Source organism: Ictidomys tridecemlineatus, chromosome 1 (assembly GCF_052094955.1).
Source record: "Ictidomys tridecemlineatus isolate mIctTri1 chromosome 1, mIctTri1.hap1, whole genome shotgun sequence".
NCBI lineage: Eukaryota > Metazoa > Chordata > Mammalia > Rodentia > Sciuridae > Ictidomys > Ictidomys tridecemlineatus.
Window position 1 is genome coordinate 106,587,592 of NC_135477.1, and position 72,089 is coordinate 106,659,680.

General features: G+C 34.7%; 1 pseudogene; it reads right to left on the minus strand.

The window, feature by feature from the left end:
* LOC110598235 (receptor-binding cancer antigen expressed on SiSo cells pseudogene) overlaps positions 1–154 on the minus strand; it is a 1,088-nt pseudogene extending 934 nt beyond the window's left edge.
* Between the last annotated feature and the right edge of the window lie 71,935 nt (positions 155–72,089).

The window sequence follows — 72,089 nt, forward strand, 5'->3', positions numbered from 1 at the left end:
GAATCTGCTTAACAACTAACCATAGATGGCAAAAAGTATTTGGTCTCCACATAATATCCTTCCTCTGCCATTTGCATATTAATCTCTTTAGGAAAAAAAATACTGTTGCTAGACAGGTATAAACCTTAAATACCCCAAACTGAGTGATGGCCATGGTGGGAATCAAAACCTAAAATTGGTTGATGGGGGAAAAAATCATACTCACTGCACAGATAAGAAGAACATGAGTGTTTTCATATTACACAGCTACATGCCTTCTGTACTGCATTATGTGAAACATTCTAAGGTGCTGGAGGAGGGTGCCTGGTGGGCTTGTTGTAGGGACAGACGTGGCAAGACACCAAAGATAGCAGGAAACAGTTTTATTTGGCTGCAGCCAGGTTCAGAGGGCACAGCTTTTGCTGTAATCAATCAATCCCCTGAACCCTGAGTTCAGGTAGTTTCATTAGAGTTTTATACTCAGCATGTAAGGGGAGGGGCTCAAAGGTTCACAGTCTGCAGAAGTTCACATAAAAGCAGCTTTTTCTTTCACTGTTTTGGGCAAGTTAACCCTTCAAGGGCAACACCTAAAAAGGGGAGAGCTTTTTCTCCCCCTCTTTCCTCCTCCTGCCAGCTGTTACCATGGAGCCCAAGTGGTAACTTATCTTAAAATTGTAGACTTCTCTGTGAAGCCCAGCTCAAGGCCAGAGACCTTGTTTGTTCATTTCTACAAAATATAATATACTGGATACATGTTTGTGAGAAACTAGTAAGGGTGTGTCCAGCACCTGGAGTGCTGGTATCTTCCCTGCAGGTGGCCAAGTAAAGCAGGGCGGCATGAAAATAGGAAGTTTATCTACATTGAACTCTTTTGCAGAGACTCTTTTGCTGACAGCCCTTCAGCCATGGTGAAGATTTCTGGAGAAGCCCAGTTAAGACTTTTCTGTGGAGAGAAGGGGTGCCACTTCAGGATGAGATTTGCATTGTGGAAAAATCAAACTTGAGAAGTGTGAGTTATGGAGAGGGAGGGCAAAATTTCCTACCAGGAGGGAAAATTTTAAGACTGGGAGTTTTCTGGGCTGGTACCTCGAACACCAGTCTCCCAAGGATGGGCTACATGCACCTGTACTTAACCATTTTGAAAATAAGTATGTTTTAGGAATCACCTCCTAGTTCAATGGTTTGTTTAATTTAATCATAAATTCATGCAGTGGAATGACTCTCTGATTTTTGAATTAACTTATCAAGTTTTCCTTTTCATTTTTAGACATATATTTTCTCCTAACTTAGATAGTCAGAAAACTTGGAAGTATAATAAAAAAAAAAATTCCAGAAGCCCTTTGGCCAGTCTCCATAAACTTTAAATTTCCTTATATTTGTTTTCTCTGTCTCTTGCTCTGTCTCTTCTGTTTGTTTTTTCTTGAAATTTATAAGAATAAATGGCAGATATGATATCCTTTACCCCAAATTCTTCAAGGATTTTTTTTAAGTGTATACATTCTCTTACATAATCAGAGTACAATTATGGGAAACAGAAATTAACATTGATGCAATACTATTATCTAACTTATAAACCTTATCCATATTTATTAATTGTCCCATTAATGACCTTTTTTTGGTTAAAGAATGCATTGCATTAGTTACCATGTCCTTTTTCATTTAAAATCTGTGTGAGTGTGTTTTTCATGTTATTGACACTTTAAAGAACACAGGACAGTTGTTTAGAATGCTCTCTGAGTTTGTCTCATACTTTCCTACCACTATTGACTCTATTGGCTCAAATCAACTTATTTAGTATATACCAGCTGGTTAATGTCATAAAGTGATCATATAAAAATGTTTGAAAACAATTACAAGGGTCACCTATACCAACACAAAATCTTACCAGCAGTGTGTGAAAGTACCTGTGTTCCTATGTCAAAGTTAACAGTGTATTGATAGGTTTTATAATTTTTTATTTAGGAAGAGAAACAATATCTCATTGTTTTAGTGTATAAATTTTTAGGAAAATTGAACTGAACCATTACTATTTTTTCTTACCTTAATATTCAGCTGCTTATAACCATCATCTAATCATTTGCATATTCATTTTTAATGACTATATATGAACATGTAAGTATCATCAATATTTGAAATATTTTTAAACTCCAGATTTGTAGCAAGAGATGTACATTTCACATTAATAAAGAAAAATAGTACAAGGAAATAAGCACTACAACAAATGATACGAGAAATAAAGTGAGAAACAGCATAAAAAACCTGGAACATCAAAGTAGCTGATACTGTGATTTTTTTTCCCCTCAATGTACATGAATGGGTTAAAGATACTTGGATTTAGTTTTAAAATATTTAAATTAGGTTTTGTGCTATTGTAAGAGACACTCTTAAAACTGAATGAGTGAAACAAGGTTAGAAAAGAATGGACAAGGACATGGCAGGCACCTGCTAAGAAAAGAAACAGTGCTGTTCTTGTTTAGGCCTCAGGCAAAGAGTGTTAAATAAAACAATTAGATGTGCTGACCACTAATGTAATTTGTATCAAATAAATGAATATACATACGCCTTTCAGTGTAAATAACAATTCTATATAGAAAGCACAATTACAACTATGATAAAATTAGTCAAAGCATAAATATAATTGGAAATTTTAATATAGCTTTATTTCTGACTAATTAAATGGTCAAAAATAAAACATGGGAATAAAGACACTGAATAATGTAATTAAATTTGCTAAATATAAAAATGTTTATTCATAATATAGAGATTTTATTTTATTATTTATTTATTTATTTATTGTTTATATATAACAGCGGAATGCATTACAATTTTTATTACATATATAGAGCTCAAATTTTTCATATCTCTAGTTGTATACATGGTAACACTCACACCTATTTGTGTCTTATACATGTACTTTGGATAATAATAATCATCACATTCCACCACCATTAATTATCTGATGCACCCTCCCATCCCCTCCCACACCTGTGTCCCATCTAGAGTTCATCTATTCTTTACATGCTCCCTCTCCCTATCCCACTACGAATCAGCCTCCTTATATAAGAGAAAACATTTGGCATTTGGTCTTTTTGGGATTGGCTAACTTCACTTAGCATTATCTTCTCTAACTATCCATTTACCTGCAAATGCCATGATTTAAAAATTCTCTTTTATTGCTGAGTAATATTCCATTGTGTATATATGCCACATTTTTTTTATCCATTCATCTATTGAAGGGCATCTAGATTGTTTCCACAATCATGATTGTGCTGCTATAAACATTGTTGTGGCTGTGTCCCTGTAGTATGCTGTTTTAAAGTCCTTTGGGTATAGACGGAGGAGAGGGATAGCAGCATCAAATGGCGGTTCCATTCTCAATTTTCCAAGAAATCTCCATACTGCTTTCCATATTGACTTCGACAATTTGCAATCCCACCAACAGTGTATGAATGTACTTTTTCCCCCACATCCTCGCCAACACTTATTGTTGTTTGTCTTATCATAGCTGCCATTCTGACTGGAGTGAGATAAAATCTTAAACTGGAGCAACATAGGGATGACCTCTTTCACCACTTCTATTTAACATAGTTCTTGAAACACTGACTAGAGCAATTAGATAAAAAAAATTAATGGTATATATATATATGAAGAACTCAAATTGCACTATTTGCTGATGATATGATTCTATACCTGGAAGACTCTAAAAGTTCCACCAAAAAACTTCTAGAACTAGTAAATGAATTCAGCAAAATAGCAAGATATAAAATCAACACCCATAAATCAAAGGCATTTGTGTATATCAGTGACAAATCCTCAGAAAGGGAAATGAGGAAAACTACTCCATTCTCAATAGCCACAATACAGAGATTTTATAATTTCTATAGGATATTTATAAAGATTGATTATAAATTAAACTGTACAGAAAACCCCGAAGACAATACCAACCTGAAAATTCTTTGATTAAAATGATGCAAAGTAGCAATTAGCTGTGAAGAAATACAACAAAGAAATGCTTTTTTTTCCCTTCTTTAAATTAACCTGGCAGAAAAGTGAAAACCAAAATTACAGTTATATACTATTTTGAAAGAATGATTGGGAAAACTCTTGTATTAACAGAAATAAACCCAATAAAACAGGAAGAGGGGATTCTGACAAAAGATACAAATTAATGAAGTAGAAAATAAACCCATAAAATATATGATCAATAAACAGTATTTATTTTGGGGGGGGATAGATAAATCATTATCTGACAAAACAAATTAAAATGGAAAGAAAGCACACTTGCAGACTATTAATAATGAAAACTGGCTAAAAATCCCAATGACAGAGGAGATAAAAATATAGACCAACTATGTCAAATAATTACTTGAAACTCTTAAAGATGACTTCAGTTTACAGAAATAAATGACTATTAAAATAAAAAAAATCAAAAGTAAATAATGATAGACTAAAATGAAGAAAGAAGCCTATTTGATTAGTGTATTTAATACTTGCTATTTTTATACTTAAATACTGGAAGTGCTAATTTTTGAGAATAATTTAGAAATATTTTAAACCTTATGTAACTGAATGCTCTTCAATTCAGAAATTTCTTTCTTAAGAATTTATTCTTAGAAAATGAGCAAATGAGTTTTTAAATGACCACTCATGGATGGTTTTAATAGTTATTTTTGCCCACTTTTGTGAGGTTGTTTACCTCCCTAGGAACAATTTACCCTATGACAGAGGTAAAGAATTTATGATGGGTATCTCAATATAATAAAGATATCTATAGGAAGACAAAAGCTAGCATTATACAGAATAGAGAAAAGCTGAAATAATTTTCTCTAATATTTGGAATAAGATAAGGATGTCTACTTCAATCCTTTTCATTCAACATAGTTCTAGAAGTCCTAGCTGGAGTTGAAGGCAAACAAACATACAACAACAAAAGAAAACAAAAACAAACTAATAAATAAAGAACATCCAAATTGGGAAAAAGGAAGCCAAAATGTCAGTTTGTAGATGACATGGTCTCATATATAGAACATTCCTAAAACTCCAGACCCAAACTGTTAGAAGTGACAAAAGAATTCATCAGTAGGATGGCAGAATGGAGCAGGTCACTTTCCTGGCTGCTCCATGGTATGAAGCCAAGAAAGCAGGCAAGCAGCTTCTCAGCAAGGTGGATGAATGAAAAAAGTGGGGGAGGAACTTAACTTTTTACTGGAATTTAATACTAGACACTCAAAGCAGATTGGAGCCTCAGGAGATTGGATATAATAAAATAAGAAAGAAATCTGGCACCACAGCTGCTGTGGTGGCCAGAGGCACCAGCCAAAGCAGTTCCTCTGTGAGCACAGAGGAGGGATAAGGGAATTAAAAGGATCCACATTCTTAGGAAGAATGAGTTGCATCTGGATACAGAGAGTTTAGAGATCAAAGACACTGCCCAACTAAACTGAAAGGTGCCCTACACAATAGCCTTGTATGGGAAAGAACCTGCATCTGGAGGCATGTGGAGTACAGAGGAAGGAATTATTTTGCAGCCACAGAGCAGGGATTGTCAACTGAGAAAGTGGAGTTCTACAAACCTAAGTGTGACCCAAAACACAGGTGCAGCAAACCCACACTGCATGATATACAGTGTGCCTAAGTGACCAGGAATAAACCAAATGTGGAACAAGGTTTACCCAGGAACAACTGGTCTCCAAAACCCACTGGGCTTGTCCCCTCCCTTCTAATCTGGCTGCTTGTAGGACTGGCTGGGAAAGACACCCCTGCCAAGAATTTGGAAGGGCGGGGGCAGGAGAGACAGACTAGAGACAGAACCCTAGACTAGGAAACTTGGGGTCCACAGCCAATATACTGAACTAAAAATTGTCTCTTCTACCACATATGTGGACCCAGGGGAGATCCTGGGATGTAGTCTTCCAGCATAATCTGTCAATGCTGGGCCTTGGGGGTAAGCTGATTTAGAACATTCAGACCAATTGGTATCCAGTGAAGAACCTGGAGTCTAGCTAAGCCTGAAGCATGGAGCCCAGCTAAGCCTACCCCTGCCCCCCAGGAGTTCTGCCTATAGGATTACCTCTCTCACCCTAGCAACCTCATCCTGAGGGTGGAGCAAGTATCATACTCCAGACATTCCCGTCTGACTGCTGAGAAGGGAAGCTGAGAATCTTTTGAACTCCAACTGAAACTATTTAACTTTTCATTGAGAGCTTTTTGTCTTCTTATTTTCCTTTTCTCTGCTTAATTGTGACCTGGATCATTCATGGATATTTATACATATTCATATTTTCTTTTCTCATTTCTAGCATTTTTGAAATCAGTTATTTTTAATGGATCAGGGTTTTTTTGAGAAATAGGAATTTTGACTATTATGTTTCAGTTTTGTTTTGTATTCTTTTATTTTTTATTTTTAAAATATTTTTTATATAAATATTTTTATTTCAATTGTCCACTGCAATCTCTTTCTCTATTTTCTTCTGTTAATAGCCAATCTCTATTATTTTGTTTTTCATTCTTTCTTTAATTTTATTACTTCTGTCCTCTCTCCTCCTTCATTTATTACTTCTATCTTCTCTCTTTCCTCATAATCATCACATCCTATATCACTTCTTTTCTCTCTCTGTCCATCATATGAAATTGTAAACCACTTTGCAAACTTAACTGTTTTTATTGTAGGCACTAACTGAACATATAATTTTCTTTTTTTTAAACATTTATTTTTTAGTTACAGGTGGACACTATATCTTTATTTTACCATTATGTGGTGCTGAGGATTGAACCCAGTGCCTCACACATGCCAGGCAAATGCTCTACCTAGGAGCCACGACCCCAGCCCACTGATCACACAATTTCTGTTCACTGTGACAACATTGCAAACATCATAGCAGGAACTATTTGGTTTACTGCTATATATTGTTTGCATTGGTTGTTGTTATTAATTATTTCTCCCTAAATGATGAGATACTGGGAAAACTTCAGGGACACAGTAAGTCCACAGGGTAGAAATTCTACTGCCTCACATCCATACTGTTAGATGGGCAGACACACAAACAAAATGAAAAAATAATGGAACAAATTACCCCAAACAAACCAAGATACTTCAATAATAGAATCTATCACCACCACAGTGGAAGAAAAGTCAGAGAAAGAGTTTCGAATACACATAGTTAAATTAACTTGTGAGGTAAAGGAAAAAAGTAAGAAGTGATATGAGAGAAAAAATACAGAAAGTGATGAGCTGGGGTTGTGGCTCAAAGGTAGAGTGCTCACCTTGCATGTATGAGACACTGGGTTTGATTCTCAGCACCGCAAAAAATAAAACAAAGATATTGTGTCCACCTAAAACTAAAAAATAAATATTAAAAAAATACAGGAAGTGAAAAATCATTTCAATAAAGAGATAGAGATTCTGAAAAAGAAAATCAAGCAGAAATCCTTGAAATGAAGGAATTAATAAGCCAAATTCAAAATTCAATGGGAAGCATCACCAAGAGATTAGAACACTTGGAAGACAGAGTTTCAGGCAGTGTGTGTGTGAATGTGTGTGTGTGTGAATGTGTGTGTGTGTGTGTGTTACACACTAAAAATAATTAAAAAATTAAATGTGGGAAATACATCTAAATAGACATTTCTCAAAGTAAGACATGCAAACCACCAAGAGGTAAATGAAAAATGTTTGACACTATTAGATGTCAAGAGCAGTTAATAAATAATTGCTTTGAATTATGTGAAATCTAGACAGTGAGATGGGCTTTTGGGAACCCTGTGGTGTGAGGGTGCCAGGGAAACACGTGCCTAGTTGCAGTGTGACTACTGTTGATAGGCAAGTTTTGTGCTTGTCATGGAATCCACAGTTTAAAAGCCTTGATCTCAAATCCCAGCTGACTAGATGTAGAAGAGATGGGCATAACCTGCTGAGCCCCAACCATATTTTTTTTTCAGCTTCATTCTGTTTACCTTAAGAAGTTTTTCACACTGAAGCCCTTTAATGCCCATACCTTTGTTCCCCTTGTTAGATCCAGTCTCCATCCAAGCTGGATCATCCCACTGTGCCCCTGCTTTTCACTTATTTCTGTGTCTTTATTTCTTAAATTTCACATACCTCTAATATTTCTAATCTGACTCACTGCCCTAGTTGGGGGAAACTGAGTAAACATCATGATAATTATCAGAAATTCAAATCAAAAGATATCACCTCAATCCCATAAAATGGCTGTTATCAAAAAGACTAAAGAGAACAGGTGCTGGCAAAAATGTGGATATAAGGGAAAACTTGCACCCTTTTTGGTGGGGATGTAAATTAGTGAACCCATTAAGGTAAAACACTATGGAGGTTCTTCAGACCATTGAAGACAGAGCTACCACAGGAGCCAGCAATCCCATGCCTGGGTATATTATTGAAGAAAATGAAATCAGTATGTTGATAAGACATCTGTCTTCCCATATTCATTGTAGCACTATTCATGTTAGCTGTTATGGTTTGGATCTAGAATATTCCCCCAAAGCTAATGTGTTGAAAGCTTGGCACCCAAAGTGTAATGTTCAGAGGTGGAGCTTGGGCGTTGTGGTTAGATTATGAGGGCTCTGACCTTGTCAGTGGATTCAACCTTTGATGAAGGCATTATTGAGAGGTGGTGGAAACTGTAAAAGGTGGAACCTAGCTGGAGGAGATCACCAGGGACATGCCCAGGAAGGGTGTTTCATGCTTCTATCCCCTTTATCTCTCTCTCTTAACAGCTGTCATGAGGCAAGCAGGCCTTTTTCCTATGATGTTATGTGTTACCTTAGGCCCAAAGCAATGGAGCCAGATAACCATGGATTGAAACCTCTAAAACTGTGAACTGAAACAATTTTTTTCTCCTTTAAGATGTTTTGTCTCAGGCATTTTGTCAGAGACACAAAATTGATTAAGTCAATACAATAGTCAAGAAATGAAAATAACCTAAGTGTCCATCAACAGATGAATGGATAAACAAAATAGAAAAATATTTAGACATAAAAAAGAATGAAGTCCTGTCATTTGTGACAACATGGATGGAACTGGAAATCATTATGGTAGTGAAATAAGCCATTCACAGAAAGACAATACCACATGATCTTATTTAACATGGAATCTAACAAATTTGATCTCACAGAAGTTGTGAATAGAATGGTGGTTACCAGTGGACAAGGAGAGTAAGGTTGGGGAGGGATGAGAAAAGGTCGATCAATGGATACCATGTTAGAGTAAAAAAAAAGTTACAATGTACTATTGCAAAGTAGGATGACTATAGGTAACAGTAATTCACTGTACATATCACAAAGCTAGAATAAAATATTTCAAAAGCTTTCATCCTAAAGAAATGGCAAATATTGGATAAATGTGTTATATGTGAGATAAATATACTTAATCTGATTTCAACATTAAGCAATGTATAAATGTGTTAAAACATTACATGGTACCCTATGAATATGAACAATTTTTGCTTTTATGTATATGTTAAAAATAAATTAAAGAATAAAAATATACCTCAGCTAAAAAAAATAAAAGAATTCAGGGCTAGGGCGGTGGCTTAGTGGTAGAGCACCTGCCTTGCACATGTGAGGCACTGGGTTCGATTCTCAGAACAACATGGAAATAGATAAATAAAGATAATTGGTCCATCTACAACTAAAAGAAATTTACTGTACATAGGTATGAAAACGTGTACATGATGTAACAACATCCTCCTGTAGTACTTCCCTGTCATTGTGCCCTCTGAATCTCCTGTTCTGTAAACTGAACACTTTATGTATACTGCTAAGAAAATTTTTTATTTAAAAACAAATGAACAACCTCCCCAATAAAACAAAAATCATGAACTGTGTTTCTATTGTCCTAAATGCATATCTGTTAAGCCAATTTCTTCTAGTGTTATTTCAGTCTTTTGTTTTCTTATTGATCATTTATCTGGATATTCTTTCCAGCATTATAGGTAGGATATTGAAGTTTCTCATTGTTGTGCTGTTGTTGTTGATTTTTTCCCCTTTATGTCTGCTGCTTTTTGCATAATATATTTAGATGCTCTGTAGTCAAGTGCATATGTGTCTATGACTGCTACATTTTCCTAGTAGATTCAGCCTTTTATCATTTATCTTTTGTGACTTTTTTTCTTTTATAATTATAGTCACATCTTTTCTTTTGGTGTCATTTTCTTTTTTTTTAACAATTTATTTTTTTTTAAATTTTTTTATTGATTGTTCACAACATTACAAAGCTCTTGACATATCATATTTCATACATTAGAATCAAGTGGGTTATGAACTCCCATTTTTACCCCAAATACAGATTGCAGAATCACATCGGTTACACATTCACATTTTTACATACTGCCCTATTAGTAACTGTGGTATTCTGCTGCCTTTCCTATCCTCTACTATCCCCCCTCCCCTCCCCTCCCGTCGTCTTCTCTCTCTACCCCATCTACTGTAATTCATTTCCCTCCATGTTTATTATCCCATTCCCCTCACAACCTCCTTTATGTAATTTTGTATATCAATGAGGGTCTCCCTTCATTTCCATGCAATTTCCCTTTTTTTCTCCCTTTCCTTCCCACCTCATGTCTCTGTTTAATGTTAATCTTTTCTTCCTGCTCTTCCTCCCTGCTCTGTTCTTAGTTGCTCTCATTATATCAAAGAAGACATTTGGTATTTGTTTTTTAGGGATTGGCTAGCTTCACTAAGCATAATCTGCTCTAGTGCCATTCATTTCCCTGCAAATTCCGTGATTTTGTCATTTTTTAGTGCTGCGTAATACTCCATGGTGTATAAATGCCACATTTTTTTTTTATCCACTCATCCATTGAAGGGCATCTGGGTTGATTCCACAGTCTAGCAATTGTGAATTGTGCTGCTATGAACATCGATGTGGCAGTATCCCTGTAGTGTACTCTTTTAAGGTCTTCAGAGAATAGTCCGAGAAGGGCAATAGCTGGGTCAAATGGTGGTTCCATTCCCAGCTTTCCCAGGAATCTCCATACTGCTTTCCAAATTGGCCGCACCCGTTTGCAGTCCCACCAGCAGTGTACAAGAGTACCCTTTTCCCCACATCCTCGCCAGCACTCGTTGTTGTTTGACTTTATCATGGCTGTGTCGTTTTCTTAGAACAACTTTTTTCCTCGCTTTGCAGAGGGACACAATATATTTATTTATTTATTTATGTGGTGCTGAGGATTGAACCCAGTGCCTCACATGTGCTGGGCAAGCACTCTACCATTGTGCCACAACTCTAGCCCTCAAAAATGAGAGTCTTGTAAACAGTTTATAATAGGGTGTTATTTTTAACCCATTCAGCTACTCTAAATATTTTGACTGGAGAGTTTAACATACTTATAAATTAATTATCGATGGGTCAGGATTTACTATTGCCATTGTGTTAGTTGTTTTCTGTTACTCTTATAGTTCATGTGTGTTTTCTTGTCTTGCTGTCCTCCTTTGCTTTGCTGTTTTTACTTATTTTTATTGATATGATTGTGTTTGATTTCCTTTTTTTTTTTCATTTTGGTGCCAGAGATTGAACCCAGGGTTGCTTAACCACTGAGTCACATCTCCAGCCATTTTATATTTTTTATTTTGAGACAGGGTCTTGCTAAGTAAATTAGGGCTTCACTTAGTTGCTGAGGCTGGTCTTAAACTTGTGATCCTCCTACCTTAGCTTCTCTTTTTCTTTTGAGTATCTTCTGTGGATATTATTTTTGTGATTACAAATATCTTGCATATTTAAAAAATATCATGTAGTTGTAATATTATTTTGAAATAATAAGTTACATACAAAACTCTACTTCTCTCCACAACATGTATTTTGCTGTAGTTATAAATTTATATCTATTAATATGGCTTATGTTTTAACATATTTTTTGTTGTAGTAATTTTATTTATAAATATATATATATATATAAAACTTTTAAAGTAGAATTAAGTGACTTACCTATTGTTAAAGTAATACAACATTTTGTATTTATCTGTATATATATATATATTTTTTAATATTTATTTTTTAGTTCTCAGTGGACACAACATGTTTGTTGGTATGTGGTGCTGAGGATCGGACCTGGGCCGCACGCACGCCAGGCGAGCGCACTACCGCTTGAGCCACACCCCCAGCCCTTATCTGTATATTTTAAGAATGAGTTTTATACTTTCTCACATTATCATGTTGCTGTTTAGCTTCTGTTAAGATTTGGGTCTCATGAGTTGGAGCTTTTGGGGACTGATTAGATCATGAGGACTCTGACCTCATCAGTAGATATATCCATTGATAACAAAATGGACTTTGGGAGCATATAGGTCACTGAGAGGACCTGAAAGGGTCAGCACCTTCCTCCCCGGCACCTTCCTCTTTTTATTTCTCTCTGTTTATCTATCTCCATGAGCTAAGCAGCTTTCCTCTGCCACATCTTTCCATCAAGATGTTTTGTCTCACCTCAGGCCCAAGGGGTAGAGCTGGCTATCCATGAACCGAATCCTGGAAACCATGAGCCAAAATAAATCTTCCCTCCTCTAAGTTGCTCGTCAGGTATTTTGATCCCAGGAATGAAAAGCTGACTAATACAGAAATTGGCACCAAGAATGGGGTTGTTTCTGTGATTATACCAGCTGTGATTTAGAAGCACTTGCAAAGTGCTTATAGGAAGAGTTTGGAAAGTTTGGAGAGGCCACTAGAGAAGCCTTTGAATGTTAGGCAGAGCTGATGGGAAATTCTGGTAAAGACCATGTTGTGGATAGGAATATGGCCCATAAAACTTGTGCTTATGAGATTTAAGAGAAAAATGAGAATTCTGCTAGGAATTGGAAAAGAGGCCATTCATGTTACATACTGGCCAAGAATTTGTCTACATTCTCTCCATGCCCTGTGACTTTCTGTCATGCTGAATTTAAATTTGATGGATTAATGGCATAGAAAATTTCAAGGCAGTACAGCATTCAGGCAAAGGCATGTGTACTGCTGGCAGATTTACTGTGATAATTAGGAGCAGAAAGTAAAGGGGAAAGATTTTTAAAAGTTGCAGTTTGCCACCAAAGTGCACATATGATTGGGGTCAAGGAAAGTGTGGTTGCTGAGATAAGTGCCATTAAAGAGAAACCAATATTTTGCACAGAAACAGTGGGAAAGGTACTTTGGGGGGCATTCTGGAAATCAGACACACATATGATGGGCTAACAGGTTTAAAAGCAAAAACTTTTTTGAAAGGCTTTGCTTTGAGAAGAAAGCCCTAGTAGACTCTTCTTGAAATGGGCCATTTAGAAGGCTGTTTTCCCACAATTTGTTTCATCAAGCTCAGATGCCCAGGGTCCCAGAAGCCACTATAACTGTTGCCTAAAGGGGCCCAGCTACTGCTTAAGCTGCCAGAAGACAGTGGCATAACCCCAGTCGTGCTGGTTCTTGAGGAATGCAGGATGCTGGGATTAGTGAGTCATAGTGTCTGTCTACAAGATTTCAAAGGAAGGCCTGGGAGGCCAGACAACTTTTAGTAGGGTCAGAATCCCAGCAGGTAGCCCCTAAGAAGGCAATTTTTAAGGAATGAAAGTGACTTAAAATTGCAATGGAGATTCCAGGAATTAAGAGGTGCCAAGAATATGGAACATCTCCCAAGGAAAGCTATAGGCCAAGAGAAACACCACCATGGACTGCACCCAACAAGGTCAAAGGGGCAGGGATGTCCAAGAACTTTGGACCTCACATTTTATCACCAGGTAGCAACATGTGGAGTTACAGGACCTCATGTTAGTCCAGTTGGGTTTTGGCCTTCCTTTGGTCCCATTCATTCTTTCTATGCTTCTATTTCTCCCTTTGTGAATGGAAATGTCTACTCCATGACATTGTATGTTTGTATCATGTATCTTTAAAAACAAAATTATAGGGGCTCACAGCTAAGGATTTGCCTTGAGTCTCAGAGGAGACTCTGTTCTTGGACTTTGGAGCAATACTGGAACTATTAAGATGATGGGGATTTTTGGAGATGGACTGAATGCAATTCTAATGCCTCTTCCCAATTTATCATCAAACAGACTATAGCAGGCTCTTGCATGATGGATAGCTGCTTCCAGGAAACATGGTCCAACAAGATCCTGAGTTGTCAGGTTTGTGTTATCACTTCCCATCCACCACAGTTGCTCCTGGAGGCGACTCCCTATTTTTTTCTATTCAGTTACTCTGAATAATTATAAAGGTTTTGTTGCCATGTTGAAAATGCTTATGACGTGCCAAAAGACCATAAATATTTACTAGAAAACATAAGAACATATAAGCCACCTATTGCTAATAAATTTTACAATTAAATGAAATATAGGTAGCCTGAATAGAAAAAAAAGAAGATTTACTATCAGTAAGGCCCATGTAATGATATGTGCACATATGAATATAGAATAGAAATTGATGTTGGAGACATAAGCAAATGGTTTTTTTTAGAGAAAAAAATGTTATCTTTCTTTCTCTAAGTTGTTCTTGTCAAGTATTTTGGTCACAGTTAGATACAGAATCTTTTCATTGTAACTGAAGAATGAATGCCCCATAGCATTTCTTGGGGGGGGGCAGCTCATGTGGTGAGGAATTCCTTCAGCATTTGTTTGTCTGGAAGAGTTTGTATTTTTTCTTTCATTTTTGAAGGAGATGAGCACAATGTTTTTGAGATCCAGGTGTAATTTTTTTTCTTTTAGCATTTTAAACATATCATTTCTCTCACTTTTGGCCTGCAAAATTTCTACTGAATAATTAGCTGATAGTATCCTGGGAGTTCCCTTGCATGTAAGAAGTCTCTTTTACTGTTTTCAAAATTATCTTTCTTACCTTTTATGATTTGATTATAACTATATTAGTATGAACTTCTTTGGGTATCTTATTTGATGTGTTTGGTTTTCTTTGATCTAGATATTCATTTCTTTCCCCAGATTTGGGACATTTTCAAGTATTTTTTCTTTGAATACATTTTGTAGTTCTTCCCATTTCTTTCTTCTGAAACTTCCATAATGTGTATATTGGTCTACTTAATGATATTCCACAATTCCTTTAAGCTTTCTTCACTCTTTGCCATTCTTTTAAATATTTGCTCCTCTAACTGCATTATTTTCCATATCCTGTCTTCAAGTTCACTGATCTTTCCATCTGCTCAACCTAGCCTGCTGTTGAATTTCTAATAAATTTTTCTATTCAGTTTTTTAATTTTAGCTTCACGATTTGCATTTGGTATTCCTTAATATTTTTTATGTTTTCATGAGAAATTTCAATTTCATGTGTTATTCTGTTGACTTCAATGAGCAATTTTATGGTAATTATTTTGAATTGATGTCAAATACATCATAAGTCCATTTCATTAGGCTAGCTCCCGGATATTTATCCAGTTTATTAGGGATGTTTTTGCTGAATTATTTTCCTTAACTCTCTGTTGGTACCTGCATATCATTTCTCAGTTTTCAAGCACTGGCCTCATACAGAAGATTATCCCCAATTAGCCCCTCCAGATGTTCTAGGGGCCACTAGAACTCCTTCCCTCTCCAGGGAGAAGCAAGCACCTCTGTTTTTGTTTGCTTTTTGCTGAACCACAGCAAGGAAAGATCTATGGTTGTTACCAGGATGAGGAATTATCTTTCCCCTGAGTGGCTAAATTATGACACACCATTAAAAACTTCCACACTGGAGAGACAAATGTTAGATCTTTGGGCATCCTCAGAGAAATTGGGGTGCTGGGCACATGGAACAATTATTACTTTCCAAAGGGGAAAGCTGAGAGCTGGGATTTTTGTCTGTTCAATCTATGCTGAGTAGAAGGAATGAGTAGTGATTTCTACCAGCCCAAGCTGCTGCCTGTGTTCTCTCTTGGGTAGCTGGACTGTCCTGGACTTGTCAGATCTCCAAGACTAGCAAGAGAAAAACAATCTTTTTCTGGGAAGTCCTATTCTCCTGGAAAAAGTTGGAATGATGTATATGCATGGATCAACCCCTTTGCCACCCTGTGTGAACCTGGGAACTATGAATCTTTTCCTGATCATATCGCTTTGTACTGGGAACAGGATCTTCTGCACATCTCCCTACTGGCTTAAGTGAGTCTGTTCTTTAATTCTCCCTGGAAACAGGAGACTTTCAGCTAATGTCTGCTTTTTCACAAAAGTAATTTATTTAGGAGTTTTGATGAATCCATTTGTTTGTGGGTAAAAAAGGATCTAGGGTTTTCTGAGTCTGCCATGTTGTTAGTTTCACTCCTAGTCTTTTTTTTTTTTTTTTTTTTGACAGACTTCTATAACTAAATAGTTCAAGTTTTTGTTAGTTTTTAAGAAGCTGATATTTTCTCCTCTAAGACCTGGTATAAAGTGATTCAGAGCTCTATGCTTATCCTTTTAATTGTTTGAAATTAAGTAATACGGGATTGTTAACTCTATTAGTAAATTGGCATGACAAATGATAAGAAGCCAGCACATTTAACTCTCCAAGAAACATGGATATATAATTTAATGTGAAAGATATGGATAAATAACTCACAAATAATCATATCAATATGAAGGCCTACACAAAACCTGATGATCTACAGTATAGAGCCATGAGCCAAGAAAACATTTATCTCCTCTTGAATCTGTTCATTTAATAAGGCCACCTAGAGTCATAGCACTTGACCTTAAAAGTGCTCAAATAGCAAGCTCCATATTTTATTTCTGTTCCTTTATTTTTCTGTACAAATTCAACCCATATGTGTCTGTACTCTCTGTACTCCCAAGAGGAATGTTAAATCATTATAGGTCAATGGCAGCACTTGTACTTCAAACAAGCCCACAGATGGCAGAGTCCTAGTCTAATTCCCCAGCACTGCAAATGCTGCAAGTGGTGACCAAATATGGTTATCTGCATCCATTCTTTCTGATTTAATATTTGATGAGTCTCTGGGCACTGTGCTAACAACTTCCCATGGTATCTTTAAGGAACCAGCATTGTAGATTATACTTGTTTTGCATGTTACTATGCACACAGCTGGCAGCCACAAGAAGGCAAAATTTAGGGAATATTCCTTCTTTATTTAATTCCTTCAGCAGGTGTCATTTCAGTGTTTTAGCCATCTGGTGTTCTGCAGAATAGAATCTCAATTGCAGAGATTTATTCAGATATACAAGCTGAATAAAAATCTCCTCCAAATAAAAGTATTAAAATGGGCAACAAAACAAATATAGTATTTTATATATTTGTTTTTGCATGTCAACAGATGCGAAGCAAAAGTGCTATCAATTTTTAGCGGACCTTACTAGAAGAGATCATAGAAAATAAAGCTTACATTGGGCCATCCTCTATGAAAAATTGTGTAACCTTTGTGAAAAAGTATCTATCCTAAAGAGATATCAGACCTCAAAATGAAATATTTTTCTATTCCTTCTGCATTCTTCTGTAAAAGGTTTATTGGATGGAAGCAGGAGATAATAAGTATATTTAATCTTTTTCTATAATAAGTCATTAGGGAGTTAGGTGAGATAGACAACTGTTTTTTTTTTTCCTTTTCTGAGTTAATTTTTTTTTAGTGTGCAATAGGTCTGTTTAGAATGGTGGTAAAGCAACAAAGATTTTGTCCAGTCTTCATTTCACATATGAAAACAATTCATCTCACATACCTAATAGATGGGAGTGCCTGGGCTCAAACACAGGATTCATTTTATTTTAGTTTCTTTTACTTTACTGTGCTAGAACATTAGGTCTAGAAAAAAATGTACAGAGGGAAAAAGAATAACCTTGTTATTACTTGTTTAGTAATAACCTTGTTATTACTAAAACTCAATATGGCAGAGACAGAATATGCAGTTGGAGTTACTTTAAATTCTTTTTGCCTCAGTCTCATCATCTGTAAAATGATCCACCTTTTAATACAAAATTGAATGAGGTAGTATGTGTAAAGTACTTTTGTGAATCCCTTTTCAATGGATTTTAAAATTATTTTTATCATTAATTTAATGTCAGAATTCTGAATGCAACTTTGATAGAAAGCAAGCCTTATAGAGATTTTAGTTTTGATATGTAGTGAAAAATGGTAGTTGTACTATATAACCCAAGGTTCTATGCTTTATTTCTTAAAATCCCTATATATCTTTTTTTATCAAAATCTAAGGTGTTTTAGTCATACCTTTCTGATAAATGCAAAAGTGTAGCTTAGTTTTATCTTTATAACTCTTCTTTTGGGGGAATTATATAGTTCCTGGGGATCTACAATTTACATAAGGGAAATAGTCCTGGGTCCCATTCTTTTCAATCCAATGTACTATATGCAGCAATAATTAAGAAATGCTAACTAGAAAAGCTTTTCCCCCCTAAAGATTATATAGCAAACTCACTGGGTGAAAGTACTTTGGGTAATTAAGAATTCGTGGGACCAAGTTCCCACTCTGACATCTATTTGGACCAATGAACATTAGCAAATAGGACACAAGCAGTGTTTTTTTTTAAGCATTCATACATTGTAGTTGTTTTCTGACTGTTATAGAGAAACTAATGGCCATCACAATACACAGAAACCTGAGCTAGCCTGGTGGCAGAGTCATCCTGTTAGCCTAGGTGACACTGAGATAGCTGCCATTCATGTCAATAAGGCTCTGTGTTATGCTATATGTCAAGTCACAGCCAAGCCAATCTTGAAGAACTGATGGTCATAATATTGTGAAAAGTAGTTAGTGTTTTCTGGGTTAAGCCACTGAGTTTTGAGTTGACTTGTTATAAAGCAAACACTAACTGATAATACAAAATTAACTTATCCTTCATGATCCTCAGGGATTATTCTTAATGTAGTCATACATAATGGTTTTAAATCTACTTTATAGTGAACGGGTTAGTTTTTCCCCAAATTCATACCCACCTGAAACCTCGCATGTGACCTTATTTGGTTTTTGTTGATGTGTGTGTGTGTGTGTGTGTGTGTGTGTGTGTGTGTGTGTGTGTGTATGTGTGTAGTCCTGGGGCTTAAATCCAGGGTATTACACATGCTAGGCAATCATTCCACCACTGACTATATGGCCACCCCAGAATGTGACTTTATTTGGAAATAGAATCTTTGAAGATGTAATTAAGGTAATATATACTAGATTAGGGCTGGCCCTCAATTCAACAGGAGCTTCTTAGCAAAGACAGAAAAGGACACATAGAGTACATAGCAGAGAAAAGAAGGTGAAGATAGAGGTAGAGTTTGGAGTAATGCACCTACCAGTTAAGGACTACCAAAAATTGCTGGGCAACCCCTAAAAGGTAGGAGAGAGGCATGATACTGACTCTTTTTCAGAGCCACCAAAAGGAACCTGCTATGACAGTATTTTCATATTGGACTTCTGACCTTCAGAGCTGTGAGAAAGTTCCAGACTTCTTTTCAGTTGTAAGCCACCAAATCCATGGCAATTTGTTATGACAGCCCAAGGATACATGTATGTATATATAGACATATATACACATATGTATATATACAAGCACACTCACACACACAAGGGAGTCCATGAGCCTGGAATAGTAAAATAATATATAAGTAGCAAATAGTACAATACCTTGAATGTAGAATCCTCAACAAAATTTATTGCTTTTCTTATTATTTATATATTATTTTGAATTCCCTTGATAATTTCTATGTTTTTTTTTCAAACCACAGAAACCAGCACGATTTCTGAATTACAGGTATTTAATAAGTATTTCAACAAATAAATTACTTGGAAGAGTAGTTTTTTTTTTTTTTAAATTTGGTGCAGGTTAAAGCTTCAAAGAATTCTAGACTAAGAAGAACATGGGAATTCTGTCTAGAAACAGCACATCTAGCACTAAGTACTCTTCCAAAGATCACCTCTTCTGACTCCTTAGCTCATCTACTTTTTCCACACCCTCAGTCTCTACCAGAGAAAGTCAGGAGAGGCAGCAAGGAGAGCAGTGGAGAGAAAGAGGAAATTTTTATATCAAGAACAACATCTAGAAAAATTTCTTTTTACACAGTTTCCTCCATCACAGGTTTTGGCCTTCACCATAGTTGTTCAGGGCTGTGAACACAGGATGTCTCCAGGTTGGCTTCCTCTCTGGCCAGGAATTCTCTGATTTCTACCTCTTTGAGCAGCTGCTTATGGCTAAAAATTTCACTTGAACATGAAGCCTTACTTCAATGAACAAGTTAGATACATTTCTGAAAACACACGATAACGATTTTGGTTTCCACATGCAGTAAATAGCAGAGTGCTCAGGTAGGACTGTAGTTTTCCCTAAGATAGAATACGGGCTAATAATTTCACAGTTCAATCCTAATAACTCATAGCAATTCATAATCATTATAGTAGCCACTGGTCAAAAGTGCCAGATAATAAATAGATAATACATTAGAGGGAGTTGTGTATGTATTTTGTCCCATTTTTTCTTTCACTTTTCACCTAAATACTTTATGCTTGTTTCCTGTCTCCTTTCTAAGTTATTACTGACAGTGTGAGAAAATGGAAGAATATATTTGTATTAGCATTTATATAAGATTTTCTATTTACTGAGCACTTTAGTAAAGTTTATATTAGTTTTCTTTTCCTTAGCTTGGTACGTCAGCTTGTACTCTATGATTTGCATTTTGCTTTGGGGACACTAAAACACAAGCAAGTTAAATAAGTGGCCTAAGGTCACATTGAAAATGAATGGCAGAACTGAGATGAACTCTAATTGTATTTTAGGATTGGTTTACTGACCACAATAGCTTCTTCAAATCAACTAGACCAAGCCTGTCATCACTGGGAGGAAGGTGAACTGATTAGATTTCTAGCAAATTGAGAAACTTATTTTTATATATGCAGGCAGTGAAGCTAAGATTAAAAAAAAATCTTGAGCACATTTCAGAAACATCAGGTCAAGAACAGAATGGGCAAGCATTTAGAGTGCCTTTCTTCTGAACTTTACACCTACATTCTAATAGCCTACTAAACTGGGTATCCGCCAGTTGAGTATATAATAGATATCCTAAAATCAACCCATCCAAAACTCTAACTTTCCCTGTAGACTTGATATTTCTCCTGTATTCCTTCCATACATGAATTACTGCTGAAATATTTTATACTGAACTCAGAGCCTGGAGTTATCCTCAGCCTCTCCTTTGCTCCAATTCTACAATATGGCTAATGACTAGGATCTAACAATACTACCTCACTCATATTTCATATCTATTCTCTCTTCCTTAACTATGCATGTACTGGTTTAGTTTAGGTACTATTCATTTGTTCCTGTATTATTGAAATACTTTCCTAACTAGATCTACCCCTTTGCCTTCAAGATTTCTGTATCCATTTATCACATTGCCACAGAATGATACTTAAAATCACAATTAATGTTGTATTATCCCTTAAGTTAAAACATTTTAAAGACCACTGGTGAGAATCCCGAATATTTAGAATGATGTAAAAGAAAATCTTTCATAACCTAGGCCCTATTCATGTCTTGAAATCAGTTTAGCCCACATACAATATCTACCAAATGATGCCCATTTTCTAATGAAATTTATTCTATGATTTTCTTGTGTCCTTGAAGGTTTTCTCCTTCATTTATCTAGTAAATTATATTTTTTAGACTCAACACAAGCAGACTTTTGTGAAGTCTGACCTTCCAATAAGAATTTATGCTCTCTTATGTTATTAGAATATTACCTGCACATAATTCTACTTTAGCACCTATAACATTTTACACACACACACACACACACACACATCCCTCATTCTTCTCTTTGTATTAGATTTTAATTCAGCAAGGGCAGAAACAAAGCTTTATTAATTTTTATATTTTTTAGAGCTCATCACAGAAGTTGGTTTCAAGCTTATTTAATAAAATAATGCACAAATAAGGGAATAAATAATAAAAAAGTCATAAGTTGTAGTGGAAATTCTCTAGAAATTAATATTATAGTTAATCTTGAAAGTTAAATAAGTTAATAAATACACATATATGGAACTTAGGGACTTGGTTCTACCACTTAATAGCAAAATAATTCAAGACAAGTTGCACAATATTTGTGATCCTTTATTTACTCATGTGTAAATTAGGAATAATAATGACTCACTTCCAAGAATGTTGTAAGATAAGGGCAGCCTTTAACTAATGCATACAAAATGTTAGCCCCAAGTAAGGACACCCAGAGAGTTATACATTTCAAATTTTCTTTTGGGAAGAAAGACATAACTTAAGAAAGCTTATTCTTACTCAGTCCCAAACAGATCACTGGAGCTCATTATTGCTTTTACTACTGTAATAAGCACTATTGGACAAGAGTGTCCTCTTCAGTAGGTCAGGTCTTTGGTCTGTTTTGTTCATGGCTGTGTCTTTATCAACTGACACCACCAAAAAATTCAGTAATTCCCATGAAGCTTTACTTAGTTGTAAATTCACCAGCCCTAGCCCTAGAGATTACACTAACCAAGAAATATTCACTTGGAAATTATTGTCCTTCCTTATCAATTAAATATATAAAATTGTGTATATTTAAATGTCAGAAATCAGTTGTTTTGCTATACTTTCTTAAATATCCATCATAATTATTGTAAAATTTTCTGCCAGTTTCCTTGGGTTTAATCTCTTTGGGTTTAATTTCACTATTCTTAAGTCTTGTAAACAAAAGGAATGAGTATTATAACTACATTAAGAGTCAAATTTCTGGGGGCTGAGGATGTGGTTCAAGCAGTAACGCGCTCGCCTGGCATGCGCAGGGCACTGGGTTTGATCCTCAGCACCACATGAAATAAAGATGTTATGTCCAGCCCAAAACTGAAAAATAAATATTAAAAAATTCTTTCTCGGGCTGGGGATGTGGCTCAAGCGGTAGCGCGCTCGCCTGGCATGCGTGAGGCCCAGATTCGATCCTCAGCACCACATACAAACAAAGATGTTGTGTCTGCCGATAACTAAAAAATAAATGTTAAAAAAAAAAATTCTTTCTCTCTCTCTCAGAGTCAAATTTCTGGATTTCAGATGGACAATTGAAAAAGGAAGTCTGGTTAGACGACGTACTTAAAATTCGTATTTTGCTTTCTCTTGAGAGATCTGAAAATCTTGCTATATTCATAATGGATTCCTTCAGGTTAGCATTTGATTTGAAGTGAGCATAAGAACTCGCCTGTACTCTGAATTTTGCTACAGGTCCTTCTAGTTATTTCCATCATCCTGAGTTGGAGTGAAAATTATAAATATAATTGCTAATTTCTTTCTCTGTTGGTGGAATAATATTTTTATCCTTATAAAAACATTTTTTTCTTATGATACAGGAAAAATTCTGAAGATTCACATTTCACTCAAAGTTAAGGAAATAAACTGAGGTGACAGAATATTTCAAGAAGAATGGGAAATAATACACTTATTTTCCTAGACATATCTCAATTTGATTACTTACTTTAGTTTTTGGTTACTCAGGCTTAATCCTGACATAGCCTTTTGTTTATTTCCTCTTGTTCAACACCTAAGACCAATTAATTACCATGTTCTGCTTGAATTTTTTAAAATTGGTGCATTATAATTAGTGAGAATAATTATGCCACTTTCTTACATGCACATAATATAATTTGATCAATCTCCTGACTTAGAACTTAACTTTCCTTTTCTTTCCTCTCTAGTCTGCTTGCTTTACTATATTGATCACCTTTCTATTATTGTTATTTTAAAATTATGCAAATGAATATATGTGCAGGATTCATTGTACATCCATGTACAAACATACATGGACATGCTAGGCAATCTTTGTATCACTAAGCTACATTCCCAGTCCTGTTAGTCTTCTTTTGTTGTTGTTATTTACATCTGTCGTCTTTTCTGCTTTATCTAGTCATTTTCCCTATCTTTTTTTTAAACACATAAACTGATTGACTGTACTCCCTGCTTTTGATCTTTTTCTTATTTACCCTATATAATTTAGTCTGATTAATCTAAAAACAGCCATCTTTAAAATTGTATAAGACACCTTTTAAAATTTTTAATTTATTCATGGTAATTGTTCATATTTATGACTATGGTGTGACATTTCAATAATGTATACAATGTGTGAAGATCAGTTCAGGGTAATTTGATATCTATCATCTCAGGTATTTATCATTACTGTGAGCTGAGAACATTCAAAATTCTTTCTACTAGCTGTTTTGAAACAAACATAAAATAATTACATTTGCTGTGTTTAATTTCATTCATGATATTTTTGGTAGACATCTCTGAGCTTTACCTTTATAAAAGATACCATAAACATTTCAAATTAGAGACCATGTCTTTTACTGATTATTCTCCTCAGTTCTACCATTAGTGAATTGAAGATATTCAGTGATATGTGGGTAATCATTATAGTGAGAAAATTGATTGAGGTGTATGTATTATGAAACATTGTTAGAAAATTTCCTCATGGAGATTGATACCTACTCTTGTCTGTCAATGTAACAATTTTTCACTCTTAAGAGACCTAAAAATTAATAACAGTGATTAGTTTTTGAGAAAGAGAGCCAAAGATCACTTTGACTTATGTGATTGCTGCCTATCGGGCATGGAGGGAGCATAATTTACATAATTTTTTCAAACACCATAAATTTTTTTTTGTTTGGAGATCCTAGTGGCTCTATAGGAATGTGTCCCTCATCTGTACAGAAGAGAACTCTGCTTTTGTTTAAGATCTGACAAGCTTAACTAGGATCCTCGGCAAGGGTTATATAGAATGGCCATTTAACTTGTTGTCTAACCTGGGACCCTTTTGGAATGAAAAGTGACAATAATTAGATGGTGTACTGGGACAATAGATATAAAATAGGCCTTCTATGGATAACCTGTATATATAGCACCACTGGTGAAACCAGACAAAATGAAGGCAATTCCATGCTTAGCTATAAGCCCACTTCTTCTATGACTCAGGAAAAATTAGAACTGAAGCATTGCTTTTCTTAGTTGGCTGTGCCTAAGGTGTCCGGCAATGGTTTGTCCCTTCTGGCAAATGCCCTGGTGCAGTCCCCTTCCCCTTGCGTGAATGTTGGACTGGGGGACTTGCTTTAATAAACTAATTATGGCAAAAGTGATAGAATATCATTTCTATGATTAGGTTCTAAAAGACTGCAATATAATAAAAAAATTGATGCTGTTTAAAAAAAAATGTTTCTTTAAGTCCATTAAAGTTTTGTTCTTTCCTAGTTTACTAGGGAAATTTAAAATATCAGAATCTATGCTAATTTTTATCTTCAAAAACAATGGCTTAGGTATTTGTGCTGCTCTTATTGCACTCACTCCCTCTGGCTCTCCAGCACCATCATTCTGGTGAAGTTCTGTGGCAAGGAACCAAGGGACACCTCTAGCCAACAGTCAGTGAGCACCTGGATCCTGCCAATAACCGCTAAAGTGGAGCTGGATGCAGAGCATCTCCTGGTAGGGACTTCAGATGACTACACCAGACTAATCCTTTGACTGCAGCCTTTGAATGAGAACAGCTACACTCACATGCCCACCTCATGGCATCTGAGAGATAATAAACACTGCTATTTAAAGCCACTGAGTTTTGAGTAATTTTTTAACCAGCAATAGATAACTAATATAATAATTGCAGTGACCTATAAATTTCCTATATGGAGTCTTAGCTCTTAGCTGTGTATGTTGGTTTTGGATCTATTACCTTGTTGAAATCTCTTTTAAGTTTTAATCATCTGACTGTTTATTGCTTTTATTATGGGGTTTCTATCATTGCTTTTCATTGCTTTGGATTATAGGTCTTCTATCTAGATAATTACACCTAAAAACGTAATTAATTTTTTTAAACACCATAATTTTTTTGTTTTAAATTCGATAGGACATCTATCTTGAACAGAATCAAGAAGTGCTTGCTACTCTTGTTTTATTAATGACCTTAAAGAAAATCCTACCACTGTTTAATATTTAAGGGTAAACTCCCAGATATTTGGGTAAATGTAAGTTTTTAATGGATTAAGGGAGTAGATTTATATACTCGCATTCTATTAAAATAATTTTATTATAGTGAAGTTCATCAGATGTCTCTTCTGAATATAGGATGATTATATCTTTTAATGGTAGACTTAATTTTATATAGTATTTAATGAATTTAATAATGTAAAATATTTTAGCAATTTCTTCACATTTTAAAGTATAATGCAATAATTCAGATAATATGCTAATCTGTATGTACAGATTTATTAATGCTTAATCTCAGAAAGAAATAGGTAACTTTTTAATTCCTATAAATGAATGGATTATAGAAACTCATTCTTTAAGTTGATGTTTGAGTCATCAACATTTTGCTTTCCTACCAATATATTCGGCTTTAAAACTATCTCAAAACTAAGATGATCAGTATTATACTCACTAGGGATTTTATGTAAAGCATTTGCTTCCCAGTCTTGCAATGTGTGAGGTGAGTAAATGTCTTCTTTCTTTTTAATAATTTAAAAAACTTATTGCTGCTGCAGTTGGAAGATGACCTAGCCTACGTCATGTTTCAACTTGTTAAAACTTGATTGGTTTAGAAAATGGAGATTAACACAGCTAAAACCATTAATGCAGTTAATCCACTTAATAAAAGACAGTTCTTCAAGTTCATAAAGTAGCTTAGTTTAAACTTCTTAGTTTCATCAGCAAAAACCACTCATTTTCTCCCACAATAAGCATTTATTATTTATTCATCCAGCATTGCTTGAGTAGATGGCTTAAACCTTCCCCAGTAATAGTACCTGTCACTTACAGTGCCAGTGTGTGCACTGTCCATTGTCTCCTTGGATCTTTGTGTTTTTCTTCTTTAACTATTTTGCATAATACTGACTATCTCCTGATAACAGGGTAGTTATACCAAGGTGGGAATGGCAATAACCAAAAAGTTTGTACTTTCTGCTTATCATGAATCTGAAACATTTCCTAAAGAATTTTTAGCAAAGAAACCTAATAACGTAGATAGAAAAGCAATTACAGATAAAATCATTTGTAAACTTTCTTAGTTTTACAAAGTCTTTACAGTGCACAAGAGATTGAAATGAACTTATGGATATTTGACAACCGATTTTAATACTAACATCAATTAAATAAAGCTTTGAGAAGACTAAAGATGTTTGTTTTTCTTATTAGCATGATTAAATCCCATAGTCTCAAATAGTGAAAAGTGCATCTGACTTTTTATTAAGAAAGAAGTGAATGACTTGCTTTTTTCCTTCCTAGACTATAATTATCAATTACACTTTATTTTCAAATGAATTCCTAGAGGCACTAAATTGCATGCATGTGCAATGTATCAGTATATTTCCCTTTGTGTACTGTAATGCCATTTCACTGGCAAGTTTCACAAATAAAGTACCTATAAGTGTTAATCAATCTACTCTTTATTTTTCCTTTCCATTGTATGCTCCAAAATGTTCTGTATAATCCACAATCTGATACGAGAATTCACCCAGATCTTAACAGCATAAAATAATGGATAACCGTGTAAACGCAAGCGAGAAAAAAAAGTTAAAAATATAATTAGGTAAACAATAATTCTTTATAAAGAGGTAACAAAGCTGTGTGATTTCATATGCAAATATTATAACTCTATCTATCTAAATCTAATGTCTGCATTAAATACGTATATGGCAAAAAATGTACTGTCACCCAATTCTATGTTCTCCAAATTAAACTCATTTTAAATTTAGTAAATAGGGTTTTCCCTTCTCTTGCATTCTCTCCTGGTATGGCTTAAAAAACTGAGGGCCTATGGACAATCACAAAACTGGATAGAGGGAGGTAACTGGTCCTTGTCTGATTCGTCTCTGTGATGCTTTTGTTGAAGTTTCTGTATCCTTGTCTGAGTCCACAGTTGGTGCCATACTTTAGCTTGAAATCATCTCCTCATGATTATGATATCCATCTGAGGCCTCTGCTTTTCAGTGCTATGCATGAGTCTTGGCAGCATGAAAAGACATGTGGTTGCTCTCAAGCTGAGTGTGGACATGTGTCAACTGCCTGAGCCCAATTTAGTCCCCTGTGCTTGTGCATCCCATCCATGGCTTGATCAGAATTTCTGTGAGGCCAGAAGGATGCAGGCAGAGATTCCATAGTGTTGTATTTCCATTTGCCTGAGATTCATTTTATTTTCTTGCTTTTAATGTGAAGAATTTAAGTTGTGTTCTCTGGTTTTGCTTATACTTGGTACAATGTTGATCTTTTAAAAAAGATTTTTAAATTTTTATTTGTTCTAATGTTGATCTTGTATCAAACAAGATCATAAGATGAAAGACAGCACAGGAAAAAATTAAAAACACATTGACTAATGCATTATGATAGTGTCCATATACTCTGGGGGCATTGAGTACTCTGGATAAGCAGACAGGTTTAGAGACAAAAGTGTTGTATTAAGGTTTTACTGTGTTGATTGTCATGTGATTTTTGAACAAGTAACTTAGATTCATTAAATCGTTGTCTTTATCTACAACATGCAAATAATAATAGTACCTGTGTCATGGAGTTATGAGTACTGAACAATATATTATATTAAAACACTTGGTATAGGAAAGGATTGCTCATGGCTTTGCATAATATTTTGGGTATACCAAATTAATTCATTAGAATTTAAAAGAACTCTGTTATTAGATTTCTTATTACTATCCAGCTTTTAGTTTTCTTTTTCCCTATTTATTGTCCTGCATCACTGAGATTAATGTTATTTTAATAACTTTTTTCTCATTTACATTAGTTAATACCCAGTAGAAATTCACTTTATGATACATTGTATTTTAAAAGGTAGGAGAGTTAGATAGGTTGGCAACACAGTGAAACTTAGAACCTCATGTCTGATGTCTGATAATAGCATTGTCTGATGGTCAATCAATTGGGTGGCAGAATTCAGCCCTGAGAAAAACTGCACAGTATTTTTGCATTAATAGAATTTTGATATCCCAGGGTGAAAAAAATTGAAAATCTTTGAAAGTCTTGAAAGAGATAAACTAGTACCTGTTAAAAATAGCTACAATCCTCCTCAGTTCCTACAACCTGGTTTTAAGGTGTTTCATCAAAAGCTTATGACTAGAAGATGAAAAGCAACTCATAGGTGTGACCACTAAAAAGCTTTATAAACTTCTATAGTCACATTAAAGTTCAAATTATTTCAAACATTAAATTTAAGATAATCAATGGTTCTGTCATAGTTGGAGTTGGGGAAGATTTCTTTTTCGTTAGCTGAAATGGACTAAGGTCATGCTAGCTGCTATAGAAAACTAGGTCCAAAATGGATGGCAGGTCGAATGCCAGTGTTTACTTTTCATGTCTATGAAGCACAAAAGAGATGTTTCTGATAGGAGGGTGGCTCTATTTAAAGCAGCAGTGTAGAAGTTGGGACATTCTACCACATAGCTCCACATCTTCAACCTGTGGGGTTCCAGGATTGCTGTGTCTTTCCTGAGGAAACTGTCGTTGTCAATAAAGCTCTTTGTATTCCTCAAGTAAGAATGACTACTATCATTTCAAAGAATTGTTTAAATATTTTTATAATGTATTCTTGCAGTATGTATGCATGTTTATGCTTTTATATATCTGGAGGTCTTTCCTTAATTCTTCTGCTATTTTTCTGCAGCAAGATTGTTATACACTTTGTGCCTTTAACAAAATTTAGTCAAGTTCCCTAGCACAGTGTTGCATCTTCTCAACCCATTGTGACATCTGGTTTGAAGCGATGTTGTTATCAAATGACCCAGTGGAATAATACATCTTTGGATTGCTCGTTTTACTAAAATTATTTGCCAGGCATATGTAAAATGACTAACTGGATGAAAGGTTTCTGTTATTATCCAAATTGTATAAAAGTCCTATGTAGAAACATTTTCTCATCTATTTTTACTTGGTCTTGAAGAAATGGAAGACTACATTTAAAATTTATTAGGCTTAGACATCTTTAACTGGAAGAAAAACACCCAGAAGCTAAGAAGCACTCTCTGTAACAAAATGAAATAAAGAGAATTGCTTAGAATACTGTGGCTAAATAATTTGTCTCTGCCATGAATGTTGCTTAAATAAATCCTGGCAATAAGGTAATGTGTTGATAGTAATAGAGAGGTCTCAGCAAAATATGGATGAAATAAGGCATGCAGAAATAATTGTAAGACCCAAAACAAAAACACTACATACTCTATTTTGTGTGAGTAGTGCGACCTATTTAAATTCAAAAAGTTAATTATATAGTGTAATTATGTTACATACTTATTAAAAGTAAATTTCTAATTAAAGCTAATCCTTTTATGTTTATATATCATATTGCATTAATTACCTTGAGGCCATATCACATGAATAAATTTTGTTTGTTTATTCTTTGTCATTTTGTTTTAAGTCATTGTTATTCCCTTCTTCTTTCTCTTCTTTGCCTATCCTCAAAATGAAAACTGTTAACTTGATAGTTATTTATACCCCAAAAAGAAAATAGTCACTATGAGAGAGCTTGACTCATACAATCTTACTGGTCCTGTGCTATTCAGTTTGAACACTTGTGAATTAGACAAGAAATATCATCCTACATAGTGCGTGAATATCCTTTGGTCACACACACACATAAATTATAGAACTATTCCTGTAGCCTTTAAATAAGACACTTACCATCACTAGATCCCACTCCCCAATTTTATCGTTGAAATAGTAATATTTTAGAAAATTTTAATTTTTTAAAAATATTTATAGCAAGTTAAACCATTTTGTTGCTGCTATGTGATATTTCAAATTCTGTTTGTGTTTTGTTTGTTTGTAAATGAGCTTTGAGTATCATGAACATCTAGTGCTACATTTCCCAACCTATTATACAGAATAAGAATCCTAACCTCACTCAACAGTTATGCCCAAGACACTCTTCTGGGTGCTGAGAATATAGTTGTGAAAAATCTAATTGGGCTTAAGGCAGAAAGAGCTATCTTCCAATCCAAGCACACTGGAAGAAACTCACTTTATACTGTATATGGCAAACTCAGTCTAGACCTCCAGTACACACCTTAGACCCTATTATTCCAATAGCTGCCCTATTATTCAAAATAAAGCTCTCACAATTCTATGAGGCTACTCAGCCAAGATGTAGAATCACCCTTTATCCACTTTTCTCTCAATCATATGATGTCTATACTCCTTTGAGCAGTAATGGTCATTTACAGCAAACATACTTGAATTCTGGGCTTGAAAAATCTTTGTTTTAGATAATTGTTTTCTATGATAATATTCTATTACCATCTTAGATATAAGACTGTTTAGTTGTATTTATTTGTTTAGGAGAAAACTGTCTCAAAAGTGAAATAATACATTTTAAAATGTCAAGGAATGACTTTGTTTCTTAGCATAAAAAAGAAAACTCTTTGGAATATAATAAAATAGTATAACAGATGCAAGCCATGAATATCTTTACCCAAAATAATAGTTCTATGTCTTATCAACAGTAGTGAGTTTCATAGCCTGCTTAGGGAGGTCTGGTGGTCAATGTTATTAAGATAAGTTTTAGAAAATGAAAAACGAGAGGCACAGAAAATCTAAATGATATGCTCTAAAACTGTCAGTGGGTAACATATTCATTAGTAATAATTTCTTTAAGCTAAGACACAGAAGGAGAAATGAATAGCAAATGACTAAGGAAATCAAGGGAATAACAAGAGAAATGTTAAAATAGAATTAAGAAATTAAGAGGAGTGAGGGAGAAATAAATAATGTGATTTAATTAGCAGCAGAATATTTATGGATTTAAAAGTTCAGAAACTCCAATAGAACAACTCAAGACTTCACTGATGAGAACCATGTTGTGCTTTTTTGCTTTAGTTTCAACAAAACACTAAAAATGTTTTATCATTTTTATATGCCACCGGATATGCTGAACTTTCAGAGTCAGAATTTTGTACTCAGATTTGTATGGCTAAAGTGGCTTTAACTTTTCTCTTCATTTAGTTAAGAGCTCCTTCTCTGTATCAATCCAGGTAAAGTGACTTGAACAAATGTAATGCTCTCGTGGAAGAAGAGGAATAAAAGAAGTAGAGGAGGATAAGGAAGAGGAGGAAGTACAAGGAAGGAATTAGGTGAGACAACGGAAGAACTACTTAAGGGAAATGTGACTAAATACTGAAGTGGTTGCCACCTGAGGAAAGTTGTGAAGTCACTCGGCTGTTGACAGTTTTCAGAATCAGAACAGAGCGTCTTTCATTGAGGATTCAGACTGGAAGTTGAGCATGGACAGTGTCTCTTAAGATTCCTTCCTTGATCCATGAGGATTTGGTTTAACATCCTATAGCAGAAGGGATTTTATAAATTAATGTTACAAAATCTAAATTAAACTGATATTATTTGTTTAAATTTATTTCAATATATGTACTTATCAAAAATTATTTGCATGAATATATTTCAGTAAATCCTAAATATATGTGTCTAAGATACTAGTCTCCTTTTTAAGCACAACATTATGAAACAACATTTCATCAAATGAACACAGATCAAATTGCCTTACCCTTTCACAAAAGTTAGGTGGCAGTACCTTTGTCTCCATAAGCTGATCAATACTGGCCATCACCATATTTGACCCTTCAATAATTTAAAAAATATCAATCATATTTTCATGTTTTCAAACTATTCACTTTCCCTTCATGTAAACTCATTTTTTTCATATATTTTTGCCCATATTTCTGTCATTTTTTTTCTTTTACCCTTTTCAAAAATTATTTCTAAGAGGAGGTTATAATAGACATTAGTCATTTTTGTTTTACTGTGGCAAATGTTTTCTTTAAATTTCATGTTTTTTGAAAATTTTTCCCATTATGACATTTAAGTGAGATCTTCAATATTTAAAGCCTACTAAATTAATTTTCACCCTAACCATCTGGTACTATTTTAATGCTTTTAAACACTGAGCATTTAAAAAGGAAAGATGGACCTAAGTGGGTATGTGGACCATGCAGAACTGTTTTCTGTGACTCAACATTTATTGGCCCACTCTACCTTCAATGTAGAAGATTCATCTGTGAATGTGTGCTTCCTTTCTGGATGTATATCTATCATGCTAGTTATAATTCTGATGATTTTTGCAAGATTTAATTTGCTATTATCATGTTTTATTACTTTAGTGCATTTACCAATGTAATTCTTAGTTGAATAGAGAGAGTGTCAGTGTGGAGGCAATATCAACAAGATGATGAAATAGGAAGTCCCTACTAGTCCCCACAGACACTTAAACTAGGAACTATCCACAAACCAGAACAAAATAATGTAAATTCTGATTTAAAAATAGAAAATGTGCGTGTGTGGGGGGGGGAATAAAAGTTTAAACTCTTGTGCAATCAAAGTTACATTGTTATTAGCATTAACTAGGCTAAGGCCAGAAGCCATTTGGTAGCCACAAAGCAGAAATCTTTAGTAGAATTACCAAACAAAAATAAAAATATTCAAAGATTCTACTATGGTTTAGATAAGAGGAGTCTCCAAAAAGCAATGTGTGGGACAATGCAAGAAAGTTTAGAGGTGAAATTATTGCATTAACAGGGTCTTAACCTAATCAGTGCATTAATTCCCTGAGAGGGATTAACTACTTGGTAACTGTAGGTAGTTGGGGTATGGCTAGAAGAGTTGGGTCATTGGGGGTATGACTATTTTGTTCAAGGTCCTCTCTTTCTCTCAGCTTCCTGGTGCCACGTTTTAGCTGCTTTCCTCTGCCACATTCTTCTGCCATTATCTTCTGCCTCTTCTCCAGCACAGAGCAATGGAGTGAGCCAACCACGAACTGAGACCTCTGAAGCTGTGAGGCCCAAAATAAACTTTTTCTCCTCTAGAATTGTTCTTGTTGGGACTTTTAGTTATAGCAGAGAAAAAGCTGACTAACTCAGAAATTGGCACCTTGAAGTGCAGTTATTGCTGTGACTAACCTAAACAAGTGTTTTAGAAGATTTTGGAGCCTTTTGGAATTTGTGGGAGCAATTTTGAGATGTTTAGATATGCAAGCTGGAAAAGCTTTAGGTTGTTGTAAGCAGAACTTAATGGGCAATTCTGGTGGAAGTTCAGAAGACCAGATAAAATTGGACAGCAAAGATGGAACTCATGAACTTTCAGAACAGAATGAGGATTCTACTGGAAATTGGACTAGAGGCCATCATGTTATATTCTGGTTATGAAGTTGTTTACATTTGGTCCATTTCCTGAGATTTTCTTTGAGGCTAAATTTAAAGGTGATAGACAATCTGGCAGAGTAAATATCTAGACAGCACAGGCTTAGTGGATGGAATGTGTATGACTGGTAACTTTTAGACAAGTTTATTGTAAAAACTCATATTTGGCCAGAAAACTGTAGAACTGGAACTAAGGAATATGTATATAGTTGTTAAAGATATTACAGCCACTAAAGAAGTGCTAAATGCTTTGCCCAGAGACAATAGGAAAGATGACATGAGGGCATCTCAGAAATTGACAAGACCACACCCATCTCAGGCTGAAAGGTATAAAAGTAAAAATTCCCTTGAGAAGAGATCAGTGGGACACCCTGTCTTTGACTTAGGAGTTGTTTCACCATGTTCACAACCCATGCTCTCAAAGAAGTCTGAAGCCATGGTCCAGGAGACTTGATGGTGGCAGATCTTGGCATTAATCACATGGTGCAGATTCTGTAGGATGTTGAATTAGGGGGTCATGGAAGTTTCTACCAAGATTTCAAAGAAGGCTTGGGAGGCCCGGCAAAGTACAGTAGGGTTGGCGTCACTGAGGGCTACTCCCAAAAGGGTGATGTGTGAAGATGTGAGAAAGAAGCTGAAGCTGCAGTGGAGACCCCAAAATTACTTAATTAATTAATTAATTTCCTTTGCCAAGGAAAGCTGCAGGAATTGAGCAGAAACAAGCCAGGAGAGAGGCTACCTGAGCTTCAGCAAGCAAAGCCATTCAAAAGTCCTTTGGAGAGAACATCACAATGACACATGCCCCAGATTCTGGCATGAAGCTACAGGATTGGTTTACTCTGTTGGATTTCAGTCTTGCTTTGGTCCCATCCATTATTTCTATGCCCCTACTTCTTCGAGTGAAAATGTATACTCTGTGCCTTTGTATATTAGTCATATGTAACTTTTGATTTTTACAGAGGCTTTGGACTTGCACTTTTTGGCAGTGATGGAATTGTTGACTATGGGAACTCTTGGAAATGGACTAAGTATATTTTGCATTGTTAAATGTGCATGAGCTTTTGGAGGTGAAAGGTAGAATGTTATGGTTTAGATATAAAGTGTCCCCCAACAGCTCATGTGTGAGACAATGAAGAAAGTTCAGAGCTCAAATGATTGGGTTATGAGAATCTTAACCCAATCAGTTCATTAATCCTCTGATAAGGATTAACTGGGTGATAACTATAGGCAGGTATGGTGTGGATGGAGGAGGTGGATCACTGGGGGTTAACTTTGAGGTTTATGTTTTGTCCCTGATGAGGTGAGGCTCTCTCTGTTTCCTGCTGCCATTTCCTAAGCCACATTCCTCTACCACACTCTTCTTCCATGATGTCCTGCCTCACTTCAGGTCCCAAAGAATGGAGCCAATCGTTTGTGGACTAAGATCTCTGAAACTACGAGTCTCAAATAAACTTTTAATAATCTGATTGTTTTTGTCTGTTTTTTTTTTTTAGTCACAGAAGTAAAAAAGCTGATGAAAAAACTCTACTGCAGAAAAACCACTGAAACACAAAGTAAGAAAACAAGAGAGGAAAAGAAACAAAGAACCTAAAAAACAATCAGAAAGTGGTGAATAAAATCTCCATATAAGTACTTACTATTAATAATTTCCTTAGATTATGAATGGATTATCTTTTCTTACAAAAAGAGGGTAAAAAATAAGGATTAAAAAATAAGAATAGAACAAAACAGCAATAATTCAAGAATCGGATCAAATCCCCGGATCTGCAGTCAATTTGCAGGAAATAGAGGAGAGAGAGGAATATGCTGACATATACCATGAGTGTGCAATCAATAATTCCCAGATCAAATGGCTTTGGACTTTAGTAGATAGATTGTAAAGAAAGTGATGGAGTAGAAATGCACAGATTAAAAGACTTAAGGAAATATCACATATAAAAAAATTGACAAGTCTAAAGTATCTATGGATATACACTGAAAATGTAAAGAAATGGTTACTATAAAACTTAGGAGAAGGGGCTGGGGATGTGGTTCAAGCGGTAGCGTGCTTGGCTGGCATGCGTGAGGCCTGGGTTCAATCCTCAGCACCACATACAAACAAAGATGTGTCCGTCGAAAACTAAAAAACAAATATTAAAAAAAAAATAAGATCCAATTATATGTAAAGCCTACAAGAGAGTCACATTACTATTATTTTTTAATATTTATTTTTCAGTTGTAGTTGGACACAATATCTTTATTTCACTTATTTATTTTTATATGATGCTGAGGATCGAACCTAGGGTCTTGCACGTGCAAGGCGAGTGTTCTACCACTGAGCAACAACCCCAGCCCCAAGATTCACATTATTTTTTAAATTTTTTTATTTACATATAACAGCAGAATGCATTACAACTCTTATTACATATATAGAGCTCAATTTTTCATATCTCTGGTTGTATACATAGTATACTCATGCCAATTTGTGTCCTCATACATGTACTTTGGATAATAATGATCATCACAATCCACCATCATTAATTACCCCATGCCCCCTCCCTTCCCCTCCTACCCCTGTCCCCTACCTAGAGTTCATATATTCCTCCCATGTTCCCCCTTCCTATCCCACTATAAATCAGCCTCCTTATATCAAAGAAAACGTTGTGCATTTGTTTTTTGGGGATTGGTTAACTTCACTTAGCATTATCTTCTATAACTCCATCCATTTACCTGAAAATGCCATGATTTTATTCTCTTTCATTGCTGAATAATTTTCCATTGTGTATATATGCCACATTTTTAATCCATTCATCTATTGAAGGGCATATAGGTTAGTTCCACAATTTAGCTATTGTGAATTCCAACTTCTGTGGGAGGTCAAGCCCTGTGGCCCAGATACACTCACACCAGCCTCTGTGGGGCCTAGACTCACATTATTTTTAAAGGCACATATGAATTAATAGTGAAGGGTTGGAAAAAGATATTCCACACAAATACAAATCAGAGTAGAGGTAGCTATACTTATAGAAGACAAACCAGTATTTAAGTAAAAAACTAAAAAGAGACAAAGAAGGAGATTATATCAATTTGTCAGCAGGATATAAGAAGTATAAACACATATGTGCCTCAGATCTGTTCACCTAAACATAAAAAAACACATATTAAAGCATGTAAAAGAGAGAGAGATTCGAATACAAATGACCTCAAGGCACTACTTTCAACAAAGGACAGACCTCCCAGACAGAAATTAATCAGGAAGCATTAGACTTGACTAGCAGTTCACACCAAACTGATCTAACAGGCGTGTATTGAAATTCTACCCAACACCAACAATATACATTCTATGTATCAATTCAAAATGGATTAGTGTTAAACATAAGACCAGAAACTGTAAAACTACTAGAAGAAAATCTAGGGAAAAACTATGTAACATTGGTTTGAGCAACAGGTTTTGTGATCTGACAGCAAAAGTATAGGCAACAAAATAAAAAATAAACAAATGATATTAAATCAACTCAAATGCTTCTTTACAGCAAAGGAACAACATGTAGAGGGGCAACTGATGGATAGGAAGGAAATATTTGCAAACCATACATACATCTGAAAAAGGGTCAATGTCTAGGATACATAAGGAACTCAAACAACTCAACAGTAAAAACAAAGAGACCCAAATAGACATTCAACAAAGGAAGACATACAAATGGTTTACAAGCAAATGAAAAATGTTCAACATTACTGATCATTAGGGAAGTACAAACTAAAACTACAAAAGTAAATTTCATGCCTCTCACATGACTTTTATCAAAACAATGAAAGATCACAAGTATCTGAGGGGGTAGAGAAAAGGAAACTCCAGTACACCGTTGGTCGGAATCAAAATTAATATAGCCATAATAGAAAATGGAGGTACTTCAAAAACTATAAAAGAGAATTAACAGATTATCAATAATCCCTCTTTGGGGTATTACCCAAAAGATTTGAAATTTGTTTGTTGAAGTGATGTCTGTATTTTCACATTCATTTTAGCACTAGTCACAAAAGTCAGGTTAGAGACTCAGTCTCAATAAATGAATCGATGAAGAGTGTGGTATATACACACAATGGAATACTAACTACTCGTCCTTTAAAATGGAGGAAATTTTGTCACCTCTAAAATATCAGAAAATATTGTGGTAAGTGAAATAAGCCTGGCACAGAAAGACAGATACTGTAGCATCTCACTTATACGTGGAATCTAAAACCAATAAATGCATAGAAACAGTGAGTAAAATTGTTAGAGAATCTGGGGAGTGGACAGAATCCAGAGATAATGAATAAAAGGTCCAAGTCTCAGACATGGAGGAATGTTATTATTTTTATATGTTCTATTTAACAGAATGAAGATACTGTTAGTAATAGTGTATTGTACATTTAAATATTGCTAACAGAGCTACTTTCAAATGTTCTCATTACAAACAAAGATAAATATTTGAGGTATATTAATTAGTTTCATTTAATTATTCCATGTGTATTCACAAATCATAACATCACATTGCACCCCATAAATATACACTATTTTAAATTGTCAATTCACAATAAAAATAAAATTTAAAAATAATTATAGGTTATTCTGCACTGGAATTAGTATCACTAATACCATCTGAAAAGTATTAAATAAAGTATTTTGTGTGTCAGAGAAAGGCTGTGGATACTTTTGGTGTTTCTTTTACTGAACATAATTAAATGCTGTATAACATATCATCTCTGTTAATGTTCTATATTTCAAAGTGTTAAAAATATACTTTATTCTCCAAATACTGAACTAGATCTGCTTTGCAATTCTGAGGCAGATGATCTGTTTCAATCACAAATTGTTGTTCTATAGTCCTTTAAAAAAGTGGCAGTGCTGTTTAAACTTCCTGTAGTACTAGAGATTAACATGATACCAAGAATTACAAAGGTTGATAAGAACCCAGGTTTATTAGATAATTTCCTATTGATTTACACCTAGCTGTTAATGTTATTGTTAACCTTTTTACACATATGTTTTTACAAAAATATAATTATTTGGATATTAAGCAGCTGATGTGAGCTGTGGCAATTGCTTTACTAGATATCTATTTAACTTTTACAACAGTCCTATTAAAGAAACAGATTACTATCCTCATTTTATACATGATAAAACTGATAAAACTGAGGCTTATAAAAATTGAGTTACTTGCCTGAATACAAGATCTCATTACATTGAAATCTGATTTTAACTAATATTATATCTGGTTTCCCCATTATTATCCTCTGTATAAAGAAGTCAAATTTCTAAAAAAGGCATTTATTTATTCCTTATCATAGCATTATTTTCTCTTTATCATTCCCTTTTGTTTGTTAATGAAGGCAGTTGCCACAATCTGCACTACCAAAGAACCTGTACGATGACTCCTAGAATGGGGATTGTCCTATTGGCACCTACAGGAAAACTGGGAACAGGGACCTACAAAATCTGTCCTTTCCTCAATCGCTGTTAAGTTTTAATTCTCCTCCTTTACAAGGCTAATCCTTATTTTCTTAAAAAAAAAACCTCATAGATTGTATCTGCAAATTAAGTACCAAATTTATTCTTTAATCTTTAGTGCATTTTAGTATTATCAAAAGAAAAATGAATAATTATGTAATTTTTGAGGGGGATATTTTGATGAATTTTAATTGGGAAGTATTTATCAGAGAGAGCCGGTGGGTGGGTGGGGATCCGTTATACAGGGGAAAGAAAACTCATCACAGAGGCTGTTAAATTAATGAGACAGCGTGGAGACCAAATAACTGCACAAGTAAACCAAGGAGTTGAGGACCTGGAATGAGAAAGGTAGAGAGTAAAAGAGAGAGACTATGACAAGAGCAATCGAAGATCAATTTCCATGCCTTGGCTGAGTGTGTAGAGGCAATCAAGAAGCCAGAAATAATATGTAGGCAAAAAAGGTAAAGTTTTTGCTCCAAGCTCTATCCCCTATAGTCTACTAATTACCTGTTCTGCCAAAAGGAAACCTGCTTTATTTAAATGGTACTATAATTAATAAAACCATGTTTAAATGAAGAAAATATTAATAAAAGGCAGGTTACCAGTTATTAACTCTACCTTTGATGGCAGTGCAGGGAGATCTAGAGTGGAAATTTACAAGTTTTGTGTCACAGAAAAGAATGATGCTTCCAAGGTAAGGAAAACAAATGAAAGGGGTAACTTTACACTTGGGAACACGAGGCTTACCTGGCAGCTTGTTTTCTCCTTCTGACTCTAGTCAAGGATGCAAGATGAGTTAGATGTGTAATGGTTTGGATAGAATGTGTCCCTCAAAAACTTATGTGTTGAAGAAGACTTGGACCCAAGCAGCAATGTCCAGAGGTGGGGCTCTGGGGGAAGTCATTAGATGATGAGTCTATGATCTCCACAGTGGATTTTAATTCATTGATAGCTGAATGGACCACTGGGAGATGATGGCAACCGTAGGCTATAGGGCAGAGTTGGAGAAAGCAGGTCACTACTGGTGTGTCATGGTTTGGTCCTTCTTGTCCCTGCTCCTTTCCTTGCTCTCTCTCACTGTCTCCTTCCTGGCTGCCACAAAGTGAGCAGTTTTGCTCCACCACACCCTTCTGCCATAATGTTCTGCCTCATCTCAGACGGAAGCAATGGAGCCAGTGGACCATGGACTAAAACATCTGAAACCATGAGCCCAAATGAAAGCTTTTTTCTAAGGTATTTTTCTCAGGCATTTGGTTAATAGTGACAAAGGGTGACTAACACAGATAAGCACATCTCCACCATTTTGTGCGGCATTCTGACCACTGTCACTGGTGGAAAGAAACTCAGAACTTCCTGGACCTGAAAAGATGATTTTTTTGTCCTACTTGTGCAAAGATTGCAAACAATGTCAGCAGGCTGCTGTTACCTTGCTTTAAGAGATTGGCTTGTTATTTATGAAATACTTCTTTGTGGCATCTACCTTTCCGTTGAAAACAGAACATGCATTTTTAATTGTTTTTAGAGGGTAATTAATATTATTAAAAGATAATGTTGGATATTCTTCAAGGGAAATAGAACTATGACCAAATACATGACAAGATTAGAAAGCAAATTAATTTCTTATTGAGAAACTTAAATTGTAAATGAATGCAGTCCTACTCAGGAACCCAGTGATTTATCATCACTAATAAGCTTTTATTGACATGCTTGTCCTTCAGTCTTGCCCCTTTCCTGAATGGGACAGGAGATGCATTTGAGTTTTTGAGTTGTGATTGTGGCTGCTGGCTTTCTCCTTATTTTTCTGGCTAAAGTGTACACCAGTTCTCAGGGTCGACTAATTTTTTTCCCCATTGTGGAGTGGAACTCTCTAAAAGTATGGATATTTTATTTCCAAAATAATTTGAAATATTTGTTGATACTTGGGAGTAAAAAGCAACCCCTGAAAAGAGTGTTCAATACTGCACGGTTGATCACAGCATGTGCATACTCGACCTTGATGCTTCTGAAAACACCCATATATCCATCAAAAGCTGAACAAATAAATGTGTTTAATTTGACTCTTCTAAGAAGAAATTGTAGTTCTTGTTGATAGAATGTTAGGCTCCTGTTGCTTTTTTTTTTTTAACTGCTAGTAAAAGAGAGTACTCCTTCTCCATCTCTGCTTTGCAATGACCTTATTTCCTTTGCAATCAACCATATGATTTTTAGGTGTGTGAGTGCTGTTAATTGAAATGTGAAAATTATTGGTAATGAAGGGGAAGAGTAATGAGAGAGAGACAGAGAGAGACAGAGAGAGAGAGAATGTGTCAGCAAATGAACAATACAGTTGGGCAGTCAGTTGAAATGAAAGTCAATAAATACAGGTGAAACAAGCAAAAGGCTACTTTTCTATTACTTTGTACACTTGTGGTAATTACAGTAGTCCACAGCAGACTGAAAAGATTAAAGTAAATATCTGCCAGAAAGTTTAGGTCCTTTGGATTGAGAATGAAAAACAGCCTTTGGGGAGTACATAAAGTTCTTCAAAGACTATTCTGTTCTGAATACCAAACAGGTTTGCTGGACAGATTCCCTTCAGAAGTGCTGAGGAAAGGTGGTGTTGGCAGCTGCCAACACAGATGCCTGGGCAGACAGTCCTTACTGATGAATGATTCATCTCAACTAATGCTGCCCATAATATTTTACTTCCTTGAGCTGGGGTTCAGGAAGGTGAAGATACCAAAATTCAAATGCATACATTTCAGAAATTTAATTTTTGCCTTGCTATGGTGCAGAACTGTGTTCAAAACTGAGGCCTATGAATTCTTCTTGACCTCTACTTCAATATCTCTATCTTCTATATTTCAAAATACCTAAAAAATGTCAGTTTTATCACCATCACCATATATGGACCGAATCTCTTGAGTATAAACTGCTCCAAATGAAGTTCTTGGGATTAAAAAATAAAAAAAACTCATCTTCCCTGAGTATTTTCTAAGGTGGTCACATTTTGCTTTATATTTATTTATAAGTATACAGAATGCTTATAGAAATTATAGTGTTTGATATTGACCTGAGGATAGGCTAACTCACCATTTAAAACCATTTCTAGGCCAAATAATATTATTTTAAGTCCTGAAGACACAGAACAGACAGTCCAACTGTTTCACTTATTTAGTGAATTTGTGGAAAATGAAGAGAATTAAGTTTTTACTATTTTATGCTTTTTCAACTAATACAGTTTTAAATATTTTAAATATTTATTCAATATACCAGGGAGTAGCATCATTTATATTTTAACTAATTCTTTGAAAATTGATAATGCTCTTGGTGTTTTTGTTGTTCTTTTTCTTGGAAAAATATTCTTTTGACAAAAACATCCAGAAAGTAAAAAAAAAAAATATTTAGAGGAGTCATTGCGTTCTTATTTCTTAGTAAGCTATGAATCATTTAGCTCATAGTTTGATGTTTGAAATAAACAAATCTTTGTGGATGTGTGCCAGGGCATTTGGGCTTATAGGTAACAAACCTTCCATGACGAAGGACTCATATTTTCTTCTCTTTGTAAGCCATAACTTGGTGGAAATTCACATGTACTAAAATCTAGAAAATGGTTGAAGAATCTGATTATGCAGTAATAATATTGGTTTTAAAAAGTAAACATGCACAGAATATCATTGCACAATATACGTCTTTCAGCAATGTTGGCAGTGTTGAGAAATATTTCTATCTACTTATCATCTATCATCTATTTATATTAAATTCTGTTTAACCATTGTTTGTTTGAGTCAGATATGCCACACAAGAAAATTAATCTTATCACCTTGTAGCATACTTCTGTTTTGACCCAAGATAGTTAATGTCTTGTTAATTCTTGAGACTCATGTTCAAACGATTTGGCTGTTTTAAAATATTACATTTACTTTCAGAATGAATGAAGCCACTGGAAAATTAAAAGAGAAATTTAAAATATATTTGCATCATGGTCTCATGGATAGCATAGCAAGTTACCATTAGGAGAGAGCCAGCAATGATCCAGTATATTAGCTTTTATAAGTCTCATTACTAAAGATTCATAAGTCAGATTTATTCTTCTGGCACCAATTAGAAGGAGGTTTCCAGACTTTATTTTTTTGCCTGTTGAAACACCAAATGTATGTGAAAGTAATGTCTCTGAATTAAAAAAAAAAAAAACACCTTCAAAAACAATCTTTCATAATGAAATAGAGTGAAATGTCTTTTTATGTATTATTTTATTACCTTTGAATCTTTCCTTGAGAAACTTATAAGAGAAGGTCGGGGCAGTGATGATGCAGAGGAGGGTACAGGGCTGAATAAAGTCCCAGAGGCCATAAGTACTTTATCAAGAAAGAATAATTTTCTAGATGGGCATGGTTTTGCATGCTTACAATTCCAGTGGCTTGGGAGGTTGAGGCAGGAGGACTGGAAATTGAAAACCAGCCTCAGCAACTTGGCGAGGCCCTAAGCAACTAAGTGAGATCTTTTCTCAAAATAATAAATAAAAAGCCCTGGGGATGTGGCTCAGTTGTTAATGTCTCTGGGTTCAACCCCTGGTTCATAAATAAATAAATAAATAAATAAATAATAAAGTAAAAAGTTTCCTGTCTCATGCAATAAACATTACTGAGCTGTGAAGTGTGGGTAAAAATGTCTGAGCTATGATTTCCTCAAGATAAAATTTGGGTAAAAGTATACTAAAATGTCAAATTATTTTGTCATTTTCCTTATGTTTTCAATGCTTCCAGTTTTCTGTCACCCTTGTTTTTCTGCTAGTCTGATCAGCTAACTCTTTAGAAAAGGAGTTTAGGCAAAGGTAATGTGAATCTCAGAGTGTTTGATTAAAGATCCCTCACCATCCAGAAAGAAAGTAAATACACATGGACTTGGGAGGAAACTAATTTTTAATTGAAAAAAGACAAATTGTCTTTATATGCATTTATTTTTATAGTAACTTGTGAGGTTTTAAAAGAATATCAATGGTTGGCAATATGTTACTGAATCATCAAAAACCATATTACATGATGTCACATCTTTGTTCAACCACTAAAGTATTCCTAGAGGCCTGTCTTCACAGGATTATTGAACCTGGCTTTTCCATTTTCCATTTAGAATACAAAACACATAAAAGGTCTTCTAAAAACTTGTATTAAACATAACTAATAATCCTAGAGCAATCAATGTGAGCACCTCCATAATTTTTACATGAACTATCATAGAGAGGATTGTAACGAAACAGGTAAATTGCATGACACTTATAAAATCTTAAAATTGAATAGTGTTTGATGATCTGGAACTCTGGGCACATCTTAATAAACATTTGTAATACAAACCAAAAGATACAGTTGCACTTTTTCAGCCACCTGTGGAAAGATTGGGCCATCAAAAATTCAATTTAGGATGATAAATAACCAAAAGGAATTTGAACATATGTTACAATTGTGTTTTTCAAAGTTTTGGAACCTTTTGTCCTTGGCGATAATTGAGGAATCCTGAAGCAACATGCTAGTTTCAGGAGAAAGGAAAACTAAACATTTTAAACATCATTCCAAATTCCAAATATAAGATTACGATTTTCATGGAAATTCTTGAATATTTAAATTATTTTAAAACAGTGAATATGCATTAATTTTTCATATGTGATACTATTATATTAACTTATCTTTTACGTTATTTGATGGATTTTTTTGGCTAAATATTTGTTTATACAATTTACTTAATATTATAATCATGATTTACAGTTATGTCAAATGGCTCAAAAAGAATTACTGAAGCACAAGACAACTGATTAAAATGGTACTCTAAATACTGTGACTCGGCATTACCTTTATAATGAATAGCTCTCATTGCAAACACTATAGATGTGAATCTCTTTAAGAGAATCACATGCATTATGAATGGTCTGGTTTGATAGCTTTGCTAAAAGAGACAAAAAAGAAAAGATGAAGTATATGCTTGGCTTTTGTTAGTTGGCAATCTACTTTTCCCAGATGCTGAGAATGCTATTTTGAAAAGTTTCACAAGTCTTTAAAGGAACACAGTATGTTATGGAAAGTACAGTGAAATTTTTGGTGAACTAAATTTTATTTAAACTTTCATTATTTTTATAAACAGTTATAAGTTATATTACTTTCAAGAAGATTGTAAATATAGCTCCTAATAAATAAAATGACAAACACTTTCTTAAAACAGGAAGTAAAATCATCTTTTGATTAACAAGATAACATCTCTGTAATTATCCCATCTTTTAGATACTTTACAATTTATTTGTATAAATCAATATTGTGAAGAATCTGATTTAGTTCTTGGCATATATAAGAAAGAGCTTTGTGACTGGAAAGTGCTTTTTTTCATTTTATTAGAAGAGAGTACAATAAATTTTCATGAAGTCTTGAAAATGTTGCTACTGGGATTGATATTGATGAAGTCTAAATCCAAATTTAGAAAGAAAAGGCATTGCTTCAAAAAATAGATTACCAGGAAATGAAGATGGTGGAATGGATCTAGGTTGTGACTCTTGACCCCTCCTTAGCCCAGAAAGGAAGCAGTGAAAGAATAGCTGACCAGAAAGGTGGGTGATAGAGTCATACTCTAAAACTCAGTATTGGACAGTTTAAGATTTGAAGGGACTTGGCGTTTGCTTACCAGAGCAGAAAATAAGGACAGAATTCCTTGACCCCAAACCCTGACAGAAAGGAGAGAAAAAGCCCATATGTTTGCTTCCATATGAGCAGAGTAAAATAAAAGCCGACTAAGTCAAAAGGGAATAGGGGCAGCCAAGAGAGTGAAGTTGATCACAAAATTTAACCCAAACTGTGGGCTGAAACCTGTGCTAGGGAGGGCAGCCATTTTGTAGCTAGCCAGCTTCCCTAGAAGTTAAATCAACAGTTTCTGCCTGTCTTCAGATAATAACAAATAAAACCAGAGGGGATACTTCTGAAATGGGATATCTCAGTAATTCAACTAGAAGGAACTTGTAGAGGGATCACTGTTCACTGAAAGTTACTTAAATCCCCTCCCCCTACACCACTAACAAGTGAGTGTGGTGGAACTCACCCTAGAGCTAATCACTGCTGGGGAGTGCTAACTCCAGCCCAACACCCCACACAGATTCTCCAGAAACTCAGGCAAAAACAGGTCAACTGACCTCATACCCCCACCATGATGGTGAGTAAAACCACAGTGAGCCGCACTAGCCAGGGAAGAGGCTTCCATGCCACAGATGACCAACAAAGAGCCTGTCCCTGCAGTGTACCCAGTTACAGACAGCCATTACGTGCTTAAACAGCACTGCTCCATAGACATCCCAGCAGAGGGATCAGGCACCTGTGATTCACAGCAATGGGCAGTAGAAGTTCAGATGCAGGTAAGCCAATTAACCCCAAACGAGTCACAGGGGTAGTACACTACACTGATGATCTACATTTCTGAAAAGAACCAAACAGAAATCCTAGAAATAAGACTGAAAAAGTCAAATTAAAAGTTCAGTTTAAAACGTTACCAATACATTGCACCATTGGAAGCTTCTGTATCAAGATCACCAACAGAGAGCCTGCAAACACTGGTCCTAGACTTGCTGTTGGCCACCAAGCTCTATGCCACTTTAAGTAAGGCCCTGTGGAGGGGAGGAGGCACACAGCATTCCGTAGCATTCAATGTTACAGCCCTGAGCCCTGCATCCTGTGCCACTGCACCTAACAGAAACTGCCTGCAGAAGCAGCATAGCACCGTCCAAGCCTGCAGACTTGGGTCACTGGATTGAGGAATAAGAACTGGCTAGTGAGAAATCCATAGCAAACAGGGAAGTAGATCCTGTGCCCCACCACCTCTAGGAAAGTCCACAGCTGCAAGACTCAGTGTTGCCAGTTAACTCAATTTTCATTCAAATGCTTGAACCCACAGAAGAAAATTCCCACGGATCACCCCAAACAGCTAGGTGAGAACTGCATACATAAAACCTCACAGAAGGGATTACAGAGGAGCACCCCAGAGACAATGACCACCAACTAGTGAACCTAGACACAAGCCCACTGACCTGTGACCTGTGCACTTCAGAGACAGCAGCCCTACACCTCCTTGACTCTAATATAATTCTAGGAGGTCCCCTTTGATCTTTGGTTTTTATAGGTACCTACTAGCTTTCTGTCTGGTCAAAGGAGATGTTCTTTAATTTGTCTGTGACTTAGTGGCCCAGTAATTCCCTGTTACAGGGCTATACTCTTGTGTGTGCTCCTGAAGGCAACACTGTATCCAATGCTATTTAATTCAGTATAGGGTATCCTGTGTATATTTCAGAGTGTGCAGGATATGTTAATCTAAGGTACAGGTATTCTAGTCTGTTTGATATGATGCCGGGTGATCTACGGCCAATAATGTTCTGGAATAAGTTGACACCACAGTGGAGGAAACATTGGAGAAGTAATTTAGAAAATTCATACTTAAAATGCCCATTTACAGAACTTTGCTGTTTTCTCGGGTTTTGTTTTGATTTTTATTTTTTACCCCCCACCCCTCCGGCCCTTTTAATGGTGTGTGCTGGGTGTCTCTATAATTTTGTTCAGATGTCTGTAGAACCTGGAAAAGCTGTTGCTGCTATTGATGCATAACATATTACCATTATTGGTCTTTATATATATAATTTGAATTTTTGGAAACTTTAGCTATGCTATCGACTTTGGAAAAAGTATCCCAGTTTACCATGTTGAGTTGGCATTATACAGAAATTAAAAACCATATTGGTCTAGAAATGTTGAACTTAATTTTTTTTTCAATTTGTACAGGGGTAATGCACTGTATTTAATATATAAGTTCCCATTTATGTGGGTTTGATTACAGAAACTAATAAAGTATTCTTTAAATAATGAAAAAATGTCCATTGAGCTATAAAGAAATGTAAAGAATCAGCTGAGAAAAAACAGAAAGTGAAAGATCATTTCAATAAAGCGACAGATTCTGAAAAAGAACCAAACAGAAATCCTGGAAATAAAAGACTGAATAAGTCAAATTAAAAGTTCAGTTGAAAGCATCACCAATAGATTAGACCATTTTGAAAACAGATTCTCAAGTCCTGAAGACAACAGACAGGCAGATAGACAGACAGACACACACACACACACACACACACACACCCATACACCTGGTATTGGAAATAAAGTTGTCAATAAAGAAATGATGCTGAAATAATGAAAATTCAACAAATCTGAGATGACATTAAGAGACCAAGTCTAAGAATCTAGGAATCATCTATATGAAGGCAGTGATATAAAAACTAAAGGAATGCACAATCTTTTCAATGAAATAATATCAGAAAACTTCTAAATCTTAGGAATAAGGTCGAAATCTAAATACAAGAGACAGGAACCCAAATAGGCAAGTTAAAAAATTCTGTTCAAGACACATAATAATGATAATGCCTAATACATAGAATAAAAATAGAAATTTAAAAGCTGCAAGAAAAAAACCCCAGCAGATCACATTAAGAGGTAAGCCAATTAGGATATCAACTGATTTCATAGCTCAGACCCTAAAAGCCAGGATCTTTAACAACTGCAATTTCCTTAGCCCCAGTTTTACTCCTGTCTTTCAAGTCCAAGTTTTTCAAATCTTTCTGCTCTGCTTTCTTCTCCTAAATATCACAATAAACTTGGCTATAAGCCGTAGCTATATCTACGCCACTTCCCGAATGCTTTGCTGCCCATAAATTTCTTCTGCCAGATTAAGAAGTTCACCACTTTTGCCAGTCTCGCTGATACACACCTGTAATCCCAGCAGCTCAAGAGGCTGAAGCAGGAGTATTGTGAGTTGAAAGCCAGCCTCAGCAACTCAGTGAGACCCTGAGCAACTCAGCAAGACTCTATGTCTAAATAAAAAAATAAAAAAAGCCTGTGGCTATGGCTTTGCACCTCTGGGTTCAATCCCCAGTGCCAAAGGGGGAAAAAAAAGAAGTAGTTTATTGTTTTTAAAATCAGCCTCAAAGAAAGTCTCAGGACATGGGCAAAATGCAGCAATTTCTTGCCAAAAGCCAATGTCTCGGCTTGGCACCAGAATCACGAGGCATTCACAGCTTTGTAGGTTCAAACAGCAATTCTTTATTCCAGCTCTCACACCACCTCCACACAGGTCCAGGGGCAATAGCGTTCTGCTGTCTCCCGCACAAACCACCTACTCCACGAGGCTATCTCCAAATCCCATTTTAATCTCACGAGAACTCAACGGGAACAAGCAGCAGGAACACCCTAATCCCAGCAATAATCTTCAACCGCCAACTTCCCTAAAACCCATTATCTTAAACTGGCAACGCCTTAAACTCAAGGAGCCGGTTACTTCCTCAAACCTGATCAGCTCTAAACCCAGATCCGCCTTGGTCCTTGAGCAAGGTCACCTTATTAAAGCATGCATGCAATGTTCCATCAAATGTCCTCTAAGCAGCATGGGGTACGCTTGGCAAGGAAATTTCGATGCGTCATTCCTACTTGGTAATGGCCCTCAGCAATTTCTCAGCCAGAATATAACATGAATGCTCTCTAGTCCAATTACCAATGTTGCCCTTATTTTCTTCTAAATCCTCTTCACTGTCCACAGTCCTTTTGGCCTATAAGTCTGTTGAGCTCCCACCAGAATTGGCCATTAAGCTCAGCTTACAAAATCTAAAGCATTTCCAATTTGCTCTGCTAAAAATCTCAAAATTCTTCCCCCAAATTCCAAAATGCTCCCAAACTTTATGAACCACATGGTCAGGTTAGTTAAATCAATGATCACATTTCTTGGTACCAATTTCTATATTAGTCAACTTTTTCACTACTTTTACTAAAAAATCTGACCAGAACAATCTTAGGAGAGGAAAAGTTTATTTGAGGACTCATGGTTTCAGAGGTCTTTGTCCATAGAAGGCTGGTTCTCTTCCTTGGGGTATGAAATGAGGCTGAACATCATGGTAAAAGAATGTGTCAGATCAAAGTGGCTTACATGATGATCAGAAACCAGAGCAAGAGATCTCCACTTGCCAAATATAAATCCCCAAACCACACTCCCAATGCCCCACATCCTCCAGCCATATCCCACCTGCTTCCAATTGCCACTCAGTTAATCCCATAAGGGGATTAATTCACTGACTGGGTTAAAGCTCTCACAACCCAATCATTTCCTCTCTGAACCCTCTTTTATTGTCTCACATGTGAGCTTTTAGGGAACACTTCACATCTAAATCATAACATGTGGTAAAGTGCTTGTGGATTCCATCCTAAGCACTAAAAATTTGAGGTCAGGTGGTGGGTGAAAAGAAATTTAGTAAGGTATACAGTGCTGTAAACAAAATGGGGTCACAGCTTCGAAAAGTCTTACAAGACAGAATAGCTGTTATTCAATACTATGTCTTTTGCTAATGACTCAAATAGGAAACAAATAGTAAAATCAAGGTTTGTGATTAAACAGTTCTTAGTATATTTAGCCATTCATGAATGTGGAGGAATGAAGAGTGAGAACATAGCTACTTGTCCACATAGAAGAACACTGCTCTGAAATAAGGAGCTCCATGAGTTTATGAATTGGCAGACGCTAGCTGATTGGTCTGAGTCTAGTGACATTAACTTTAACCACTATGCACTGTTAAGCCAAACACAAAGGAGCAATAAAATATATCAGTATGCCATGTATGTTTGAATTCAATTGTAGAGGAAAATATGGTTTTCTAATGTTTTAAAAACTTGGAAAAAGTTAGGTAAATATGTCATCATCTAGCTTGCAATTTTGGGAAAATAAGGAGCCTGCTTTCAGATTTTATTACAGGGAGAAAATCAGTTTGTATTAAGATTTTTATTCCTATCCATCACTATGTTCCGTTGAATAGGGTTTTCATAATTCCTAAACTATTACACATAATATTGATATTTTCTGAATTGTAATTGTTTTTAATTAAATAGGATATAATTAATGTGCAGCATCATGGTCATCTGATAGTAGAGTAACATCTAAACTACAATATTCTTTCAGGCAATGATGAAAATATTTCAGGATTTTTGGCTTTTATTACTAAATAACAAATTTTAAATGATTCTTAAGAATTAGAATTCACTCTCTTGGGTATATCATGAATTTATATTCCATTAGAGATTCTTAACCAGACCTGCACATTTCATCCCTCTCTCTGAGTCCCATCATGGGGATCCTGATATGTTAGGTTTGAAGTAGGACCTAGGCACTTGGGCATTAACAAAATTTCTGTTTTAAGTTGTGAAACAATAGATCAGATGATTGTAAAAACACCAAGGCACATTATAATAAAAATACAGAATAAGGACAGAATCTTAAAAGCCACAAGAGAGGGAAATGAGATCACATATGGGGGGAGAACTAATTTTGAGTGACTTTAACACACCTCTTTCATCACTAGAATAGATCTTCCAAACAAAATCTGAATAAAGAAACTATAGAACTCAATAATACAATCAATAACTTAGTCTTAACTGGCATATATAGAATATTTCATCCTTCAATGATCAGATACACTTTTTTCTCAGCAGCACATGGATCCTTCTCTAAGATAGATCATATACTATGCCATGAAGCAACTCTTAGCAAATATAAAGTACAGATACTACCCTGCATTCTTTCAGATCATAATGGAATGAAATTAGAAATCAATGATAAAATAAGAAATAAAAGCTACTTCAACACCTGGATACAAAATAATATGCTACTGAATGAACAAGGGGTTGCAGAAGACATCAAGGAGGCAATTAAAAAATTTAGAGGTGAATGAGAACACAGATACAATTTATCGAAATCTCTGGGACACTATGAAGGCAGTTCTAAGAGGAAAGTTCATTGCATGGAGTTCATTTCTTAAAATAAGAAAAAGTCAACAAATAAATGACTTAACATTACATCTCAAAGCCCTAGAAAAAGAATAAAAAATCTACACCCACAGCAGTAGGAGACAAGAAATAATTAAAATCAGAGCTGAAATCAATGAAGTTGAAACAAAAGAAACAATTGAAAAAACTGACATTACAGTTCTAATACTATACACCTTTTACCTTCATACCATATATAATTGTATAACTTCTAGTATTTTTCTTTTGGTAACATTTCTTCAAATTTCTTTTTACTTCTTGCATCTATCCTATTTTCATGTATTTATTCCTTTATTTTTAACTAAATTATGTATTTATTTATATTCATTTATATATGAAAAAAGCTTTATAATAAGCGTATATATGCCGCAGTCTGGCTGGGCACAGAATCACCAGCCACTCAAGCAGGAACAAAACTTTATTTTTGAAAATGCTGCCAATTCCCCGTCCGGGAAGAAACCGGTCCACCCACATGGTGGTGTTCTACCGGAACCCCAGAACAACTTCCTGCCCAGGAATTCCCTCCTACTGTACTTCCCCAACCAATGGGAACTCTCCAGGGGTCCTGTAGCAGGCCCAGGTGAACAGCAGGAGTCCAATATCCATATGAATGTAAATCTTAACATAATCTTATCATCTCAATGGCTAGCTGGCGTCACCTTACAACCAAAAGTGCCATGCATCATATTACTTGGCTGTGGCTCTTAGCATATATACATTTATATCCATACATGTATAGTACACACACACATACACACACACACACACACACACACACACTCTTATAAAAGAAGCCTTTCTTCTGTCACCAGTGTTATCATATTATTTATCTTTTGCTTTCTCAGACAAAAATGATAAAAGGAAATGATGGTGGTTTGCAAAGTCTGCTGAGGATATGCAAAATTACTCTAAGGCTCTACTTGGGGGAAATACAACTGCAAATAGAAATTAAATGTTCAAAGATGTATTTAACACTGGAAGTGTTAGCTACATCTATCTGAGCTTAAATATCATGAACCTAAGCTGAAACATGTTGCCTTTATCAATATAAATCAAGTAGTTGTAAGGTCTTTCTATTTATCAGTATATTATAAACATCATTAGTTATTACTTTTTAATATCTATACTATCCATTATTTGATGTGTTCTCTGAGTAGGGCATCAAGCTTTCTCCAAATAATCTAGAATTCTAAAAATATTCCATAACCATATGAATTTGCTTATGTAATTTATGGCTGGTATTTCAGTTATTTACCACAAATCTGAATTACTCATTTTAGTACTGTGGTAAAACAACTTAATAATGACATAATCAGCCATTGTTTCATAAAAAGCATTTGGGATCCTGAAGAATCATCTGCACTTTTTCTTTCTTTCTTGTGTATGTTTGTATGCCTCCAGTGAAATTAAGAATTTCAAACTACTTTTCTTCAGACAATTCTCATGTAATAATCTTTAAAAACAGGTCTTGGAAAGTAGTAAGCTACAGTGTAGTTTAATAAGATATCTTAATTATTCCATAATCACTAATAAATTTGTCTCTCATATCTGTCTTGTAATCCTAGAAGAAAAGTTAGAACAATCTAAACCATCCTCTTTTCATATCATCAGGCAACTGCAATCTCCATGAAGTCTTAGATAACAATGTGGGGATGAGAGGAAAATATAACTATGTGCTATTTACTGGACAGTAAAAAAAAATTTACTGCCATATTACATATGATGAGATATAAAATTTCTATTTAAAAGCATGTATGGAAGTTTAAAAGGATGAATGTTACATTTTCAAATAATATTAAAAAGTTAAAATTTATTTTGCTGAAATGATCTAATATAAATATTATATTAAACTGTAGCCTTTTATTTGATTATAAATGGAACAAGTTTTATTTCATCTTAACCTCATTTCCCTCAGAATATGTTCAATGGTAGTCAAATATCATTAGGCATATCCAGCTCATTAATGTTGCCTCCCTTGTTCAAATGATCAATTTTAGAAATATTGCCAAATATTGCTGCAAGCCTGCTGACTCATTTTCAGTGATTGATGATGCTGGAAATATCGATATTTTTATTCAGTGTTTCACCTGTTCATGCATCTCTGAGGTGGTTTGAAATATATAAAGCCTCATCATTGGTTGTTGAAACACTTTGAAATCAATGAAATGTTTGATTATCTATTATTGTCTCTCCATTCTCTTACCATTCACAAAAGCTTTATTTTATTTTTTTGACATGTGCAGGCCCGTGTCAAAAAAATTTTTTTTAACACTGTGATGTAGTTTGACTTTAATGAGTGAATGGATGAAATAATTCCGGTCCAACTGCTTTGATTTGAATCCCGGTTCTCCCAGTTCCTCACTGTGTGATGTTGAGCAATCATTTCTCTCTTGGTTACTTAATCTGGAATAATAGGATATGAAGTAATACTAGGGATGGTTAGGATTAAATGAATAGTTATAGGTAGAGACCTAATGCCCTCAATAGCTCTCAAGGGTGAACAACTAAATTATGTGTTTGCCTTTAAAGTGTTCTGAAAAAAAAATCAGCTTTATTTTCCTTATATCCAAACTTAAAAATCACCTAATATGTTATAAGTACTGTCTAATGCTGAATGTATGACTCAAATGCAACATCCAGTGTCTTTATAGTGCCAAGATTTAGAGTTTCATCAGAGGGCACAGACCACACAATAGACCCCCAACATAGTGGTAAAGATCCCAAAGAGAGTTATAAGATGCTAATTGAGGACAATTATCCCCAATTTGAGCATTCAGGAAATATTTTTCTTGAGGAAATTGGGAAGATTGGGAACTGCTCAGTATTTTTATTCCAAATAATTCAATGATGACAAATTTTGAATAATTATGAATGCATTTAGAAATATCCTTCCTGACACTTTTTGGATGATGAAACTTATCCAGATTCTTGGAAAATGCAAATTTTTTTTCTCATTCCACGAGATCAGATCATCTCCTACCTATTCTTGTTGCAGTTTTCTATCAATAGGTAAGTCACTTAGCAATTTCTTGAAGACTTTTACTCTTAATTCACACTTCCTATATCTAATTTCTGTGATGTTTTAATAATCTTAATATTTATCTTCTCCTCTGTATTCTGTCTCTAGATATCTTCTTCCTCAATGATCCTGTTCTTCACCATACTCAGAAACTAACTTCCAATTTATATCATAGTCTGTGCCACTACCTAGGCAACCCCTCGAATAATCTCAATCTCAAACTTTGTAGTTTTTGACCACCATGGTCTGTATTTCTAGTTTATTTTCTTTAGGGTTCTAAATCCAAGTGTTTTGACACCACAGGGACTGTAATCTATTTTTCAAAATTTTTCTTTTCCTCTCTTTTTATATCCTCACTTCCCTTCTGGCCAATAAAATGCCACAATCAACCATTGTACTAATTTTCTTGCAAACCTGTAAAATTTTTTCCCCTCCATTCATTTTGTCCTATTTATTTCTCGTAGAGAAGCCTAGTTAAATATGTATCTTCATACGTGTAGATCAACACACATTAAAACCATCTCACTTGAAATTCTTCATCACAAATCTGATGTGATCCATTAATTTTTACTAAAAACAATTCCCTAGTCCATTTAATTTACTTTTATATTTTTCTGGATAACCATTTCACGCCTTTTCATTGGTTATCTATCTCTGTGTAATACATTATATTCAGCAGCTCAAAGCAACAAAATTAATTATACCAGAGGTTCTTATGGATAGAAATTGGGATGAAGTATAGCTTGATGTCTCTCATAGAGCTTCAAGCAAGGCACTGGCCAGAGCCAAAGTCTTTTGAGACCTCACTGCAGGAAGATCTATTTCTAAATTCACAATTGTTCACAGCTTTAGGTCATCATAGGCCTGGGGATAAAGAATTCAGTTTCTTGCTATATGGACCTTTCCAAAGACAGCTCCTAACATGGCAGTTTGTTTTCCCTAGAGTGAGGCTGAGAAGGACTAAAGTCTCAGTGATTTTTAGATCTAAACTTTAAAGTGACATCCCTTTACTTTTACCACTTTCTGTTTATTAGAAGTGAATTACTAGGCCCAGCTTACCACCCAAGGGAAGAGGTTACAAAAACAAACAAAGTAGGATCATTAGTGGATACCTTGGAGGCTGCCTCTCACATCTTTCTTTTTCTCCTTACATTTCCAAAATTTCCTTTCCCTAGCTTCCTCTTTATCTGATATCCTTTGTTTCCGTTGCATGAAATCTTAGGGAGAACCATATGGATCTCTGGTTTCATCTATCTACTTTTGTGCTGTGCCAACATCTTCTTGGTCCTTCCTGTTCTTAGGTGAGTTATCTTTGCACACCTAGCCTGAGACTAATGTCCTACTACACACACGAGCATATGCTTTCTTGAACACATGCTCTCTTGAGTACATAAAGATATCACTCCAACAATTTCACCCTCTTTATTTTATTATCATTGGATCTTCTTTCATATTATCATTTCTTCTATCTTCAAAACTCTGTCTTGATTGAGTATCCATTTATAGCCACAGCACAATTTTTGTGCCTGCCTGCTTGGATACTATTTGAAAAATGTGGTTCTGTTCATTACAGCAATTCCTTTTCCCTATTTCCTCTACCATAATTGTATTGCAATTGTATTACATTAAAAGCATGCTTATCATTTTGAATCTTTTTAAAAGTATTTATAGCAGAAATTATGTTGTTTTAATTTTTTTTATACAAAACAGAGAAAAGAGATGAATATGAGCAAACTCAAGAATTTCAAAATAAATATAAAGACTAGAGGTGTGTAAACTTTGTTCAGTCTGCAGGGGTTCTGTAGAATAGCAAATTCAGTTCCTAAGTTGTAACACTATCAGTTTACTAGTGACAAGGTGTTTTTGGGGTAGCAATCAACATTGTCAACTGGTAAATACTTTTTGTATTCCACAGTAGAATGATGACTTTCTTATTGAAACTTTTCTTGTTCTCTTCCTTCTGAAAAATATTAAATTTTTCTAACTGACATTAGTTGTAAAAAAAATTGGACCTTTAAAAATATTAGACCTCTTTATACTGTGGAGTGATGAATGTGTTCATTCTTAAATAAAATGCTCTTGTCCACAATGCTGCTGGATACATAAAGCACCCACATTATATTCTTTTTCATTGCATTTACCAGGGATTAACTGGAAATTATTTGAGGCCAGGAATTTGTCTGCTATGTTGTCAAGATGTTCAGATGGTTTTGATCCTCACAGGATCAAGGATGTCTTTCTATGGGTCAGGCTGTTGTTATTCAGTCAGTATGCATGACACCCTAGAATTTATATATCCCAAATGCCTTTAAAAATTGTCATTTAAATAGGATTCCAAGGCAACAAAGGCAATTCCCATTACTATCCTACTTGTTAAATCTGGATATCAGCAATGTATGTTTAGATTTATTACCTCCCGTAAAATCACAATATTCTTATTGCTTAGCTTGCCAAAAAAGCCTTTATTTCTAAAAGGAGCAACCCCATACCTGAGAGAATGATATGGACACTGAAAAGGGATGTTACTAACTCATCATTTACAAAGATCCTCATGTTATAGCCTCTTGCACATCAAATCATACCTCTCTAGAATTCTGATTCCTCATTGCAGTACTTTCAATCTTGACCCATATGCTATGGTTTGTGTTGCAGAACTGCTCAAGACTGCTGAGATTTTGTATTAAGAATCAAATTATTTTTAAAGGCCCAGGAGGATCTGTTCTCCACGGAGAGAAATACACACTTGAAAGAAAATAAAAATGTACAAAAACATTGCAAACAGATTTTTAAAAAACCAGCAAGGACTATCTGGAATATACCATCCTTGACAGTGCACCTTCAATTAACCCCTGAAGACTAGTAACATTTTCTGCATCTTGAATGAATATTCTTTGTTTTCAGTGGAGTGCCCTAAAATACAAGCAGGATTTGTTAAGTGTACACTGACTCCAGATAAGTGATTTTTGCGAATATTGATTTGTTCTGACATGGCTTATACCATCTAACTGCCTTATCATAGTCATTATTTGATTATTTACAGTCTCAGTATTTGCCAGTGGAAGCATTAATGCAATAGCAACAGAAAAGGGCTGAGACAGTGCTGAATCATAGTCTTGTGTAGTTAGTTCTCTGGTTAATATTCCAACTCAGCATTCAAGGAAATTGAAAATCTTAGCAAAGTTAATTTGAGTCTTTAAGTAAAGAGAGTTAATATTTTTTCCTTCTGGTTTTGAGTCTACATATTAAAGAAACAGTGCAGGCTATAATTATGATGCCCAGGAATTCATTGCCTGTGTTTTCTGTTTCAGTCTGGTTTAACATATGACTAATTTGTTGATAATGTAAGCTTAAAATGTTTTTTTTAAAAAATTAATTTATTCTAATTAGCTATACATTATAGTAGAATACATTTTGACACATTGTACACAAATGGAGCACAACTTCTTATTCCTCTGGCTGCATGGTGCAGAGTCATGCCAGTAGTGTAGGGTAATAATGTATATAGGGTAATAATGTCTGTCTCATTTTAACATCCTTCCCATCCTCACCAACCCACCACTCCCCTCACTCCCTTCTGCATAATCCAAAGTTCCTTCATTCTTCCCTAACCCCACCTACTATGGAAAAATTATTCTTAATAAATATTTATTCTTTTAAAATCTTTTTTGTGACATTCTATATGAAGCATTGAGCCAACATGCATAAGGTGATTATAATTATGTACTCTTCCCTTGAAGGAGGACAAAATGTAAATTAACCTTTTTTATTATTTAAAATATGAAGTGATGTTTTATATAGCATAAAGGAATAGAATCCAAAGTGGTGCTCAGTGAGTTTTTTTTTAAAACCTGATTGATAATTTCAAACAGGCTGTTAATGATTTATTTTATTTGAATGTGTTGTTAGGAGATGGGGAGGGAGAGAGAGAGAGAGAGAGAGAGAGAGAGAGAGAGAGAGAGAGAGAGAGAGAGAGAGAGAGAGAGAGAGAGAGAACATTCAGATATAGAAAAATATCCTAAAAAATCACAGATGATTCTAACACATAAAAAACATGGTAAAAATTTATTTGGTTAGATTATAAAGTGGGAGATTAGAATTAATACAAGGTAATTTCAAAAAGATGTGTTGAAGTCACATTTGATTTGAATTTTAGATCATAAAATTAGAACTTTCTTGTGTAAGCATTGGGCATTTGTGATTTCTTCAATTCTTTGATACTTGTCTTTTTCAATTTCCCAAGAAAATATCAATTTATGAACCTAATCCTGCTCAGAGCAAGAAGTCTATCTGCACTCTGTTACCACCATTTGATAAGACTTGAACCATACTGTGTTTTTGGCATGGTATATGGGTTCCCAGGTCTAAGGAATATCTCAATTGTAGCATTCTTTATCTATCCATGTTGTTCCCTGTCAAGTTAGAGGTGTTAAAAGCCTTAAGTTTCATACAGAAATTTTTGGGGGGTTATATGTACAAATATCTCACTTTCTAAGCAACATTGACACTCTTCTGGATTAAAATTTAATTTCTTGGTGTTCTTAAACTCTCCTATTCAGGTTAAATCTTCACTTTATAAGAAGTAGGTTGATCCTTTTGCAATATCTGTCTGAATCTTGTTTGAGAGTATCACCTTCTGGTATTGAACCTGGTAATTCCCAGATAATTATTAAATTAAAATTTAATTGATAGATAAAAACAAAAATCGTACATAGTTATGAGATATATGTTATTTCAATACATGTGTATATTACATAATGTTTAAATCAGATTTAATATATCTATGTCCTCAAACATTTATCATTTATTTATTTTTATTTGTTCTAATTAGTTATACATGACAGGAGAATACATTTTGACACATCATACATAAATGAAGTATAATTTCTCATTCTTCTGGTTGTACATGATGTAGACTCACACTGGTCAGGTAGTCATATATGTGCATAGGGTAATAATGTCAGATTCATTCTACTATCCTTCCTACTCCCTTACCCCTCCCTCCATTTACTCCCCTCTACCTAATCCAAAGTAACTTTGTTCTTCCATAGCCCACCCTTATTGTGATTAGCACTTACATATCAGGGAAAACACTTGTCATTTCTTATGGCAAAGCATTCAAAATTCTTTGCTCTAAGTTTTTGAACTATACAGGTACATTGTTAAATCTATAACCATCCTACTGTGCAACAGCACATCAAAACTTTTTCCTCCTATCTATAATTTGGTGCCCATTGACCAATCAAGAATTTTTTAAAGGTTACTGTTGAAAAATATTAAATATATAAGCAGCAAAGATATGTATAATAAAAATAGATTACAGTTACAAGTCAGAAAAGTCGATGGCTCTGGATAAGAAATAACACCTCAAAATTCTTAAATTCTGTAAGTAATACATATCTGCTGGGATTTACCTATCCCATAAAGAAATTATTTTATATATTATAGGTTGTGTGGAGAAGTATATAGATGATAACTCATCAGTTTCTACATTAAGAATAACTTACTTTGTATGTCTGGTTTCCTGAGATATAAGTCTACACTTCCTATCTTTCAAGCTGATTTTTTTTTCAAGTTTCTTAAGTAAATTCATTACTTTTTTCTTCATTGAGTTGAAATGTTTCAGTTTATGCAATGATCATTCTTCACATACTCCTTGTGCAATTTCTTTACAAATAATTTATCAGTCTTAATTAAAGCTTCATGTGAAAAATATTACCTTTAAATGAGACCCATTCATAAGATATAAAAATCACCTATATATTCTTTAGCTTTTTATCTGCATCTTTATGTACATATTCAAATTATCAGATAATCTTCAGATAATCTTTTTATGGGTTTGTCATGACTCTATTGAGATAATTTCTTCTCATGGGTTTTTGAATAAATAAGAAAAACATGGAATTTCAAAAATTTATCAGCATTAGTTGAAATCAAGGAAAATATTAGTTTTTTTCCCATATATTCTTTATTACTACCTGAAATAAAATATGCTATTTTAGACCCTCATCACTAGAGGATTGTCAGCTTGATCTGATTCCAAATTATTCAAGTTCCTCATTATTAAGCATTTTTTCCACATTTGGAAAAATAACATTTTTTTTTGTCAGCTTTAGAGCAGTTGTTGTGTCTGTCCACATACATTCCAACATATAGTGAACCAAAGTCATTTCCCAGAATTTTTCAGTAGCACAATGGCTATATACTTGGGTAAGAATTGATTATAGCTTTTTGAATACAGCCTTAACGAGAGAGTCAGATAGTGATCTCATAAAATTTGGAGGTCATGAGAATCAGATTCACTCCCAATTGATGAACCTTGAACGAATAACAGTCTGTGAAGAAAGCATTAATATGAAACTATGCATCTACAAATGCTATGTGCAAGTTATTTTTAGACATGTAACCATATCATATGTTATGTGTCAATGTCATGCCCTAAAGTTTTTGTATCATTTAAATTTCACACTGGTTTGTTTGTGGTGTGGTCTCTTTTTTCAAATCGTACTTTAAAATAACAATTTGCTAATTATACTTTCAATGTGGTTGCGATAGTCATTCGGCAAATATAATTTAGAACCCACAGAGGATTCATTGGCACAATTTGCTTGTACTGGCTATTCTCCTAGGACACATTCGATATTTACTTTGATCACTAAACTAAAGCGATGTCCTCATGAAGAAATTTGAGTTTTGCACAAAATGAACACTGGCCTCAACGCTTAGCTTATTTCTTATTTCTACAGAAATAACCATGTTCTTTGTGAAAAATTTAAATATGTACAAGAAAAAGTGAGTATATTTCCCTGTTAAGACTTCTATTCTATCCCCTGTAAATAACCTTGTGTATCCTTCCAGAAACACTCTAGGAATATATGCAAACATATGGACACATCTTCTTTTGTACCAGTGGGACAATGCATACAAACTGTGCTATCATTTGCTTTATATCTTGGAGAGACTTTCAGATTAGCATAATAGATCTACTCATTCTTTTTAACAGAGGTATACAGTCTTTCTTTCTGTGGATGTTCACATTTTATTTGACAAATTATCCATTAAGGAAACTCAAGTTTGCTTTCAAGTCTTCTGTCTCCCCTTTCAGTACTAATAATGCTGTAAAAATAATATTGTATACATATATCTGAGCTATGCACAAATAGATTTTTAAACACTTCAGAGTAGTGTTAGTGAGTCAAAAGATAAACAAAATATAGATTTTGGTAAGTTCCTCTTCAAAGAGGAATGTGCTAATGAATACTCCCACCAATAATATACAGAATAAGCATTTCTTCATATTCTTGATAAAACTACATATGTACTATTTCCTTAATTTATTAAACAAATATTTTATTAATTTTCTTTTCCTGCTTCATTATATTCATAGAACTTATTATCATCTGGTATTATATAGCCACTTTTTAATTGGCTTATATGTTTCTTCTCATTGAAAAATAAGCTACAACCAGTAATGTTGGTGCACACCTAAAATTCTAGCAGCTTGAGAGGCTGAGGCAGGAGATCACAAAATCTAAGCCAGCCTCAGCAATTTAGCAAGGCCCTAAGTAACTCAGTGAGACCCTGTCTCTAAATAAAATATAAAACAGGGCCGGGGATGTGGCTCAGTGGTAAAGCACCCCTGGGTTCAATCCCTACTAACAAAAAAAAAAAAAAGCCACACAAGGAAAAATTTTTATCTAATTTGTTCACTTATTCATCTCTAATATTTAGAAGTGTTCTTGGAATACACTGTGTGACCAATGCATGCTTTTTCAATAAATGAATGGATGAATGAATGAGTTTTCTTTAATATGTAAACTCTAAACGAGACAACATTTTACTTAAATAAATATATCAGAGTTTTGTCTTGTCACTGTGAGATTTATGTCTCCTTGAGGGCAATTCCTGTCTCTACAATTACTTTTTACATAACACAAATTTTCTTCTGGTACTTTCACATTATTTTATAGCAGTGATTTTATTATTTATCCTTTATTTTTAAAATAGAAAATGGATTAGAGATCCATATTCTCCTTGCTCCTCAAAGTACTGTGTATATATATATATATATATTTAAATATCTTATTCTTAAAGATTTAATTACTGTGTTTATAGTATAGTAAGTTCTGTAAGTTCTGGGTTTGTTTTAGGGTTTTCTCTTTTCCATTCATTTCCCAACCAATTCCCTTGTCATGACACATTATTCTACTTACTTTTAACTAAATGATATATTTTATTAGGGTTTTTTCTTTCTTCAATGCTGTTATTTCTTTAAGATTTTTCTAATTATTGCTTGTCATGTTTTAACAAAAAACAACATTTTGGATGGAATCATAATTTATGTGAAATTTAAGTGTTTTATACAATAGTGAATTTTTCTATTTTTTCTCTTCTAATTTTTTTTGTTGTTGTTAACTCACATTAATTGTGCAGGTTAATGGAATTTACTTTGATACTTCCATACATACATGTTGATCATGTTCATCCACTTTCCCCTGACTTCACCCTGATCCCTATGGTACCATTTCAGTTGCAAGTAATCACTCTTCTTCTTTTCAAGTCAACTTTTTTTTTTTTCCCATTTTCACATATGAGAGAGACCATGCAATACTGGTCTTTCTGCATCTGGTTTAATTTTCTTAACATGGTGTCCTCCAGTTCCATCCATTTTGACTATATTTTTATTATTTTTCTACAGCTGAATAGTACTCCATTATTAGGTGCATATAAATTTATAATTGTTATATCTTTGGATAAATCAGTCCTTTGATTTTTATCCTCTTTATCTCTTCTGACAGCTTTTGTCTTAAAGTTTATATTTTTTTTCAGACATAAATGTAGCTATTCTGCTTGCTTTTAGATTCCACTTGCTTAGAACGCCATTTTCCATCCTTTTATTTTCAGTCTATGTATCTTTACTGGTAAGGTGAATTTCTTATAGATACTATATTGTTGATTATTTTTTCTTAAATGTATTTCTTTTAATTTAAGAACTGAAATAAGCAACTCCCAAAAACCAAAGGCAGGTTGTCCCTTTTGATTATGGATGCTAACCCATAACAAGGGAGGGTAAGGAGGGAATGTAAAGAAGTTCACTGGATTAGACAAATGGCAATGAAGGTAACGGAGGGACAGGGGAATAGGAAAAATAGTAGAAAGAATCAGACATAACTTTCCTAGGCTCATATATGACTCACGACCAGTGTAACTCTACCTCATGTACAACCACAAGATAAAAATTGGAATGGGTTGTACTCTGTGTATGTATAATATGTCAAGATAACACTACTGTCATGTATATCTAAAAACAAAAAATTAAAACAAGAGCTAACTAAATAAATACCCTCCCCCAAAAGCTGACATGAAGACTCTATGTTCAATTCTCATTACCTTAAAATAAAAATAAAATAAATGCTCCCTTCAAAAAAAAAAAAGGATCAGGCTGGGGATGTGGCTCAAGCGGTAGCACGCTCACCTGGCATGCGTGCGGTGCGGCCCAGGTTCGATCCTCAGCACCACATACAAACAAAGATGTTGTGTTCGCCGAAAACTAAAAAATAAATATTAAAATTATCTTTCTCTCTCTCTCTTAAAAAAAAAGATCATGTACATTGAGTTATAATTGAAATGTATGGACTTTTACCTATCATTTTGTTGACTTTCTTCTATTTGTTTTGAATATTATTTGTTCAGTTCTTCCTTTCTCATTTATATTTGTGGCTTGATGATTTATTGCATTGATAAATGTTTGAGTCTTTTCTGTTTCTTATTTACTTATCAACTTTTTTGTGGTATTTATACTTTCACATGTGATCATAATGCTACTATTTTCCTTCCTCTTGTGAGTATAGGACTCCTTTAAGCAATTTTTGTAAGACTGCTCTGGTGGTTCTGAATTGATGGTTTTTAATTATCCTTGAATGAGAGCTTTGGCCATAGTAGTCATCTTAGGTGGCAATTACTTCCTATCAGTACTTGAAATACATAATTCAATGTCATTCTAACCTACAAGGCTGCTGTTCAAAAATCTGCTATTACTCTAAATGTTTTTCCCAAGATTGGGGAATTTTTCTTCTATTATTTCACTAAGTAAGTTTTCCATGCCTCGAATGTTTATTTCTTCACCCTTTGATATGCTGATGATAAAGACATTTTATCTTTTAATGGTGTCCCAAAGATCTTGAATATTCTCTTCTTTAACTAGAATCTTTTATTTTTCTGTCTGAATGTGATTTTGTAGAAGACCTGTCTTCAAATCATGATATTATTTTGCATAATTTCATGTATTTTTGAAGATTTCAACTGAATTTTTTATCTGACCTATTGAATTCTTTATCCCTAACATTTCTCATTGGTTCTTTTTCGAAATCTCACTGCTGAATTTCTCATGTATATCCTGCATTTCCTTCCCAATTTTGTTTTTATATTTATTTATATTTTTTTGAATTTCTTTAGGCTTTTAAAAATCATTTTAGAAATTTTTTTTTCTTGGAGGTTAATCTACTTTGATATTTTTGGAATCCATTCCTAGAGAGTTATGATCTTTCAAAGATGTTGTAACCCCTTGGTTGTTCATATATATTTTGTATTTCTATATAGAGATTTGTGCATCTGGTGGAATCTCTGCCAGTGTATTAATTTTTTTTGAGTGGGGATGGGTTTCTTAGTAAATGGCTATCTCTTGAAGATTTGTCTTGGGAGTAATGGCTTATTATATAATATTGAGTTTATTTCCAGCTGGGTATCATAAAGGAATCTGTGTAGTGTATACCATATTGGATTTAGAGAGACTTACTCTATTTGTGGGCCATGTAAGAAGGGGGAGACTCACAGTGTAGGCAGATGTGATGTAGAGAGCAGAATGTGGAGGGGGGCACCTTGTGTGTGGTGGTCTTTATTGGGTCATAGGGTTTTCTCAGGTACTCTTAATATTGGCTCTGTTAACTGGAAAGGGTTGCTGGCACTGTCTAAATGAATAGTAGTGATGGGCCTGAAGCATTTGTCCCTTGACTAGACCCTCCTATAGGCCCAGGTGTTTCCATGGGTAGAGGCCAAAGAAGAAATCCTAATAGTCTTCTGTGGAAGACACACCAAGCCTTGTTTGTAGTGCATAATCAGAACAACTGTGTGGGTGAACAATGGGTGAGGGGACTATTGTTCCCAGAGATATATCTCTTCTTTATTAGTGACAAGTACACATGTATAGTACTGGGAGAGGGTTGGCAGGACCCATGTGGGTAAGTGCCTTCAGTCCTGGCAAGCACATGAAGCCACAGTGACGTGCCACACCCCCAGACTCAGGACACACTGATACCTCACTGCTTTAGGACAGTACCCTCTGTTCTTTTCCATGTCACAACACTCATTCGGGCACTGTTGCATTCTCAGTGGATTTGTGTCAGAGTTAAATGTACTGAGCCAAGTTTGATTTGTAATACAGCAACCCAATGAGCCAGTGCAGTAGGATGAATGTCTGTGGGGGTCCCAGGATGGAAATAAGCAAGGGTTGATAACCCTTGGAACAGTCCAAATTCCGACAAAAGGCCCTTATTAAGATGGCTCCTGGCTATAAGCACCCCAGGAGTTTGCTGGGAGATGAAGTGAATTCCTTTTCCAAAGACTGGCTATTACTGTGCAGATTTTATGTTTTATATCTGTTTAGACTATGAATCAATAAGGGTAGTGAAACTTTCCAATAGCTAGGATCACCAGTGTTTACACTGATAGTTTGCTGCAAAGCTTCTTCACCTTCACTCTGCAGAGGGGGTCTCACACTCCCCCAGCTGTGGAGCTGAGGTGGCGTGTGTTGGGTGTTGAGGTACTTTGTTTCTCTTACTATGCTACTATTCTGGGTCTCTACCATGGTTTTTGTGAAACTTATTGTCAATACATTTTCTATTAGTTGGTTTTGTGTACAGCACTCTTACTAAGCTCTCCCAATTTCTCAACTGATTCTTTCAGATTTTTTTCATACATAAGTTCTATCATCTGGGAAGAATGAATTTTACCCCCATGGCAGTTATTTTATTTCACTTCGAAATATTTCATTGTAGTGTACAGAATTTCTAGAAAAAATAGAAACAGAACTTATATAAAAATCATATTAAGATCTTAATCTAGGTTATAAGGCAGACTATCTTATCAATACTTACGAAAAATCAAAATTTTATTATATCTTTATCCTGCTTTCAAGCTAAATCTGTTTAAATACTTTCTAAATAAGAGATGAAATTTCTGAAATTTGATTATTCATGAAAGAATAAGAAAATGACTAAAACTCTAAATAAATTATGGAACTGGCATAAAAATAGACAAAACCCAATAGAATAGAGATCCTAGAATTAAACCCAAACACATATAATCAACTAATTTTTAACAGTTAGACAACCAATAAAGCACCTTGGGGAAGATTGTGTCTTCAATAAATGGTGTTTGAAAAATTGGACATTTACCAGCAAACGAATGAAATTGGACCTTCACTTACATTAAAAAAAAATTACTTGAATAGGTTAAAGACCTAAGCATGAGGCCTGAAACTGAAAATGTAAAACCCATAGAAAAAACACAAGGAGAAGCTCACTGATATTTGTCTTCACCATGATTCCTTTGGCTCACTTGAAAACACAGGCACAAAGCAAGTGGGACTATATCAAGCTATATGGGTCTTTACAACAAAGGAAATAATAAAATGCAAAGGAATCTTTCAGATTGGGAGAAATATTTGTTACTCATACATCTGATAGGGAGTTAATATTCAAAATATATAAGACATTCACACAACTCTATAGCACAAAATTCAAGGGAACAATGAACAAAAGACCTAAGTGGGCATTTCTCCAAAGACAACATAGAAATTGCTAAGAGGTACGTGAAAGGCACCCAATAGCCTCAAAATTCCGGGAAATGAAAATTTGAACCTCAGTGAGAACTAATCTCATATCTTTTAAAATAAGTTTTATCCAAATGACAAAAAATAACAGGTGTTGATGAGGGTGTGAAGAAAGGGAGCCCTTATGCACTGTTGGCAGAAATGTAGACTGATGCAGTTGCTTGTGGAAAACAGGATGAGATTGTTAAAGAAATTCAAAATACAGCTACCATATAAGTAAATAATCCCTTTTCTGGGCATATACTCTGCAAAAATGAAATCACTACCTAGTAACGATAACTGCACTCCCATGTTCATCAAAACTTTATTTATAATATTTAAGATATGGAGAAAACAAAAGAGTCAATCAATGAAGAAATGAATAAAGAAGTTATGGAGTATATACATAAGGGAATATTATTCACCCCTAAAAATGAGGAGATCTTGTCATTTGCAGCAATGTGAATGACCTTAGAGGACATTATACTAAGTGAAATAAGCCAGACATGGAAAATTTTTTGCATTATCTCATTATAATTTAGGGTGAATAAATGTTGAGAGCTAATGTAGAATATGAGGACTATAGTAAATGGCATTGTACTGCATTTGGGTAATTTGCAGGGAGAGTAGGTTTCAGACACTCTTACCATACAAATAAAATAAAAATAAAAATCCCTGAAAGGTAACTATGTGAAATGGTAGATATGTTCATTCCTTCAGTGTATTAATCACCGTGTGAATTAAGTATATAAAAACTCATACAGTATATCTTAAATAAACACATACCCAACAAAAATAATGTATCAGTTAGTTATTGGTAGTAAAAATACTTTCTTAGCTTGTTACTGTAGCTCATGCCTGTAATCACAATGATTTGGGAGATTCATGAAGTTCAAAGTCAGCCTCAGCAAGTTAGTGAGGCCCTGCGCAACTTAGCAAGACCCTGTCCTAAAATAGAAAAAAAAAAAAAAAAAGGCTGGAGGTATGTCTCAGTGACTAACCACCTCTGGGTTTAATTCTTATAAAACACTATTAGAAATCATCTCTTCTGGAAATAGAATTCCTATTAGAAATATCTTATGTTTAACAACCATGTAACTAAAGTTAAAAAGAAAAGACCTAAAAGCAAAGAACAGCCATAAGAGAGCCTAATATACAAGTATTTAAATCTCAGTGCTAAATACTCTGGGTTTCACTAGTGCTTTCAACATAGAATTTCTTTGGTGTGAAGTTCAGATCAATAATAACCATGAACCTAATGCAAACTCTGTAAGGTTTAGAAGAATTGGGAAAAATAAATAAAAAATTGTACTGCAATTAGTTTTTTTTTTTAAATAAAAAACAAAACAAAACACTGTTTACCAAAGCCTGAAGGCAAAGATTCTGAGTGTACTATTTTGATGCAGCAGTCTGTCTGAAGTACAACACTCCGTTAGTGGATCCATACAAATCATTTGATTGCTCTGCATTTGAATGCCGTCAATTTCAATGCCAGGATGTGAACTTCAAGTGAACTTTGAATAAAATGTATTTGAAAGTTCTGATAAACATTTAAAAGTACAAAGTAACATTATTCAAATTAAAAATTTTATATTCCATTAATATAACTTCAGAGGAATAATTGCTTGCTCAGAATAAGTTAAAATTGCTAGACCTTCAGACATTTTACAGGTGAAAGGTGGGAGTACTACCATTTTAATGATCAATGTAGGAGACATGAGAATGAAAACAGATGAAATTATATAGTAGATACATTAAAAAGAGCTTCCATTTATGGATCCAATGGCAGAGTACGTAGGAAATTATTTACTTAAATTCAGCCCAGAGCAGCACATTTACCTCACCTACCTGACTGGTTATCTTATTTCTTATCTATAAGCTCAAGCAGAAGCAAATTTCATTTAGAATTGTTTAGATTTGCAATATTGCAGTGTTAAACTCTCTCTCTGTATTTGTGTGTGTGTGTGTACACAGTATTTTTTGACATGGCTGCAAATCCAAAAACAGTTGATAACTTCGAATTTAAAGTCAGACAGAAGTGGTTTCCACGTCCAAAATCAGCGTGACTTCAGAGAATTATTCAGTTTCTTGAAGCCTTAATTTTCTCATGTATAAAATGAATAACGAGTGAGTTGTCTCCTTCTAGTGTTGCTATCAATATCAGGAAGGATAATATTTTTAAAATTTTGATCTTGGGCATAAAAAGGAAAGGAAAAAAGTGGTAGTAACTAAAATATAGTATATTGCTTTAGTAGTAATACAGAAAGTGTAATTTTCACTTTGCACAATATCTTTTCAGTGACAACACAGAAGAAATTGGACATATTTGCATTCAGTCCTATGTTGTGTGAAATGGTCTTCCTCATGGAAACTCCTTGTTTATGAATGGACACACAAAGACATACACAATCACTGCAAATCTGTAAGTGGTTAGCTATAGAATGAGGCTTCCCTAATAGTAGAATTGGTTTTCTATTGTAGATCGTAATTGTATTTCTTCTCTGTGCCTCTTATACTCAGATAGAGAGCTATGAGCTATTATTTAACTCAAGTTTCTGGTATGGCTCACTAACTTTGTTTTTATCTAGAAAGTTACAGTCTACCACTATAGTATGCTGACTTCAGTTCTTTAAGTTGTAGAATCTGCTCAGGTACTTGTCAAGAGATGAATGGATGAAGATATATACACAATGGATATTTTTCTCACTCATAAAGAGAATAAAATTGTGGCATTTGCTGAAGAATATCATGCTGAGTGAAATAAATCGGACTCAGAAAGTCAAGGGTTGAATGTTTTCTCTTGTATGGAGAAGCTAGAGTAAAATAAGGTAAAAAAATAGGCGTGGGAGGAAATCCCATGAAAATAGAAGTGAGATTAGTGGAGTAGAAGGCAGCGATTGAAGGATAAGGAGGAAGGATAGGAAAAGGGAGGAATGTGGAATGAAATTGATCAAATTATACTATGTACATATATGAATTACCACAGTGAATTCCACCTTTATATTTATAAAGTACTAATCAAAAATAACTATAAATAAATAGAAGGAAGACATACACAACCACTGCAAATCTGTAAGTGGTTAGCTGTAGAACCATCAAATAGAGGAAGGGAAATGGGGAGGAGGGAAAGAGGAGGTACTGGGCACTGAATTGGAGCAAATTACATTTTATGCTTGTATGATTATGTCAAAATGAACTCCAATATTATGTACAACTATAATGCACTAATAAAAAATAAAGATGCAGCCCAGCTGTGCTTCACATCTCTTAGTCTTTCTAAATCCCTCTAATACCAGCCTCATAGCAATGTTCAGATCAATGTGTAGGAAACTGAAAAGAATATGGCTCCTCAGATAACAGAGTCAGATGGAGAAATGGATGGATGCCTGAAAATGAATTGAGGACTCAATGTAATATATTTTTACTCAAAAACGAAAAGGGAGGGTTTAAAGGCCAAGGAGTTGAAATGCAGAAACAAAAGTATAAAATTAGATTAGATGAAAAGGGAAAAAGTGATATTGACTAAAAAGTTTCAAGAAAAGAAAAGTGAAGGAAAGGGTCAAAGTAAAAATAAATGAAAGTAATCCAAAGAAACAGACATAAAGTCAAAACAAAGGAACAAGTTTCTGGCAAGAGGATGTTATAGGCTCTTACAACCAAATACATTCAGTAATGGCCATAGAGACAGTAAAATACAATCAAAATTTTGTTAATGTGTTTGGGAATTGTAGGTTCTTGGAATTAGAGTAGAGTGAAAAGGAAATATTTTTATCAAGTTAAATGGCTTTAGATTAAATTATTTCTTTGGTTCTAATGCAAACTACTGCTATTCTGCTTAGCATATGGACTTGCAAATGA